Source organism: Pristiophorus japonicus, chromosome 6 (assembly GCF_044704955.1).
Source record: "Pristiophorus japonicus isolate sPriJap1 chromosome 6, sPriJap1.hap1, whole genome shotgun sequence".
Taxonomy (NCBI): domain Eukaryota; kingdom Metazoa; phylum Chordata; class Chondrichthyes; family Pristiophoridae; genus Pristiophorus; species Pristiophorus japonicus.
Window position 1 is genome coordinate 247,841,249 of NC_091982.1, and position 72,089 is coordinate 247,913,337.

General features: G+C 42.8%; 2 protein-coding genes and 1 pseudogene across 2 annotated transcripts in view; all 3 read right to left on the reverse strand.

Moving 5' to 3' along the window:
- Positions 1-24,983: 24,983 nt before the first annotated feature.
- Positions 24,984-36,913, reverse strand: LOC139265443 (extracellular calcium-sensing receptor-like). Its single transcript, XM_070882451.1, has 5 exons — positions 36,656-36,913; positions 35,433-36,266; positions 32,269-32,493; positions 25,997-26,120; positions 24,984-25,897 (listed from the first exon to the last, which is right to left on the reverse strand). The coding sequence occupies exons 1-5, from the start codon at positions 36,911-36,913 to the stop codon at positions 24,984-24,986; spliced, it is 2,355 nt and encodes a 784-aa protein (XP_070738552.1).
- Positions 36,914-48,884: 11,971 nt separating this feature from the next.
- Positions 48,885-49,003, reverse strand: LOC139266514 (5S ribosomal RNA; annotated as a pseudogene).
- Positions 49,004-62,393: 13,390 nt separating this feature from the next.
- The window catches only part of LOC139265444 (extracellular calcium-sensing receptor-like), an 11,667-nt gene continuing 1,971 nt past the window's right edge, over positions 62,394-72,089 (reverse strand). Inside the window, exons 2-5 of the mRNA XM_070882452.1 lie at positions 70,691-71,524; positions 70,267-70,494; positions 63,590-63,713; positions 62,394-63,504 (exon numbers count right to left, since the gene is read on the reverse strand). Of these exons, the coding sequence (XP_070738553.1) occupies positions 62,591-63,504; positions 63,590-63,713; positions 70,267-70,494; positions 70,691-71,524 (2,100 nt within the window). The 3' untranslated portion in view covers positions 62,394-62,590. The remainder of the gene's footprint in view (positions 63,505-63,589; positions 63,714-70,266; positions 70,495-70,690; positions 71,525-72,089) is intronic.

Consider the following 72,089-nt stretch of genomic DNA (forward strand, 5'->3'; position numbering starts at 1 on the left):
TGTTGGGGGGTCAAAGAAGGTAGGGCCCAATGTGGGTTGCTCTGGATCTGTAAATCTGAGTTTGATTTTGTCCAAGTGTTTCCGGTGAATGAGTCCATTTGAAAGTTTGACCCGAAACACCCTACTCCCCTCTTTGTGTCGGGAAGCCACTTCGGACCTTGTCCATAGTTCAACACAAATACAGGATGATCGATTTCAATTTTGAGTGACACATTTGCACTATCATGATATGTACTTTGTTGAAGCCGGCTGCTCTCTATCTGTTCATGTAGATCAGGGTGGACAAATGAGAGCCTTGTCTTAAGTGCCCTTTTCATGAGCAGTTCAGCGGGTGGAATCCCTGTGAGCAAGTGGGGTCTCGTGCAGTAGCTAAGCAGGACTCGGGATAGGCGAGTCTGCAGTGAGCCTTCAGTTACCTTCTTCAAGCTCTGCTTGATGGTTTGCACAGCTCTCTCTGCCTGACCATTGGATGCTGGTTTGAACCGGGCAGATGGAACATGTTTGATCCCATTATAGGTCATGAACTCTTTGAACTCTGCACTAGTGAAACATGGCCCGTTGTCACTCACAAGGACATCAGGCAGGCCGTGCATGGCAAACATGGCCCACAGGCTTTCAGTGGTGGCAGCGGACGTGCTTGCCGACATTATCTCACATTCAATCCATTTGGAGTACGTATCTACAACCACGAGGAACATTTTACCCAAAAACGGGCCTGCATAGTCGACATGGACCCTGGACCATGGTTTGGAGGGCCAAGACCATAAACTTAGTGCTGCCTCCCTGGGTGCATTGCTTAACTGCAAGCATGTGTTAAATTTGTGCACACAGGACTCTAAGTCCGCATCGATACCAGGCCACCACACGTGGGATCTGGCTATCACTTTAATTATTACAATGCCTGGGTGAGTACAGTGGAGATCACTGATGAAGGTATCCCTGCCCTTCTTGGGGACCACTACCCAATTACCCCACAGAAGGCAGTCTGCTTGTATAGACATTTCATCTTTGCGCTGCTGCTACGGCTTTATCTCTTCCTGCATTTCCACTGGGACACTGGACCAGCTCCTGTGAAGCACATAATTTTTTACTAGGGAAATAAGGGGTCCTGGCTCATCCAGGTTCTAATCTGTCGGGCTGTGATGGGTGATTGCTCACTCTCAAATGCTTCCATTAACATGATTAAATCTGCGGGCTGTGCCATTTCCAACCCCCGTGGTGGGCAATGGCAACCTACTGAGAGCATCGGCAGAGTTTTCTGTGCCTGGCCTGTGGCGGATGGCGTAGTTGTATGCGGACAATGTGAGCGCCCATCTCTGGATGTGGGCTGATGCATTGGTATTTATCAGAAAACAGGGATATAAGTGGCTTATGGTCAGTTTCCAATTCGAATTTTAGCCCAAACAGGTATTGATGCATTTTCTTTACGCCATAGACACACGCTAACGGTTTTTCAATCATGCTGTAGGCTCTCTCAGCCTTAGACAGACTTCTGGATGCATAAGCAACCGATTGCAATTTCCCAGATTCATTAGCTTGTTGCAATACACACCCGACCCTGTACTACGATGCATCACATGCTAGTACGAAATGCTTATATGGATCATACAACACAAGCAATATGTTTGAGCATAACAATTTTCTAGTTTTACAAAGGCATTTTCTTGGCTTTTACCTGATACCCATTCATCTCCTTTACGCAGTAAGGTGTGCAGTAGTTCTAAAAGTGTGCTGAGACCCGGTAAGAAGTTACCAAAGTAGTTCAGGAGTCCTAGAAATGACCGCAGCTCCGTCACGTTCTGTGGCCTCGGTGCATTCTCCATTGCCTCCGTTTTCGAATCGGTGGGCCTGATGCCGTCCACCGCGATTCTTCTCCCCAGGAACTCCACTTCAGGTGCCGGGAAAAAGCACTTTGAGCATTTTAACCTGAGCCCCACGCGGTTGAGTCGACTAAAAACCTCCTCCAGGTTCTGCAGATGCTCGACTGTGTCCTGACCTGTAACAAAGATGTCGTCCTGGAGGACCATCGTGCGTGGGACCGGCTTCAGTAAGCTTTCCATTTTTTCTGGAATATCGCCGCGGCTGATCCAATCCCAAATGGACATCTGTTGTAAATGAAGAGACCTTTGTTGCATGTTGATGCAGGTGAGGCCCTTCGATGATTCCTCCAGCTCCTGCGTCATGAAGTACAAGGTCAAGTCCAGCTTCGTGAATGTCTTTCCTCCCGCCAGCATCGCAAAAAGGTCATCTGCCTTTGATAGTAGGTATTGATCCTGCAGGGAGAAACGATTGATAGTTACTTTGTAATCACCACAGATTCTGAGAGTGCTGTCTCCTTTGAGGACTGGGACAATCGGACTGGCCCACTCGTTGAATTAGATCGGCAAAATGATGCCCTCTCATTGCCGCTGGTCCAGCTCGATCTCCACCCTCTCTCTCATCATTTACGGTACTGCTCTCGCCTCATGATGGATGGGTCATGCCCCCGGAATCAAATGGATCTGCACTTTTGCTCCTTGGAACTTCCCGATGCCTGGTTCAAGCAGCGAGGGGAACTTGTTTAAGACCTGGGCACATGAAGTGTCGTCAATGGATGAGAGCGATCGGTCATTGTCCCAGTTCCAGCGTATCTTTCCCAGCCAGTTCCTGCCGAGCAGCGTGGGACCATCGCCCGGTACCACCCTTGAGTGGTAGCTTGTGCAACGCTCTATCATTGGAGACCTTTACAGTAGCACTGCCAATTATGGGAATCAGTTCCTTTGTGTAAGTTCTCAGTTTAGTGCGAATGGGAGTCAGGACTGGCCTTGAGGCCTTGCTGCACCACAATTTATCGAAAGTCTTTTTGCTCATAATGGACTGGCTTGCATCCGTATCCAGCTCCATTGACACCAGGAGTCCATTTAATTCAACTTTCAGCATTATCAGAGGACACTTTGTGGTAAATGTGTGCACCCCATATACCTCTGCCTCCTCGGTCTGAGGCTCTGGTTCATCTTGATCCGCCATGGATCTGTCCTCTTCTGCAACGTGGTGGTTTGCAGGATTAGCAGGGTTTGCAGCTCGCCTGCTCATATGTTGGAGGTGTCTCATTGTTCCACAGCCCTCACAAATGTACCTTTTGAAGCGGAATGAATGGAAACGATGATCACCCCCGCAGCGCCAACAAGGTGTTAATGGCCTTGCATTCATCACCCTTGATGGTGGACTCTGAGACATCTGCAGATGTGCAGCTGCAGGCATGTGGGGCCTGCCCTGTACATTGTGATTTGAAAACAACATCACTTTGTTCACAGTACTTGTAGCAGCACTCCTGTGCTGAGAGATTTGCTTAGTATTGTCACTGGTAGCAATGAATGCCTGGGCTATTGCTATGGCTTTACTCAAGGTTGCGGTCTCTACAATCAAAAGTTTGCAAAGTATCACTTCATGGCCAATGCCAAATATGAAGAAGTCCCTGAGCATGTGCTCCAAATGTCCTTCAAATTCACAATGCCCTGCAAGGCATCTCAGCTCGCCACTTCCTGGGCTTCAGACCTTTTGTAGATGAAGAACCGGTACCTCACCATCAGAACGCTTTCCTTCAGGTTCAGATGCTCCCGGACCAGTGTGCACAAATCATTGTATGATTTCTCTGTGGGTTTCGCTGGAGCAAGCAGATTTTTCATGAGGCCATACATTGGTGCCCTGCAGATGTTGAGGAGAGTCACCCTTCATTTGGCAGTATTCGCTTCTCCTTCCAGCTTGTTGGTCATGAAGTATTGGTTGAGTCACTCCACGAAGATTTCCCAATTATCTCCCTCCAAAAATTTTTCCAGGATGCCCATTGTTCTTTGCATCGTTGGGTTCATCATCTGTATCTCATCGCCAGCTGTTATGTATGAATGAAGTGTCTGACTAGATACTGTAAGCTCAAAGTAAAGTGTGACCTTAGTCTTTTATTACAGGTCTCCAGAGTGCCTCTCCAGCCTGTGAGGCCTCCTTAAGTACCTGTGCTCCCAAGGGATTATGGGATCCCTTGGGACACGAGGGGATGAGCCCTCTGGTCGCCACTCAAGGCATCTACAGGTTTCCATATACAACACCTACCATGTTCTTGCCCAATCACTTAACCTTCCCAAATCCTTTTGCAGCCTTTTTGCCTCCTCCTCACAGCTTAATTTCCCACATCGCTTTGAATCATCAACAAACTTGGATAAATTGCACTCATTCCCATCATCTAAATCATTGATATAGATTGTCAATAGCTGAGGCCCAAGCACTGATCCTTGTGGCACCCCCACTAGTTAAAGCCTGCCAACCCGATAGGAGTTGAGATAGAAGACCTGTTTATTCTTACTCTCCATTTTCTGACCATTAACCAATCCTCAATGCATGTTGATATATTACCCCAAATCGCATGAGCCCTAATTTTGTGCAATACCCTCTTGCATGGCACTTTATTGACTGTTTTTTGAAAAGCCAAAAACACTATGTCTGCTAGTTCTCCCTTATCCACCCTACTAGTAATCTTAATGAACTCTAAACAAATTTTTCATCATGGTTTCCCTTTCATAAAACCATGTTGACACTGCCCAGTCATATCATGAATTTCTAATTGTCCTGTTATCACATCCCTAATAAAAGATACTAGCATTTCATAGAAACATAGAAACATAGAAAATAGGTGCAGGAGTAGGCCATTCGGCCCTTCTAGCCTGCACCGCCATTCAATGAGTTCATGGCTGAACATTCAACTTCAGTACTCCGGCTACTAATTTCAGGCTGAATGTTCTAAAGTTCCTATACCTTTCTCTATACCTTGTTTCTTGAACATCACGGTTACGTTTGCTACCTTCCAATCCATGTGGACCATTCTAGAATCTAGGGAATTCTGGAAGATCAAAACCAATGTATCCACTATCTCTGCAGCCACTTCTTTTAAAACATTAGGATGTAGTCTATCAGGTCCGGAGGATTTATCGACTTTTAGTCCTATTAAATTTCTCCAGTTCTGTTTCTTTACTACTACTAATTTATTTAAGTTCTTCATTCTCACTCGGTCCTTGGTTCCTCATTCATTCCTGAATGTTTTTCGTGTACTCTACCGTGATACACAATATTAGTTTACTGGCGTTGCCATTTCCTTATTTCCCATTATAATTTCACCTGCCTCTGCCTCTAAGGGACCCATATTTACTTTCACTAATTTCTTCCTGTTTATAAAACCTATAGAGGCATTTCCAATCTGTTTCATGTCTCTTGATAGCTTACTGTCATATTCTATTTTCTCTTTCTTTATCAATTGCTTGGTTCTTCACCACATTTTAAAATTCTCCCAATTCTCAGGGATGCTAATCTTTTTGGCAACATTATAAACCTCTTCCTTTAATCTAATACTATCTTTAACTTTTGTTAATCCACTTTTCCCGTGTTTTAAAAAATTATTTTAAGCGAATGTATATTCATCGTGAATTATGAATTCATTCTTTAAATCTTTGCCATTCCTTATCTACCATCATATCAGTTAATCTAGTTTCTCAATCTACCTTAGACAACTGGTCTCTCATACATACAGAGATTGCTTTGTTTGGGGGGTTGGAGTGCACGTGCATGAATACAAGAAGCATGATGAATAAGGTTGATGAGCTGCAGGCACAACTTGTCATAGAAAACATAGAAACATAGAAACATAGAAACATAGAAAATAGGTGCAGGAGCAGGCCATTCAGCCCTTCTATCCTAGCACCGCCATTCAATGAGTTCATGGCTGAACATGACACTTCAGTACCCCCTTCCTGCTTTCTCGCCATAACCCTTGATCCCCCGAGTAGTAAGGACTTCATCTAACTCCCTTTTGAATATATTTAGTGAATTGGCCTCAACTACTTTCTGTGGTAGAGAATTCCACAGGTTCACCACTCTCTGGGTGAAGAAGTTTCTCCTCATCTCGGTCCTAAATGGCTTACCCCTTATCCTTAGACTGTGACCCCTGGTTCTGGACTTCCCCAACATTGGGAACATTCTTCCTGCATCTAACCTGTCTAAACCCGTCAGAATTTTAAACGTTTTTATGAGGTCCCCTCTCATTCTTCTGAACTCCAGTGAATACAAGCCCAGTTGATCTAGTCTTTCTTGATAGGTCAGTCCCGCCATCCCGGGAATCAGTCTGGTGAATCTTCGCTGCACTCCGTCAATAGCAAGAATGTCCTTCCTCAAGTTAGGAGACCAAAACTGTACACAATACTCCAGGTGTGGCCTCACCAAGGCCCTGTACAACTGTAGCAACACCTCCCTGCCCCTGTATTCAAATCCCCTCGCTATGAAGGCCAACATGCCATTTGCTTTCTTAACCGCCTGCTGTATCTGCATGCTAACCTTCAATGACTGATGTACCATGACACCCAGGTCTCGTTGCACCTTCCCTTTTCCTAATCTGTCACCATTCAGATAATAGTCTGTCTCTCTGTTTTTACCACCAAAGTGGATAACCTCACATTTATCCACATTATACTTCATCTGCCATGCATTTGCCCACTCACCTAACCTATCCAAGTCACTCTGCAGCCTCATAGCATCCTCCTCGCAGCTCACACTGCCACCCAACTTAGTGTCATCCGCAAATTTGGAGATACTGCATTTAATCCCCTCGTCTAAATCATTAATGTACAATGTAAACAGCTGGGGCCCCAGCACAGAACCTTGCGGCACCCCACTAGTCACTGCCTGCCATTCTGAAAAGTACCCGTTTACTCCTACTCTTTGCTTCCTGTCTGACAACCAGTTCTCAATCCACGTCAGCACACTACCCCCAATCCCATGTGCTTTAACTTTGCACATTAATCTCTTGTGTGGGACCTTGTCGAAAGCCTTCTGAAAGTCCAAATATACCACATCAACTGGTTCTCCTTTGTCCACTTTACTGGAAACATCCTCAAAAAATTGCAGAAGATTTGTCAAGCATGATTTCCCTTTCACAAATCCATGCTGACTTGGACCTATCCTGTCACCATTTTCCAGATGCACTGCTATGACATCCTTAATAATTGATTCCATCATTTTACCCACTACTGAGGTCAGGCTGACCGGTCTATAATTCCCTGTTTTCTCTCTCCCTCCTTTTTTAAAAAGTGGGGTTACATTGGCTACCCTCCACTCCATAGGAACTGATCCAGAGTCAATGGAATGTTGGAAAATGACTGTCAATGCATCCACTATTTCCAAGGCCACCTCCTTAAGTACTCTGGGATGCAGTCCATCAGGCCCTGGGGATTTATCGGCCTTCAATCCCATCAATTTCCCCAACACAATTTCCCGACTAATAAAGATTTCCCTCAGTTCCCCCTCCTTACTAGACCCTCTGACCCCTTTTATATCTGGAAGGTTGTTTGTATCCTCCTTAGTGAATACCGAACCAAAGTACTTGTTCAATTGGTCTGCCATTTCTTTGTTCCCCGTTATGACTTCCCCTGATTCTGACTGCAGGGGACCTACGTTTGTCTTTACTAACCTTTTTCTCACAAGGTTATGATATATTAGTAGTGATGGAGACCTGGGTCAAACAAGAGCAGTAATGAAAAGTTAAAATTCCTGGCTACAATATATACAGGAGGAATATTGAAGATAAAAAGGAGGGTGTAGCATTAATGATCAAAGATACATTTACAGCCCTGGTAAGAGATGTTGTGCTTGAGGATTCAAAGACAGAATCTATTTGGCTAGAGTTAAGGAGTACAATAAGGATTGTTACACTGCTGGGTATATGCTCTAATGCTTTATACCAAAAATAATGTAAAAGAGGAGAAAATTAGCAAATTAATCATCTTTATTTTAAAAATAGAGTACTTATAATACAGGCATCAATTATCCTAATATAGACTGGGGTAAGTGTAAAGATAAGCAGGGGACATTCCTGAAATGTTTACTAGGGAACTTTCTTGATCAGTATGATTTCTGTCCAACGAGGAAGGAATCAGTGCTGGATCTAATTTCGGGGAGTGAAATGGGACAATTGGAGCACATTTCTGTGGCAGAAAATTTGGGAACCATTCATCACAATATTATTAGATTTCATCATAGGCTGTTCCTCGAAATCGAGGAAGACTTGCTTCCACTCTAAAAGTGGGTTCTCAGGTGACTGTACAGTCCAATATGGGAATTACATTCTCTGTCACAGGTGGGACAGACAGTGGTTGAAGGTTGTGGGTGGGGAGTTTGGTTTGCTCCACGCTCCGTCCGCTGCCTGCACATGTTTTCTGCATGCTCTCAGCGACGAGACTCGAGGTGGTCAGCACCCTCCCAGATGCTCTTCCTGCACTTAGAGTGGTCTGTGGCCAGGAATTCCCAGGTATTGATGGGGATGTTGCATTTTATCAAGGAGGCTTTGAGGGTGTCCTTGAAATGTTTCCTCTGCCCACCTGGGGCTCGCTTGCCGTGTAGAAGTTGTGAGTAGAGCATTTGCTTTGGGAGTCTTGTGTTGGGCATGTGGACAATGTGGCCTGCCCAATGGAGCTGGTCGAGTGTGGTCAATGCTTCGATGCTGGGGATATTGGCCTGATCAAGAACACTGACTTTGGTACACCTATCCTCCCAGGGGATTTGCAGGATCTTGCGGCGATATCATTGGCGGTATTTCTCCAGCAAGCTGAGGTGTCTACTGTATATGGTCCACTTCTCTGAGCCATACAGGAGGGTGAGTATCACTACAGCCCTGTAGACCATAAGCTTGGTGCCAGATTTGAGGGACTGGTCTTTGAACACTCTCTTCCTCAGGCGACCGAAGGTTGCATTGGTGCACTGGAGGCAGTGTTGGACCTCGTCGTTGATGTCTTCCCTTGCTGATCGTAGGCTCCCGAGGTATGGAAAGTTTCCATTAGGTTTAGAGCAGTTCTGAAAAGCGACAAGAAACAATCAAAGGTGATGATACGCAACTACCAGAGGGCTAATTTTACTGAACTGTAAAAGGATCGGCCCAGGTAGATTAGAATCAAAGACTGGTAGGTAAAACAATAAAAGAGTAATGGGCAGCCTTCAAATAGGAGGTGGTTCAGGTATAGACTAGAAATATTCCTATGAGATGGAAGGAAGGGCATCCAAAATTAGCACTCCCTCATGGTCTAAAGATTACAAGCAAACAGAATAAGGAGCCTTATGATAAATGCCACATTCATAATTCAGTAACGAATCAAGCAATAATGAATAAAGTACAGGGGAGAACTGAAATGCAAATAAGAAGGGCAAAGAGAAGATATGAGAAAAAGTTAGCAGTTAACGTAAAATGTAACACGCAAGTCTTTTACAAATATATCAATAGTAAAAGGATAGTCAAATGGAGGGTGGGGCCGATTAGGGGCCATCTTGTGGAGGCAGAGCACATGGCTGGAGTATTAAATTAGTACTTTGCACCTGCTTTCACAAACAAACAGGAGGCTGCCAATGTCACAGTAAAGGAGGAGGTTGTGAAGAAATTGAATAGGTTAAAAATAGATAAAGAGAAGCTGCTTAAAATATTGGTAGCACTCAAAGTAGAAAAGTCACCTATTCCGGATATGATGCATCCTAGGTTGCTGCGGGAAGTAAAGATGGTAATTGTGGAGGCACTGGCCACAGTATTTCAATCCTCCTTAGATATGGGTGTGTAGTCAGAGATCTGGAGTATAACAAATGTTAAATCCTGTTCGAATCAAGGGAGAGATAAACCCAAAAACCACAGGCCAATCATCCTAATGTCAGTGTTGGGGAAACTTTAAGAGACAATCATCCTGGACAAAATTAAATGACAGGCAGTTTGGATTGTTAAAGGCAACACATGGTTGGCAAACTTGATTGAGTTCTTTGAAGAAGTAATGGAGAGGATTTATGAGGGTAATGCTGTTGATGTTGTGTACATGGACTTTCCAAAGGCATTTGCTAAAGTGCCATGTATTAGACTTATTAGTAAAATTGAAGCCCATTGGAATAAAGGGACAGTGGCACCATGAATACCAAATTGGCTAAAGGACAGAAAATAGAGAGTCATTGTTGAAGGGTGGTTTTTCAGACTGTAGGGAAATGCACAGTGGTGTCCCCCAGGGCTTGGTATTAAGACCACTGCTTTTATTTTCTACCACTGGTCATCTTAATGACCTGAGCTTGGGTATACAAGAGATAATTTAAAAATTTGCAGAGAATACAAAGTTTAAATGTAATAAACAGAGAGGAAGATAGTAACAGACTTCAGGAGGACATAAAGAGACCGGTGAAAAGGGTAGACACATGGCAGATGGAATTAAATGCAGAAAAGTGTGAAGTGATGCATTTTCGAAGGAAAAATGACAAGAGGCAATGGAAACTAAATTGAGCATTTTTTAAAGGGATGCAGGAACAGAGAGACCTGCGGGATTACATACACAATTCCTTGAAACTGGCAGGATAACTCGATCAGACGATTAAAAAGCATACGTAGTCATTGGCTTTATAAATAGAGGCATAGAGTACAAAAGCAATTAACTTATGCTAAACCTTTTTAAATCATTGTTTTCAATAACGCTGACAGAGCGCCGACACTCCGGATAGCTGAGGGAACAATGCTGGCAGCAGTGGAGCATAAAGGAGCAGCGAGCAGCTGCAGCACAGAGCGTCGACACACCGGACCTGTGAGGGAACAATGCCGGCAGCAATGGAGCATAAAGGAGCAGCAAGCAGCGAGCCACCGCAGGGAGTAGCACAAGCAGATAAGAAAGGACGACAAAGGAGAACAGGGTGACTATATTTGATGTCACAGGAAAGCAGGGAAGTGATTGGTCGGTGAGTTCTTCTCTCTTTTCTTGCTTAAATTAAGGAGCTTAAATTAGGGGCTGGAATTAAAAACTAAATCTAATTAATTAAATATATTATAGATGTCAGGGCAGGCAATGTGTCACTGCTGCAACATAAGAACATAAGAACATAAGAATTAGGAACAGGAGTAGGCCATCTAGCCCCTCGAGCCTGCTCCGCCATTCAACAGGAGCGTGGCTGATCTGGCCGTGGACTCAGCTCTACTTACCCGCCCGCTCCCCATAATCCTTAATTCCCTTATTAGTTAAAAATCTATCTATCTGTGACTTGAATACATTCAATGAGCTAGCCTCAACTGCTTCCTTGGGCAGAGAATTCCACAGATTCACAACCCTCTGGGAGAAGAAATTCCTTCTCAACTCGGTTTTAAATAGGCTCCCCCGTATTTTGAGGCTGTGCCCCCTAGTTCTAGTCTCCCTGACCAGTGGAAACAACCTCTCTGCCTCAATCTTGTCTATCCCTTTCATTATTTTAAATGTTTCTATAAGATCACCCCTCATCCTTCTGAACTCCAACGAGTAAAGACCCAGTCTACTCAATCTATCATTATAAGGTAACCCCCTCATCTCCGGAATCAACCTAGTGAATCATCTCTGTACCCCCTCAAAAGCCAGTATATCCTTCCTTAAGTAAGGCGACCAAAACTGCACGCAGTACTCCAGGTGCGGCCTCACCAATACCCTATACAGTTGCAGAAGGACCTCCTTGCTTTTGTACTCCATCCCTCTCGCAATGAAGGCCAACATTCCATTCGCCTTCCTGATTATCTGCTGCACCTGCAAACTAACTTTTTGGGATTCATGCACAAGGACCCCCAGGTCCCTCTGCACCGCAGCATGTTGTAATTTCTCCCCATTCAAATAGTATTCCCTTTTTTTGTTTTATTTCCCAAGGTGTATGACCTCACACTTTCCGACATTGTATTCCATCTGCCAAACCTTAGCCCATTCGCTTAACGTATCTAAATCTCTTTGCAGCCTCTCTGTGTCCTCTACACAACCCGCTTTCCCACTAATCTTTGTGTCAACATGTGGAAGCTATTGGACACCATTGAGGTCCACAGCGACCACATCTGCAGCAAGTGTCTGCAGCTCAAGGAATGTCGGCTCTGCAATGATGAGATGTAATCCGAGCTGCAGACTATACGACACATCAGGGAGGGGGAGATTTACCTGGACGCCGCAATCCAGGAGCTAGTCACACAAATTCGATTAATTAATTCAAATTCGATCCGTGGTCAGAGACAGGAGGGTGTGACTACGAGTGAAGAAGGTATGGGGACTCAGGATGGAGTGATGGAGGAGCCTCAGCCCTTGCTCTTGTCCAACAGGTTCGAGGCTCTTACTCCTTGTGTGAACGAGAGCAGGGACTGCAGGCAGGATGAGCAAACTGGCCACAGCACCATGGTAAAGGGAGCCACTCAGGTGGGGGAGTAAAAATAAATATTGTAGTGGTATGGGGACAGTATCATTAGGGGAATAGATTCTGTTCTCTGCAGCCGAGAGCATAAATCTTGAAGGGTTAAGGACATCTCCTCTGGGCTGGAGAGGAACGTGGAGTGGGAGGGGGAGATCCAGTTGTCCTGGTCCATGTGGGTACCAATGACATAAGTAGAACAAACAAAGAGATTCTGCTGAGGGATTATGAGCAGCTAGGGGCCAAATTAAAAAACAGAACCACAAAGGTAATAATCTCTGGATTACTACCTGAGCGACGAGCAAATTTGCATAGGGTAAATAAGATCAGAGAGTTAAACACGTGGCTCAAAGACTGGTTTGGGAGAATGGGTTATGGTTTGTGGGACACTGGCACCAGTACTGGGGTAAGAGGGAGCTGTTCCATTGGGACGGGCTCCACTTAGACTGTGCTGGGACTAGGGTACTGGCAAATCAAATAACTAGGGCTGTAGAGAGGGCTTTAAACTAATTAGTGGTGGGGGGGGGGAGTGGGTGGAGGGTTCAGGTGAGCAAAAATGTTAAAAGTCAAAGAATAAGGAGAAGGCAAAACAGCAGAATAGCATTGGGGGAAACAAAAACCAGGGCATGACAGGAAGAGACAGAATGTGTAAACATCAAGGTGAATCAGAAACTGGGGTTAAACCAGGAAAAAAACGGTAAAAAAAAATTAAAAGCTCTTTATATGAATGCACACAGCATTCGTAACAAAATAGATGAGTTGATGGCACAAATAGATATAAATGGGTATGATCTGATTGCCATTACAGAGACGTGGTTGCAAGGTGACCAAGGCTGGGAACTAAATATTCAGTGGTAATTGACAATTCAGAAGGAAAGACAGAAAAGAAAAGTAGGTGGGGTAGCACTGTTAATAAAGGATGAGATAAGTGCATTAGTGAGAAACGATATTGGCTCAGAGGATCAAGATGTTGAATCAGTTTGGGTGAAGATAAGGAATAAAAAGGGGAAAAAGTCACTGGTGGGCATAGTCTATGGGCTCCCTAACAGTAGCTACACTCTTGGACGGTGTATAAATCAAGAAATAATGGAGGCTTGTAATGAAGGAATGGCAATAATCATGGGTGATTTTAAACTTCATTTTGATTGGAGAAAGGAAATTGGCCAGGGTAGTCTTGAGGAAGAGTTCATAGAGTGTATCCAGGATAGTTTCCTTGAACAGTACGTTGCGGAACCAACCAGGGAGCAGGCTATCTTAGATCTGGTACTGTGTAATGAGACAGGATTAATAAACGATCTCCTAGTAAAGGATCCTCTAGGAATGAGTGACCATAACATGGTTCAATTTCAATTTCAGTTGGAGGGTGAGAAAGTTGGATCTCAAACCAGTGTCCTAAGCTTAAATAACGGAGACTACAAAGGTATGATGGCAGAGTTGGCTAAAGTAGACTGGGAAAATAGATTAAAGTATGGGATGGTTGATGAGCAGCGGCAGATATTTAAGGAGATATTTCATAGCTCGCAATAAAAATATATCCCAATGAGAAGGAAAGACTGTAAGACATCTGTGGCTAACTAAGAAAATAAGGGATGATATCAAATTGAAAACAAGGACATACAATGTGGCCAAGACTTGTGGGAGACCAGAGGATTGGGAAACTTTTAAAAACCAGCAAAGAACGACAAAAAAATTCAGAAAGAGAGGAAAGATAGATTATGAAAGTAAACTAGCACGAAATATAAAAACAGATTTGAATCGTTTCTACAGGTACATAAAAAGGAAAAGAGTGGCTAAAGTAAATGTTGGTCCCCTAGAGGATGAGATTGTGGAATTAATAATGGGGAACAGGGAAAAGGCAGAGATGGTGAACAACTACTTTGTATCGGTCTTCACGTAGAAGAGATTAAAAACATCCCAATCGTCGATAATCAAGGAGCTATAGGGAGGGAGGAACTTAATACAATCACTATCACTAAAGAAGTAGTACTCGGTAAAATAATGGGACTAAAGGCAAACAAGTCCCCTGGACCTGATGGCTTGCATCCTAGGGTCTTAAAAGAAGTGGCTGTAGAGATAGTGGATGCATTGGTTATATTCTACAAAAATTCCAGAGAATTGGAAAACCGCAAATGTACATAAGAACATAAGAACATAAGAATTAGGAACAGGAGTAGGCCATCGAGCCCCTCGAGCCTGCTCCGCCATTCAACAAGATCATGGCTGATCAGGCCGTGGACTCAGCTCCACTTACCCGCCCGCTCCCCATAGCCCTTAATTCCCTTATTGGTTAAAAATCTATCTATCTGTGATTTGAATACATTCAACGAGCTAGCCTCAACTGCTTCCTTGGGCAGAGAATTCCACAGATTCACAACCCTCTGGGAGAAGAAATTCCTTCTCAACTCGGTTTTAAATTGGCTCCCCCATATTTTGAGGCTGTGCCCCCTAGTTCTAGTCTCCCTGACCAGTGGAAACAACCTCTCTGCCTCTATCTTGTCTATCCCTTTCATTATTTTAAATGTTTCTATAAGATCACCCCTCATCCTTCTGAACTCCAACGAGTAAAGATTCAGTCTACTCAATCTATCATCATAAGGTAACCCCCTCATCTCTGGAATCAGCCGAGTGAATCGTCTCTGTACCCCTTCCAAAGCTAGTATATCCTTCCTTAAGTAAGGTGACCAAAACTGCACGCAGTACTCCAGGTGCGGCCTCACCAATACCCTGTACAGTTGCAGCAGGAACCCCCTGCTTTTGTACTCCATCCCTCTCGCAATGAAGGCCAACATTCGCCTTCCTGATTACCTGCTGCACCTGCAAACTAACTTTTTGGGATTCATGCTCACGGACTCCCAGGCCGCCTGCAATTTCTACGGTCTGGAGGAGTCCGTGTTCCATGTTTTTATTGAGTGCACAAGGTTGCAGCACCTGTTCCATTATTTGAAGGGGCTGCTCCTGAAATTCTGGCTGCACTTCAGTCCCACTCTCCTGATCTTTGGGCACCCTGTGCGGAGGGGAGCGGGTAGGTCCGAGGGCCTCCTCGTAGGACTGCTCCTGGGCACGGCCAAGGGTGCCATCAGCCGGTCCAGGCAGCGGGCGGTCGAGGGGGTCGTTCAACCTGACTGCCTGCCTCTCTTCCACTCTTACATCCGGTCCAGGGTGTCCTTGGAGATGGAGCACGCGGTGTCCACCGGTACGCTCGCGGCCTTCCGCGAGAGGTGGGCACCGGAGGGACTGGAGTGCATCATCACGCCCGGCAACCAAATTTTAATTTGATTTTACGTTTTAAAGTTTAATTTGTTTTAATTGCCGGTGTTTTTAGTGTCCCCTTCCCTTTTATAGGGGGCACTGGGGAAAAATTGTGATTTTAGTGCCCAAAAAAAAACCCAAAAAAAAGAAAGAAAAAAAAAACAAAAAAAGGAAAAAAAGGGCCTTGTAAATGTCTGGTGTGTCACCCAGGTCGGGTGGCACGGTTTAATGTGTTTTGTTTTGCAGATAAACTCCAAAAAGAGTTTCATGCACAATGACCAAAAAGAGTTTCATGCACAATGACCCCCAGGTCCCTCTGCACCGTAGCATGTTGTAATTTCTCCCCATTCAAATAATATTCCCTTTTAATGTTTTTTTTTCCAAGGTGGATGGCCTCACATTTTCCGACATTGTATTCCATCTGCCAAACCTTAGCCCATTCGCTTAACTTATCTAAATCTCTTTGCAGCCTCTCTGTGTCCTCTACACAACCTGCTTTCCCACTAATCTTTGTGTCATCTGCAAATTTTGTTACACTACACTCTGTCCCCTCTTCCAGGTCATCTATGTATATTGTAAACAGTTGTGGTCCCAGCACCGATCCCTGTGGCACACCACTAACCACCAATTTCCAACCCGAAAAGGACCCATTTATCCCAACTCTCTGCTTTCTGTTAGCCAGCTAATTCTCGATCCATGCTAATACATTTCCTCTGACTCCGCGTACCTTTATCTTCTGCAGTAACCTTTTGTTTGGCACCTTATCGAATGCCTTTTGGAAATCTAAATACACCACATCCATCTGTACACCTCTATCCACCATGCTCGTTATATCCTCAAAGAATTCCAATAAATTAGTTTAACATGATTTCTCCTTCATGAATCCATGTTGCGTATGCTTGATTGCACTATTCCTATCTAGATGTCCCGCTATTTCTTCCTTAATGATAGCTTCAAGCATTCTCCGCACTACAGATGTTAAACTAACCGGCCTATAATTACCTGCCTTTTGTCTGCCCCCTTTTTTAAACAGAGGCGTTACATTAGCTGCTTTCCAATCCGCTGGTACCTCCCCAGAGTCCAGAGAATTTTGGTAGATTATAATGAATGCATCTGCTATAACTTCCGCCATCTCTTTTAATACCCTGGGATGCATTTCATCAGGACCAGGGGACTTGTCTATCTTGAGTTCCATTAGCCTGTCCAGCACTAAGCCCCTAGTGATAGTGATTGTCTCAAGGTCTTCCCTTCCCACATTCCCGTGACCAGCAATCTTTGGCATGGATTTTGTGTCTTCCACTGTGAAGACCGAAGCAAAATAATTGTTTAAGGTCTCAGCCATGTCCACATTTACCATTATTAAATCCCCCTTCTCATCTTCTAAGGGACCAACATTTATTTTAGTCACTCTTTTCGGTTTTATATATCGGTAAAAGCTTTTACTATCTGTTTTTATCTTTTGCGCACGTTTACTTTCGTGATCTATCTTTCCTTTCTTTATTGCTTTCTTAGTCATTCTTTGCTGTCGTTTAAAATTTTCCCAATCTTCTAGTTTCCCACTAACCTTGGCCACCTTATACGCATTGGTTTTTAATTTGATACTCTACTTTATTTCCTTGGTTATCCACGGCTGGACATCCCTTCTCTTACCGCCCTTCTTTTTCACTGGAATATATTTTTGTTGAGCACTATGAAAGAGCTCCTTAAAAATCCTCCACTGTTCCTCAATTGTGCCACCCTTTAGTCTGTATTCCCAGTCTACTTTAGCCAACTCTGCCCTCATCCCACTGTAGTCCCCTTTGTTTAAGTATAGTACGCTCGTTTCTGACACAACTTCCTCACCCTCAATCTGTATTACAAATTCAACCATACTGTGATCACTCATTCTGAGAGGATCTTTTACTAGGAGATCATTTATTATTCCTGTCTCATTACACAGGACCAGATCTAAGATAGCTTGCTCCCTTGTAGGTTCTGTAACATACTGTTCTAAGAAACAGTAAATGTAACACCCCTATTTAAAAAAGGAGGCAGACAGAAAGCAGGAAACTATAGACTAGTTAGCCTAACATCAGTCATTGGAAAAATAATGGAGTCCATTATTAAGAAAGCAGTAGCAGGACTTTGGAAAAGCATAAGTCAATCAAGCAGAGCCAGCATGGTTTTATGAAAGGAAAATCATGTTTGATAAATTTTCTAGAATTCTTCGAAAATGCAACATGCAGGGTGGATAAGGGGAACCAGTGGATATGGTGTTTTTCCATTTCCAGAAGGCATTCGATAAGATGACAGATAAAAAGTTACTGCACAAGATAAAACTTCACGCTTTGGGGTAATATATCAGCATGGATAGCGGATTGGCTAACTAACAGAAAACAGAGAATCAGTTGACCAGTTGACAAACAGTAATTAATGCCACAGGGATCGGTGCTGGGGCCTCAACTATTTACAATCCATATTAGTGACTTGGATGAAGGGACCGATTGTAATGTAGCCAAATTTGCTGATGATACAAAAATGGGTGGGAGAGCAAATTGTGAGAAGGACACAAAAAATCTGCAAAGGGATATAGACAGGCTATGTGAGTGGGCAAAAATTTGGCACATGGAATGTAATGTGGAAATATGAGGTTATCGACTTTGGCAGAAAAAATAGAAAAGCAAATTTAAATGTAAATTAAGAAAAATTGCAAAGTGCTGCAGTGCAGAGAGACTTGGGGGTCCTTGTGCATGAAACACAAATGCAGGTACAGCAAGTAATCATGAAGCCAAATGGATTGTTGCCCTTTATTGCAAGGGGGATGGAGTATAAAAGCAGAGAAGTCCTGCTACAACTGTATAGGGTATTGGTGAGGCCACACCTAGAGTACTGCATACAGTTTTGGTCTCCATATTTAAGAAAGGATATACTTGCATTGGGAGCTGTTCAGAGAAGGTTCATTCGGTTGATTCCGGAGATGAGGGGGTTGGCTTATGAAGATAGGTTGAGTACGTTGGGCCTATATTCATTGGAGTTCAGAAGAATGAGAGGTGATCTTATCGTAACATATAAGATAATGAGGGAGCTCGACAAGGTGGATGCAGAGGATATTTCCACTCATAGGGGAAACTAAAACGAGGGGACATAGTCTCAGAATAAGGGGCCACCCATTTAAAACTAAGATGAGGAGAAATTTCTTCTCTGAGGTTGTAAATCTGTGGAATTCGCTGCCTCAAAGAGCTGTGAAAGCTGGGACATTAAATAAATTTGACAGAAATAGATAGTTTCTTAAACGATAAGGGGATAAGGCGTTATGGGGAGTGGGTGGAGAAGTGGAGCTGAGTCCATGATCAGATCAGCCATGATCTTATTGAATAGTGGAGCAGGCTTGAGGGGCCGTATGGCCTACTTCTTATGTTCTTATATTCTTATCCTCATTGGAGTTCAGATGAATGAGAGGTGATCTTATCGAAACATATAAGATTATGAGGGGGCTCGACAAGGTGGATGCAGAGAGGATATTTCCACTCACAGGGGAAACTAAAACTAGGGGACATAGTCTCAGAAAAAGGGGCCACCCAATTAAAACTAAGATGAGGAGGAATTTCTTCTCTCAGAGGGTTGTAAATCTATGGAATTCTCTTCCCCAGAGAGCTATGGAGGCTGGGTCATTGAATATATTTAAGGCAGAGATAGACAAATTTTTGAGCGTAGGGGAATAAAGGGTTATGGGGAGTGGGCAGGGAAGTGAAGCAGATTCCGTGATCAGATCAGCCATGATATTGAATGGTGGAGCAGGCTCGAGGGTGCCAAATGGCGTACTCCTGCTCCTATTTCTTATGTTCTTATTATGGGCAGCACACTTCTGAAAGGAAGTTGAGGCCTTGGAGAGGAGCAGAGGAGATTTTCTAGAATGGTACCGGCAATGAGGGACTTCAGCTAGGTGCTCCTGCACCTATTTTCTATGTTTCTATGTTAATAGAGCTTTTCAAAATGATGGAGGATTATGATATATTAAATAATGTTAAATAGCGCAAATCCTTAATCGCTGGTAGAAAGTTTGGCAACCAGATATAAGGTAATTGGCAAATGAACCAGCGGTTAGATAATGAGACTTTTTTTTAAATGGGTTGCGTGTTAAGGTCTGGAATATACTGCCTGAACGGGTGGTGGAAGCAGATTCAACAGTAACCTTCAAAAGAGAATTGGTTTTATACTTGAAAAGCAAATAATTGTAGGGCTATGGAGAAAGAGCAGTAGAATGGGACTTAATTGGATAGCTCTTTTACAAAGCTGATACAATCACGATTGGCTGAAACGCCTCCTTCAATGCTGTATGATTTGGGGAACATCTGGGCAAGAGTGACCACAACATTATACGGTTCCAATTAGCTCGTTGAATGAAAGGTACTGAGAAGCTGCAACTCGTAACGGATTTTAGAAGAGCAAACTTTTCCGAAATGGCAGATGACTTGGAACAGGTAAATTGGCTAACCTTCCTCGGTGGTGATGAGACCGATGTTGAATATGAATGGAAAGTTTTTAAGAACAAGATTAAAAATGTGGAAAACATTTGTGCCCAAAATCAAAAGTAGGAAATGTGGTAATAAAAAGCCCAGGTGGCTATGTACAAAGACAAATAAGATGTATACAGAAATGTTTCTTAAATTAAAAACATTTAATATCCAAATAAACAAGGTTGAATACAAGGAACAACTAAAGAAAAGGAAAGCTGCTATTAGATCAGCAAAAAGGTTCATGGAAAAAGGATTGTAGACAACTGTGGCAGTAATGGGAAGAGCTTGCTTAGTTATGTGAACATAAGAACATAAGAAATAGGAGCAGCAGAAGGCCATTTGGCCCCCCGTGCCTGCTCCACCATTTAATAAGATCATGGCTGATCTGATCATGGACTCAGCTCCACTTCCCTGCCCGCTCCCCATAACCCTTTATTCCCTTATCACTCAAAAATCTGTCCATCTCCGCCTTAAATATATTCAATGACCCAGCCTCCATAGCTCACTAGGACAGAGAATTCCACAGATTTACAACCCTCTGAGAGAAGAAATTTCTCCTCATCTCAGTTTTAAATGGACGGCCCCTTATTCTGAGATTAAGGGAGTCAGAGAACTATCAAAGACTGTATTGGACCACTGAAAGGTGTTTACAAAGTACACTAGGTATGGTGGAAATATTAAATGAGTACTTTGCATGAGTCCTCACCCTTGAAGATGATGCTCAAATGTTAGAATTTAGTAATACTAGCTTTATTCGTAAAATTAACATAGATAAACATATTGTTTTAGAATGAATTAAAAACTTGAATACAGATAGAATAGCCAAGCCAATTGATATCCACCCGAGGGTCCTCCGGGAGATGGGGCATGTGCTGTGCGTGCCCCTGCCTGTATTTTTAATAGCTCACTGCACTCTGGAATGGTTCCAGATTGGAAGGAGGCTAAAGTCGTCCACATTTTTAAAAAGGTGTCAAGACAGACCCGGGTAACTATAGTCCCATCAGTTTAACATCAGTAATAGGAAAGATGCTTGAAGGAAACATAAGGGATGCAATATATGAATACTTGGATACGGAGGAATATATTAGAGACACCCAACTTGGCTTCACACAAAAGGGGTCATGTCTCATAAATCTAATTGTATTTTTTGAAAAGGTTACAAAGTTGGTGGATGAGAGAAGGCCAGTAGACATTGTCTACTTACAACCCAACTCTGGAGCAGCAAAGCAGCATTACAGATGGCTCAAGGATGAGGTCCAACAAAAAACACAGGGCCTAAAGAATAGGTGGTGGATGGAGAAAGCACAGGAGATACAGCAGTTGGCCAGCAGCCAAGATGTGCGAGGATTCTTCATCGCAGTCAAGGCCACCTACAGCCCAAACACCCAAGGCCCAACCGCACTGCTGGCCAAGAATGGGGAAACACTCATCAAGGTCACCGAGGCAGTCAGGGCCCGCTGGAAGGAGCACTTTGGTGATCTTCTCAATCAAGACTCTGCCTTTGACGTGAGTGTTCTCGACTCCATTCCGTAGCATGCTAACCGCCACCACCTCAGTGAGACCCCATCACTGCACGAGGTAGAAAAAGCCATAAGACAGCTAAAAAAACAAGGCCATGGGAGCGGATGGAATCCCTGCTGAGGCACTGAAGTATGACGGAGAGGCACTGCTGGCATGAATACATGACCTCATCTCTCTCATCTGGAGGGAGGAGAGCATGCTGGGAGATCTTAGAGATGCAGTGATCGTGACCATCTTCAAAAAAGGGGACAAGTCCGACTCAGCAACTACAGAGGAATCTCCCTGCTATCAGCCACTGGGAAAGTCTTCGCTAGAGTCCTCATCGACCGTCTTCTCCCCATGGCCAAGGAGCTCCTCCCAAAGTCGCAGTGCGGATTTCGTCCCCTATGGGGCACAACGGACATGATTTTTGCAGCGCGACAGCTCCAGGAAAAATGCAGGGAACAGCACCAGTGCTTATACATGGCCTTCTTCGACCTTACAAAGGCCTTCGACACTGTCAACTGCGAGGGTCCTCCTCCGTTTTGGATGCCCCCAAAAGTATGTCACCATCCTACGCCTGCTCCACGATGACATGCAGCATGATCCTTACCAACGGATCCATCACAGACCCCATCCACGTCCGGACCGGAGTCAAACAGGGCTGCGTCATCGCTCCAACTCTCTTCTCAATCTTCCTCGCTGCCATGCTCCACCTCACAGTCGACAAGCTTCCCGCTGGAGTGGAACTAAACTACAGAACCAGTGTCAACCTGTTCAACCTTCGCTGTCTCCTGGCCAGATCCAAGACCGCCCCAACCTCTGTCATCAAGCTCCATTACGCGGATGGTGCCTGCATTTGCGCACACATAGAGGCTGAACTCCAGGACATCATCGACGTATTTACTGAGGCGTACAAAAGCATGGGCCTTACGCTAAACATCAGTAAGACAAAGGTCCTTCACCAGCCTGTCCTCGCCGCACAGCACTGCCCCCCCACTCATCAAGTTCCATGGCCCAGCCCTGGATAACATGGACCACTTCCCTTATCTCAGGAGCCTCCTATCAACAAGAGCAGGCATTGACGATGAGATCCAACACCACCTTCAGTGCGCCAGTGCAGCCTTAAGCCACCTGAGGAAAAGAGTGTTTGAAGACCAAGCCCTCAAAACTGTCATCAAGCTCATGATTGACAGGGCTGTAGTAATACCAGCCCTCCTGTATGGCTCAGAAACATGGACCATGTACAGCAGACATCTCAAGTCGCTGGAGAAATACCACCAACGATGTCTCCGCAAGATCCTGCAAATCCCTGGAAGGACAGACATACCAACATTAACGTCCTCGACCAGGCCAACATCCCCAGCACTGAAGTACCGACCACACGTGATTAGCTCCACTGGGTAGGACACATCGTTCGTATGCCAGACACGAGATTCCCAAAGCAAGCGCTCTACTCGGAACTCCTTCACGGCAAACAAACCAAAGGTGGGCAGCAGGAACATTACAAGGACAGCCTCAAAGCCTCCCTGATAAAGTGCAACATCCACACTGACACCTGGGAGTCCCTGGTCAAAGACCGCCCTAAGTGGAGGAAGTGCATTCGGGAGGGCGCTGAGCTCCTCGAGTCTCGCCGCCGAGAGCATGCAGAAATCAAGCACAGGCAGCGGAAAGAGCGTGCGGCAAACCAGTCCCACCCACCTCTTCCCTCAATGACTGTTTGTCCCATCTGTGACAGAGACTGTGGTTCTCGTTTTGGACTGTACAGCCACCTAATAACTCATGTTAAGAGTGGAAGCAAGTCTTCCTCGATTCCGAGGGACTGCCTATGGTGATGAGATTTCAAAAGCGCTTTTGATAAGGTACCGCTTCCAGGCTTCTCTATAAGATCAGAGCCTCTGGTATTAGTGGAAATATATTGAGTTGGGTTTAAAACTGGCTGGCAGGAAGCAGGCAAAAATGAGTTATAGATGGATTTGGATCTGTTTGGAGACCGATCACCAGTGGTGTCCCGCAGAGATCAGTGTTGGGATTGTTGCTTTTTACTATTTTTATTAATGATCTGGACTTTGAGGTTGGGGACACAATTTGAAAATTTGTAGATGATACCAAGATCTGTGTGAGAGTTAAAACTATAGAAGATGCTCATCTGCTTCAGGCAGATCTTAATGTTTTGGGAGACTGGGCTCAAGACTGGAAAATGATGTGTAACTTAGATAAGTGCAGTGTTATGCATGTGGGCAGGGCAAATGCTCAACATTCATACATCCTCCAGAGAAAGGCAATAAGATGGTGGCGATAGAAAGAGATTTGGACATTCTAGTTCATACATCCCTTAAAGGTACATGAGCAATGCGATGCAGCGATAGCTAGAGCAAATATGGTGTTGGGGTGTATCCATAAGACAATTGAGTATAAGATGAGGTGTACTGTTTTGTCCTTGTACAAGATCTTAGTCAGGCCGTACTTGGAATACTGTGTCCAGTTTTGGTCTCCTCACATAGTGGGTGATACTGAGACTCTAGAAAGCGTGCAGAAGAGGGCCATAGAGTAATTCCAAATCTAAAGCATTTTAGTTATCAAGATAGTCTAAAAATATTGGGACTCTATACCTCAGAACAGCGTAAACTTAGGAAGGATCTGATGGAGCTTTATAAGATAATGAAGGAAATAGATGTTGTTCCAGCTGACAGATTATTTCAATTAAATAGATTAGGCAGGACCAATCATCACAAATTTAAGTTGCACAGGGCTAGATCTAGGTTAGACATCAGGAGGTAGTTCTTTTCCAATAGACCAATCGACCTCTGGAACAAGCTGTCGTTTCATGTGGTGGATGCAGACTCAAAGAATTCCTTCAAGTGAAAGTTGGATTTGTTTCTGGCTTCAGCGAAGATCACCTCTTACAGAAGGTAGGTACTGCAGGGAATTCAAGGCCAGAATGATCTCATGGAATCATTTTGATCGCCTCGATGGACGGGAGAGGAATTTACCAGATTTTATCGCTCCAAATTGGCCTTGGATTTTTACCTGATTTTTTTGCCTCTCCCAGGAGATCACATGGTTTGGGGTGGGGTGGAGTATATATGTTGTGATACACAGGGTATCACCATTGTGTGGGACAGACTCGATGGACCAGAGGGTCTTTACCTGTCTGTCATTGTTCGTATCTTCTTATGATTCTATGATTCTAACTTTTACAGTAATAGATAAAACACATAAATTGTTTAAGAACATTTATACATATTTCATTACTGCTCGACTTGGTACTAGATTTAGGACACTGTACAGTGGATTATTTCATTTATGACAATATATTTAATTACAGCTGAGAAGTAAACATTTATTCATCTGGAAATTAACATTTTACTATGTCAACAGCATTCAAATCAATAAACTAGTTTATTTTGCATACAAGTATTTCAATTTGATTGAGTTGACACTATTGTATTATCATGTAATTACAGAAACAGCAATGTTATTCATTGCTATTGACATGTTCATTGAATTATTCATATTATCAACCTCTCAAAGCTTTTTTGAAGGCATTTTGGACATTACATGTTTTCTCGTGTTGCTTTCTGGTTTAAGCAATATAATAATACATTTAGGAAAGAAAATACAGAGAAGCAACCCAAAACTGGATGACAAAATAGCAAACACTTCTATAGCTACAGTATATTTTCCAGGGGCGCTCACGTAGGCTGGAATGAATGCAATCCAAACAGCACAGAAGATAAGCATGCTAAAGGTTATACATTGGGCCTCATTGAAATTATCGGGCAGTTTCCGGGCTAGAAATGCAAAAATAAAACAAACACAGGACAAGAAAGCAATATAACCTGACACACAATAAAAGGCTGTTATAGACCCCATGTGGCATTCCAAAATAATAATTTCTTTGTAATAGTTTGTGTTTTTCATTGGAAAAGGTGGAGCCGTACTTAGCCATATTGTACATATCAACCCTTGAATAAATGTCAGAGCAAATACGCCAAAGCGTTGGTGTGTGGGTCCAAACCATTTCATGAGATTGTTGTTGGGGAGTGTTGCTTTAAAGGCCATCAGTACAAGGATAGTCTTTGCCAAAACACAAGAAATGCATAAGACGAAAGTAATGCCAAATGATACACGTTGTAACGCACAGGACCAGAATGAAGGCTCACCAATATAAGTCAGAGAGCAAAGGAAACAAAGAGTCAATGCAAAGAGAAGCAGGAAGCTCAGCTCGGAATTGTTAGCCTTCACAATGGGAGTGTCCTTATACTGAAGGAAGACACCAGCTATTGCTGCAGTTCCACAGACTCCGAGCAACGCCAGTGTCGCTAATATGATTCCCAAAGTCTCTCCAAAAGAGAGAAACTCAATTTCCTTTGCGGCACATTTGTCTTTGCTCGGATTGGACCAGTAATCGAAAGGGCACTGAGTGCATTCTAAAGCATCTAGGAGAAATAGAAAGTGGTAAACGTATGTCAATCCTTGTGAGGCATCCAAATAAAAAAATTTGGAAAGACAAATATGGAACTTGAGTTTCCGCATACCTGTGGTGTTACTGATCTCACCATCAGCGCATTGAGTGCAGTCAAAGCAACAGCTCGGTTGTCCCTTTCTGGAGACTTTCCGTGTCCCTGGGAGGCAGCTCTCTGTGCAAATTGCACGTGGAACCTTAGAAAATGTGACAACAACGTTCATATTATGATACATGTAATATTACATCTTGTGCAAAACACAAATAAAACACTGTAATTAAAACTATTGGTATTTAGAAAGTAGTTTTGCATGCATCATTATCCATTTTTTTGAATGTTTATCACAGGTGTTGTCTTTTAACAAAGGATTTAAAACAGGACATAGACAGGTTAAGTGAGTGGGCAAAAATTTGGCAGATGGAGTATAATGTTGGAAAGTGTGAGGTCATGCACTTTGGCAGAAAAAATCAAAGAGCAAGTTATTATTTAAATGGAGAAATATTGCAAAGTACTGCAGTACAGCGGGACCTGGGGGTACTTGTGCATGAAACACAAAAGGTTAGTGTTATATATGTGGACTTGTATTTACTCTGAACAGCCACAAGAGGGCTCATCCCCTGGAGTCCCAAGGGATCCCATAATCCCTTGGGAGCACAGGTCTTTAAGGAGGCTTCACAGGTTGACGAGGCACTCTGCAGACCTGCAATAAAAGACTAAGATCACACTTTACTTTGAGCTCACAGTGTTCAGTCTGACTCTTTCTCCATACACAACAACTGGTGACGAGATACAGATAGCGAACCCAAAGATGCAGAGAACAGTGGGTATCCTGGAAAAATTTTTGGTGGGAGATAATTGCGAAAGTTTTGTGGAGTGACTCGACCAATACTTCGTGGCCAATGAGCTAGATGGGGAATGGAGCGCTGCCAAACGAAAGGTGATCCTCCTCACCATCTGTGGGGCACCAATATATGGCCTCATGAAGAATATGCTCACTCCAATGAAGCTCACGGAGAAATCATACGACGATTTGTGCACATTGGTCCGAGACCATTTGAACTGAAGGAAAGCGTTCTGATGGTGAGGTACCGGTTCTACACCTACAAAAGGTCTGATGGCCAGGAAGCGCCGAGTTATGTCACCGAGCTAAGATGCCTTGCAGGACATTGCGAATTTGAAGGACATTTGGAGCACATGCTCAGAGACTTTTTCCTACTTGGTATTGGCCACAAAACCATACTTCGCAAACTTTTGACTGTAGCGACCCCAACCTTGAGTAAGGCCATACCAATAGCCCAGGCGTTCATTGCCACTAGTGACAATACGAAGCAAATCTCTCAGCACACAAGTGCTGCTACAAGTATTGTGAACAAAGTGATGTTGTTTTTGAATCATAACATACAGGGCAGGTCCGTAGATGATTCAGAGCCCACCAGCAAGGGGGATCAATACAAGGCCATTAACACCTTGTTGGTGCTGCGGGGGTGATCATCGTTTCCATTCATGCCGATTCAAAGAGTAGGTTTGCAAGGGCTGTGGAACAATGGGACACCTCCAACGAGTGTGCAGGCGAGCTGCAAAGCCTCTTAAACCTGCAAATCACCATGTTGCAGAGGAGGACAGAGCCACAGAAGATCACGATAAACCAGAGCCTCAGATAGAGGAGGCAGAGGTACACGGGGTGCACACATTCACCATGAATTGTCCCCCGATAATGCTAAACATTGAACTAAATGGACTCCCGGTGTCAATGGAGCTGGACACAGGCGCGAGCCAGTCCATCATGGGCAAAAAGACTTTCGAAAGGTTGTGGTGCAACAAGGCCTCAAGGCCAGTCTTAACTCCAGTTCGCATGAAACTAAGAACTTACACGAAAGAACAGATTCCTGTAATCAGCAGTGCTACTGTAAAGGTCTCCTACGATGGAGTGGTGCACAAGCTACCACTCTGGATGGTACCGGGTGATGGTCCCACGCTGCTCGGCAGGAACTGGCTGGGAAAGATACACTGGAACTGGGATGACATCCGAGCGCTATTGCCTGCTGATGAAACTTCGTGTGCCCAGGTCTTAAACAAATTTCCTTCATTGTTCGAACCGCGCATCGGGAAATTCCAAGGAGCAAAAGTGCAGATCCACCTAATTCCGGGGACGTGACCCATCCATCACAAGGTGAGAGCAGTACTGTACATGATGAGAGAAAGGGTAGAGATTGAGCTAGACTGGCTGCAAAGAGAGGGTATCATTTCACCAATCGAGTTCAGCGAGTGGGCCAGTCCTATTGTCCCAGTCATCAAGGGAGATGGCACCATCAGAATCTGTGGCGATTACAAAGTAACTATCAACCGTTTCTCCCTGCAGGACCAATGCCTACTACCAAAGGCCGACAACCTCTTTGCAATGCTGATGGGAGGAAAGACATTCACAAAGCTGGATCTGACTTCAGCCTACATGACGCAGGAACTGGAGGAATCAGCGAAGGCCCTCACCTGCATCAACACGAACAAAGGACTTTTTGTTTATAACAGATGCCCATTTGGAATCCGATCAGCGGCGGCGATATTCCAGAGAAACATGGAAAGTTTACTGAAGTTGGTCCTGCACTCCATGGTCTTCCAAGACGACATCTTGGTCACAGGTTGGAACACAGTCGAGCACCAACAGAACCTGGGGGAGGTTCTTAGTCGACTCCACCATGTGGGGCTCAGGTTAAAATGCTCTATGTGCCTTTTCATGGTGCTTGAAGTGGAGTTCCTGGGAAGGAGTATTGCGGCGGATGGCATCAGGCCACCAATGCGAAGATGGAGGCAATTGAGAACGCCCTGAGGCCACAGAACGTGATGGAGCTGCGGTCGTTTCTGGGACTATTGAACTATTTTGGTAACTTCTTACCGGGTCTCAGCACACTGCTAGAACCACTACATGTCTTACTATGAAAAGGGGGCGAATGGGTTTGGGGCACAAGCCAAGAAAATGACTTTGTAAAAGTGAGAAAATTGTTATGCTCAAAGAAATTGCTTGTGTTGTATGATCCATGTAAGCGTTTGGTACTACGATGTGATGCATCATCATATGGTGTCGGGTGTGTATTGCAACAAGCTAATGATTTCAGGAAACTGCAACCGGTTGCTTATGCATCCAGGAGTCTGTCTAAGGCTGAGAAAGCCTACAGCATGATTGAAAAAGAAGCGTTAGTGTGTGTCTATGGGGTAAAGAAAATGCATCAATACCTGTTTGGGCTAAAATTCGAATTGGAAACTGACCATAAGCCACTCATATCCCTGTTTTCAAAGAGCAATGGGATCATTTATGTCCACCTGAGAGAGTGACATCTCATGATGGTGAAGTCCAGAAACAGGGGACACAGTCTAAGGATAAGGGGCAGGCCATTTAGGACTGAGATGAGGAGAAACTTCTTCACTCAGAGAGTTGTTAACCTGTGGAAATCCCTGCCACAGTGATTTGTTGATGCCAGTTCATTGGATATATTCAAGAGGGAGTTAGATATGGCCCTTATGGCTAAAGGGATCAAGGGGTATGGAGAGAAAGCAGGAAATGGGTACTGAGATGAATGATCAGCCATGATCTCATTGAATGGGGGTGCAGGCTCGAAAGGCCGAATGGCCTACACTTGCACCTATTTTCTATGTTTCTGTGTTTCTTTTCTCAGAGGGTTGTAAATCTGTGGAATTCACTGCCTCAGAGAGCTGTGGAAGCTGGGACATTGAATAAATTTAAGACAGAGATAGACAGTTTCTTAACCAATAAGGGAATAAGGGGTTATGGGGAGCGGGCAGGGAAGTGGACCTGAATCCATGATCGGATCAGCCAAGATCATATAAAATGGCAGAGCAGGCTCAAGGGGCCGTATGGCCTACTCCTGCTCCTATTTCTTATGTTCTTATATAAAAGTCAAATGAATGAGAATATATAGCAAAGTAGAATCACTTGCATGTAAATCTGCAATATATCATTTGACTAAGCAGTCCATTCGAATATAGTATTAAATATACTCAACATGTTATTATCAATATTTTATGATGATTTTCACAACGGTAACAAATTAAACAAAGGAATTTCTATCATTAACAATCGTGTAGTAAAAATTCTGCTCAATAATATAGAACACAATTAACTCTACATTTCTGAATGACACTGAACATACATTGGAAATATTTTTAAATGTTAACAAGATAGAGAGCATGGAATTGGAGGCAAACTATTGGCATGGATAAAAAAAATTGCTTAACAGAGAAGAGATAAGTGACTGGGATGAAGGAATAGAGAGTTGTATAATCTATGTTTGCCGGCGACACTAAATTAGATGGCACCGTGAAGATTGTAGATGGGAGCAGAATTTGACAAAGTAAAACTGATAGATGCAATATGTGGGAAAGACTGTGATGGATGGAGTGCCAGGTGAGAAAGTGTGAAGTCATCCACTTTGGACCTAAGGAAGATAAATCAGTGTATTTAATAAATGGCAAGAAGCTAGGAACAGTGGATTAGCAGAGAGATTTAGGAGTCTAAGTATAGAAATCATTAAAGCTAGTGAACAGGTACGAAACATCATTCAAAAGGGTGCTTGAATGTTGGTCTTTATCTCAAGGGCTGGAATACAATGTGTGGAATTTATGTTACAGCTGAGATAAGCTCTGGTCAGACCCCATCTGGAGTATTGCATTCTGTACTGGGCACCCCTACTCAGGATGGATATATTGGTCTTGGAGGGAATGCAATGCATATTCACCAGAATGAAGCCTGGATTAAAAGTGTTAAATTACGAGGGCAGGTTCCATAGATTAGGCCTGTATTCCCTTGAATATAAAAAATTAAGGGCTGAGCTAATAATGATGGGGACCCCAGTTCAAAGTAATACATTAGCTGTTCTCAATATACCAGTATGCACGTGAAGGTTCTAGGATTAAATCTATTTGGCATGAGTTGAGGTACAGAGGGGGACCCGTTCCATCACTGGGTCGACCAGCCAAAGCTAATGCATCCTGGATGGGCAAGGGAAATAAATGTAAAATACAACAGAAAGAGGATACTTACTACAAATGTTAGGAGCAAAATTCAGTTAATGGAATGTACTCGAGACAGTTTCCTAAAAGAATACATCATGGAACCTACTAGGGATCAGGCTATTTTAGATCTTGTATTGTGTAATGAGACAAGGCTAATTAATAATCTCATAGTAAATGATCCTCTGGGGAAGGGTGATCAAAATCTGATAAAATTTCACATTGAGTTTGAGAATGTAATACTTCAGTCGGAAACTAAAATCTTAAACTTAAATATAGTCAATTATGTATGAGGGGCGAGTTAACTAAGATAGATTGGGAAATTAGATTAAAAAGTATGACAATAGACAAGCAGTGACAAACATTTAAATAAATATTTCAAAATTCTCAACAAATATACATTCCATTGAGAGATAACAACTCCACAGGAAAAGTGAACCATCTGTGGCTAACTAAAGGCTTTAAAGATAGCATTAGATTGAAAGAAGTGGCCTATAATGTTGCAATGAATAGTAGTAATCCTGAGGATTGGGAGAGCTTTAGAAACCCGCAAAGGTTGACCAAAAATTGATAACAAGGGAGAAAATGGAATTGGAGAGTAAACTATCAAGAAATATAAAAACAGGTTGTAAGAGTTTCTACAAGTACGTAAAAAGGAAGAGATTATCAAAAGTAAACATGGGTCCCTTAGAGGCTGAGACAGGTGAAATTATAATGGGGAATAAGGAAATGGCGGAAACTTTAAACAAATATTTTGTATCTGGCTTCACAGTAGAAGACACAAAGTATACGAAATATACTGGGGAACCAAGGGGTTATTAGGAGTGAGGAACTTCAAGTAATTAATATCAGCAAGTTTACTTGGGTTATAAATAGAGGACTGGACATAAGAGAGAGATCACGCTAGAACATTATAAATGAATGGTTAGGTCTCAGCTGGAGAACTGTGGGATATTTTGGACACCACACTTCAGGAAAGATGTTAGCACCCGAGAGGTTACACAGGAGTTTAGAAGATGAAGAAAGGTTTTGATGGAGTAGATAGAAAACAACTATTCACTCCGGTGAGTGGGTCAATACCCAGAGCCCATAGATTTAAAATCATTGACAAAAGATCTAGAGGGAAGATGAGATGTTTTATCTCTGAGAGTTGTCGGGATCTGAAACACTAACTAAAAAGGTGGTGGAAAGAGTCTTGGACAGGTACTTGAGAATAAGGAACTTACAGGGTTATAGACAAATAGCGAGGGTGTGGGGTTAAGAACCAATGCTCTTTAAAAAAAAAAGCAGCTTAAGTTTTGATGATTCTATGATAGATGCACCTTGTTTCCACTATTCCACACAATAGCTTCTTTATTTAGCACGATGGGCTGACCAGAAGACGCAGAAGCATCGTAATAGCCAACAGTTACAATCTCTGGGAAACCATCTTTATTGACTTGCCAGTTCATCAAGTCATATATCGCCACTGGATCCCCATTGGAATCAAAGTAGATCCTCTCACCAGACGTTGTTGTAAAATTAACTGACTGCATATAATGAAGTAACTGCAAAAAAGTAGAATGTGAAGGATTTAGTTAAGGTCCCATGTCCAGCCTGTCCAAATAAGATGTATTAAAATCACTGAAGCAATTTGCCCATGACCTACCCAGTGAATGTCTTTCAAATTCAATATGCTGGTAAAAGCAGCGTAAGAGTTTTTAAAAAAATAGAAAAATAAAATGTCATCACTCATTTATATATTAAACACCCTGCCCATTAAGGTAAGTTTATTTTTAGTCCGGTTTTAAAAAAAAATTCAAAAAAATAAATTTTGAATAAACTTTTGAATTACATTGCATTTTAATTAATTTTAAGTATGTAATGTGTTTTTTTTTTATTTTCGATGTTTGAGTGTTTTTGGCAGTATTCTCATTCATACTTATGGCAGCTCCATACACGCAGAATTACCATAAGTATGAATGGGGATACTCTACTTTCATTGGTTGGGCCGGCCCACGTGATCCCAGAGATCCATAAGAAACCCCTACGATCCTGGGATACGTGGCCTTCGTGTAGAGCCCCATGACTGCAAGTTGCCGAACTTCCGGGACCACCAGGTATTTTTGAAGAAATTATTAGGGTCGGAGGTATCCTTTCTATTATTACCTAGATGCTTTGTATTATTACCTAAAATTACATAGCATTTACAGCACATGAATAGGCCATTCAGCCCAATTGGTCAGTGTCGGTGCTTATGTCTCAAAAGGGGCACCTCCCACCGCTCTTCCTCTCACCCTATCAGCATAACTACAGCCCTGTAGACCATGAGCTTGCTGGTAAGTTTAAAGGCTTGGTCTTCGAACACTCTTTTCCTCAGGTGGTTGAAGGCTGCACTCGCGCACTGGAGACGATGTTGAATCTCCACATCAATGTCTGCCTTTGTTGACAAGAGGCTCCCGAGGTATGGGAATTGGTCCACGTTGTCAAGACCCATACCGTGAATCTTGATGACTAGGGGGCAGTGCTGTGCGGCGAGGACAGGTTGGTGTTGGACCTTTTGTCTTACGGATGTTAAGCGTAAGGCCCATGCTTTCATATACCTCGATGAATACATTGACTATATCCTGGAGTTCAGTTTCCGAATGTGCGCAGACGCAGGCATCGTCCGCGTACTGCAGTTCAACTACAGAGGTTTGGATGGTCTTGGGCCTGGTCTGGAGGTGGCTTCCCACTGGTTCTGTAGTTTAGTTCCACTCCGGCGGGGTCAGAGACATGGACGACTTACAGAAGACACAGCGGGTCGCTGGAGATATATCACCAGCGATGTCTCCGCAAGATCCTGCAGATCCCCTGGGAGGACAGACACACCAACGTCAGTGTCCTCGCCCAGGCTAACAGCCTCAGTATTGAAGCACTAACCATGCTAGATCAGCTTCGTTGGGCAGGCCACTTAGTTTGCATGCCAGACACGAGACTCCCTAAACAACTGCTATATGCGGAGCTCCTTCATGGCAAACGAGTCAAAGGTGGGCAGCGGAAACGGTACAAAGATATCCTCAAAGCCTCCCTGGTGAAGTGCAGCATCACCACTGATGCCTGGGACTCCCTGGCCGAAGACCGTCCTACGTGGAGAGAGTGGAAACAGGAAGGCTGGAGCTCTTTGAATCTCAATGCTGCGAGCGTGAAGAGATCAGGCACAGGCAGCAGAAGGAGCGTGTAGTAAATCAGTGCCACCCCCTCTTCGTTCCCACAACGAATATCTGTCCCACCTGTGATAGGGTCTGTGGCTCTCTTGTCGGTCTGTTCAGCCACCAAGGAACTCACTTTAGGAGTGGAAGCAAGTCTTCCTTGATTCCGAGGGACTGCTTATGATGATGATCAGCAAAACCTGATATTCCTTGCTCACTCGTGTCCTTATCTAGCCTTTCCTGCAATCCATCCATCTATACTATTCGCCTTAACTATTCCATGCGACAGTGCATTCCACATTCTCACCAATCTTTGAGCAAAGACTTTTCTAGTGATTTTCGTATTCAATTTGCATAGAGTCGCATTCAGTTATATCGAGTGTGCAGCACGGGAACAGGCCATTCGGCCCAACTGGATTATGTTGGTGTTTAAGTTCCACACAAGCCTCTCCCACCCTATTTCATCCAACTTTATCAGCATGTCCTTCAACTCTTTTGTTGTTTGTGTTTGTCTAACTTCCGTGAAATGCATCCATGCCATTTACCTCAACTATTCCTTGAGGTAATGCATTCCACATTCTTACCACACTTTGGATAAAGAAGTTTCTCCTGAATTCCCGATTGGATTTTTAGTGACTATCTTATATTTATGACTACTAGTTTTGGACTCACCCACAAGTGGAAACGTTTTCTCTACCGCAAACCTATCTAACCATTTCATAGACTTAATATGTTCACCACCCAAGCTTTACTTTACGAGAGAGAAGAGCCCCAACCTGTTAAGTCTATCATGAAAGGTTTCGAGGTTTCTAGCTTTACCCTAAGAGACTGAAAGGATGGTTGCACCGCACGTCCCTTCCCGTTTTCGCTTTAATTTTTAGTTTTGCTCCACCTGTACCATTCACGCCTCAAAATCCAAAATGAACTGGATTAAGCTCTAGAAACTGAAGAGCAGGCATAATCTCGGCTTAATACAATTGTGCAATGTGAAGGGAATGCCTGTATTATCGGAGATGTTTCGCGGGTTTACATTAAACATTAAGTCACGGCGATAATCACGAAAAGCAGAGACTCTTCTCAAACAATACACTGACAACATTGAGAGCAGGGTGGCAAGGTCTTGGAAGCTAGACAGGGGAAACTCAGGTTTTGTTTTTGTGGGCGCTGTAGAGAGCAAAATAACCAAACTTCAAAAAGTAATTAATTCACCAGTGAAATATATTAAGAGATCCCGAGGACCTGATAAGGAGGTCTCTCAACTCAGGCACGTTTTCTATAAAAGCATACGTTAATTTTTACATTTCTCGGCTTCTTACCTGCCATGGTTCATAAGTAGAAATGTGCGCACACGTGCCATTTGTAAACGGGCCTTCTCCATCTTCACAGGTAAGCATCCCGTGCATTGCATGGGCGAAGGCATAGACTGCTTTGTATACGTTGTAGGAACTTCCATCCATACTAAAGTCAGAATATGCATTGTTTACATCGTGCAGAGATTCGTGGCCTGTACATTGCTGAGATTCAGGCGCTGCATCTGATTTACGTTCGCTTTCTGACAATAGAGTGCACTTGAATGTTGTTTCCCAAAATTTCGTTACGAAGCTGTTGCCCGGGAGTGTAGATGGGTGAACCTTAAGAAGAAATTCACGTAATCCTACCACTTGTGCCATATGGATGGCAGGTCCCATTGTCCCAATAAGGAACCTGGTCCTTTGCTCTGGAGTAAGTAACCCAAGGCGTGTAACCCAAGCCTCACTGCCTATCCACTGTATCCCCGTCACATTCTGACGTGCAATTTCCCTTAACAAAACCTGCATTTCTCCTGCGGCAGAAAACGCGACTATGACCTTTGTTGTTGATTTTTTGATTACCTCAACAATTTCTAATACTTTCTCCTCGGGGTCGGTTCTGGAAAATGATGCGGAGAAAGCTACGCAAATTCCCAGCTTTTCAATGTCTTCTATAAAAGCTTGCATTCCAAAATTACCATAGTCATTGTTGCTTCTTATGGTTCCGATCCACGTCCATCCAAAGGTTTTAACGAGCTGAGCTAAAAGCTTGGACTGGTGGTAATCACTGGGTATTGTTCTATAAAAAGCGGGGTATTCCTGCCTATTACTGAGACACGCACAAGTGGAAAAGTAACTAATCTGTTGGAAACAACCGGCAGTAAGTCTCATACAATAGAAATCAATGTCAAATAAGGTAAAGGCCACAGAATGTAATCCTACTTATAACGACGATTAGAAAAGTTACATTTAATGAGCATCTTTCGTAACCTAATGGCTTTGAGCTTGTGGGCTCTAAAATAATAATTAGCTTCCTTTTGGTTACATTAGTTCATAAAATCATTGTATTGGATTACAATAAAATATAAACTCATTCTAATATTTAGATATATTCACAGCATGCATTGTATTAACCAAAGACCTGTTCTGCGGTTTGCTTCTACTAGCATATACATGAATATAATTGAATGAGATATTGTTACTATGATTTATGCTTGGACCAGAATGCTCCCATTAAACACCCAACTTACCAATGGGATTCTAAAAGGACCGATTGTCCTTGATATTGCGATGGATTGGGAGGATCCACCGCCCCCAACGATCGCCAAGACATTGGGAAGACCTTTGCAATCATTGGCAGAAATAATTTCTTCCCTTCCGTTAACAAGAGCCAGGGCTGCCTTCGTAGCGATTGTAGATGAAGCACAGTCATCGAGAATTTTGTAGCCCATTGTGATATTCGGAAGCAATGTAAGGCTTCTATTTATTTCTTCTATGGCAAAGATCATAGTCTGCACAAGGCGAAAAGATCTGAAATCAAAACTGTAGAGTACAAAGTATTGGTTGGTAGGCATGTACATGAGCCTCCTATCATCATATTAACTGTAACTTAGCCACTTTAAATACCATTTAGCCTAGGATATGCTGTACTTTAACAAGTATATGTTAATACTAAATCGGGTACGGTAGCATAGTGGTAATATTACTGAAACAGTAATCCAGAGGCCTAGACTAATAATTTAGAGATCAGAGCTCAAATCCCAACAGGACAACTGTGGAATTTAAATTCGGTTAATTAAATAAACCTGGAATCATTAAAAAAGCTAGCACCAGTAATAGTGACCATGAAACTACTGTCTTGTTATAAAACCCAATTTGTTTCACGAATGTTCTTTAGGGAAGGAAATTTGCCGTCCGTATCCAGTCTGGACTATATGTGACTCCAGACCCACAGCAATGTGGTTGACTCTTAACTACCCTCTGAATTAGCCTCGGCGGCTCACCTTCACCTTCTGGAGGGCAATTAGGGATGGACAATACATGCTGTATTATATTTCAAGAGCAGGGCCTGCCTTCCTAGCGGTTGTAGATGAAGCACAGTCATCGAGAATATGAAATAGATCTTTTTTTTCCCTTTTAAGCAGGTTGCAAATCATTGGACGAACTAACCCCCTTGCTGTGCGCGGAGCGTCCATTTTTAGCCTCATTGGTTATAATGCACGTTATATTTCAATTCCTTCTCAATTCTGAAGAGGTAAATAGATAGATAGACAGACAGACAGACAGAGATATTGGCCAACATAAACTTAAGTAGGAAACTTCCTAAATAAATTTAGAAAACTCTATTTATAATGAGCATAAAACATTACACACACAAGCAGATTCCACTGGGGCCAAGTACTGAAATGGAACAAGTGTTCGTTGCATGAACGCGAAGCAAAATAATTAGCCGTAACAGGTTAGTAACTTGTTATTTGCTTGATTTTTGTCGACATCGAATTTTGCTATACAGGTTTTGTAGGCATAGTGAGGCCCTGCGATTTTCACCATCCCCAAGGTCCTGAAAGAAATGTACTACCGATTGCGACAGTGGTCACTTCTACAGTTTCCTAATCACAACTTATTTGCTAATGTTTATATTTCACAATAAAATAGGCCAGGAAATGTTGCCAACGGGGCCTGGGGCTGACAACGTACCCGACGTATGTCCTTGTTACAAAATCAAGAGAAGTAAAACCAGGCAAATAAATACTTCCGAATACGCTCATTGATTCTGGAATTCATGGTAAGTTAAAGTTAATAGTACGCAGTGTACTAAAAGCAAATTGACTCAGCTCCAATCACTCTAAATGTACACGCTTTTGAGCAGCGACATTAACAACAATAACGGTTTAAATATATATCGGCAAGCAAATCGCATACAAGGGAGCTGAACTAACCCTTTGCATCGTGTTTGCTCTGGCGAATGTTCAAAGTGAGGATTTATCTCATATCTTCGCGGATGAACGTGAAACATTCCGCCAAGGATGATATCTCCACTTTTACTGACACCTGTTAAGTTAAACTGTCCTTGAAGTTGGCAGCTTGGTTTGTTAGTCGCTGTTACAGCAACTGCGAATATATACCAAAGCAAGAAGTAGTGCATCACGAATCCTTTTAAGGGGTAACTGTTCTTCAATTCTCGCCAGCGCGGAAGCATTCTGCAACTCGGGCAAGGTGTGCACATTTATATGCGCGACGGTTTACAGTGCTCCTGCTGGGTAATAACGCCTTCGATCAAAAGAAAGAATGTAATCAACATGTGTCAACAAAATCCCTTCAGAGAATAATGCGTCAAAATAGATTTTTCCATTATGACTGAGGAAATCTAAATACCACTGAACATGTTTATTGCTTAAACTTTAATTTTAAAAGTTAAAATTGAGCATGTAATTTCCTTAATGAGTTCTCTCCAGGTCTGCGAATAATTAGATCCAGCAAAATACAGCGATGTGCAATGATTTTACCCGCTAACCAATCATACACATCAAAGGTTAATAGGTGAAGACAATTCAGGCCTACATTTACACGCGGAGAACACTCAAAATGCGGAGACGATTATGTTGAACAAAGTTTAACTTATTTGATGGTGTTTCTCTGTAACAGGCAGGTTGACTTACGAGGGAATCCTCATTGGGGTTATATGTTATTTTCAAATCAGCACAGAATTTTAACGGTCTGTCGATTCTAATAAGATAATATATCGGGGAAGGACAGGGCGAGAATTATTTAGATGAGTAATGTCATTTCATTTAGATTCGATCAAAAATTGTAATTACTTACGTGAAACGAGTGTGGAGTGTTTTGTGCCAAACTATTTGCTGCTGGATTATTTGTGTATACTTCTCGCACATGTTGGTTCATTGTCTGTCTGTCGGATGAGAAGTTAAACAGAGGCCCCATCTGGCCTCTCAGGTGGACGTAATAGATCCCCCGACAATATTCGATGATACAGGGGAGATCTTCCCGTTGTCCTGGCCAACATTTAGCCCTCAATCAACAACCAAAAAAACAGGTCATTGGTCATTATCACATCACTGTTTGTGGGAGCTTGCTGTGTGCAATTTGCCGCGTTTCCTACATTACAACACTTCCAAAGTGTAAAGCGCTCTGGGACCTCCTGCGGTGATGAATGGCGCTCCAGAAATGCAAGTCCTTCTTTCTTCATCACTATCAGATGGGAAATTATTTATTCAGAAAAACATTTAATTTGTCTCAGAACTATACTGGTTTCCTGTTTACCCATACCGAATGTTCTTTGAACCCTTAATTCCCAATCTACCAAACTACTTCGGGAGCAAAATCTTTAATACAATAAACATCGCATTTTTAGTCAAAATATCTCAATTCTTGAAAGGCAAACAGATCCAACGATTGAGTCACTTTAGATCTCTTTTACTTTTCTTTCCCTGTGAGGAAGCGAACGTGTTAGCTGCCAAGGTGAATGGATTACATTTGGCAGAGTATGGGAGACCTAGTGAGCTGCACGGCTGTATTAAATTGATCCTTGAAGTCAAGTGAAATGTAACTCAAACAAATCGGTGCAACAGATAATCCAACCATGAAGTCGAGAGTGATCAGTAAAGTGACATGTAGGTATTGGTGAAACAGATTTTGAAATTTGTAGACCCCTCCTCGACCGCACGCCCCCCCCCCCCCCCCCCCACCTCTCCCACCACCCCAGTAATTGATTAAACCAAATATTACTGGGTGGAAGGTGCAGTAGTCAGTTAAAATAAATTATTAAAAATACATTGGACTTCTCTGCATCACCAAGGTGATGGTGACAGAACTCTGCCACCTCCTCCAAACAGCCCTCCACCCTCACACCAGGACGACTTAAACCCCAGATCTCGTTTGCTCACCACATCCTCATCACACCATCCCTGTGTCATGCCATATCATCTGCATAAACATATCACATATTATATTCATTCTAATAACTAATGACCCTTGTGCCTGCCATATTTGAGTAGCTGTCAATGTGTGCAAGGTGTGAGATGTGGGATTGAGTGTTGGTAGGTAGAGGTTGTTGGTGGGTCAGTGCTGGGCGTCTGATGCTTTGGGCAATGTGTGAAGCTTGAGATAGGATTTGTTGAAGCATTCAATTACCCTGACCACCCGACTGAGTTGGATCTGCCATGAGCACACCTGCATCAGTCCTCCAGCTCCTTCTTATTGTTGTGCTTCTCCTTGCTGAAGCAGCTGCACAGCCAGCAATGCTGAGAATGAGGGGCTGCAGCATCAATGAACCTCCCCTTTAAGTACTGGGAAAAGCCTGTGGCAATGATGACTTGCAATTGGACTGCACCCAATATTGGTCCACCTTTTGAGTGTAACACCACTGAGCTAGGCCTTTAATACTTGAATTAGTGCTCCAGTCATTTCATTTAGCACTGAAAATGAATTTTGCATGCAGTCTAAAGCATTAGCGCCTGGCACTAATTCTCAAAATGTTCTAATGATTCAACAAATTCCTGGGCTATAATGAATCTCTACCCCTTTGTCTCTAACCTCTCGAGGACATTCCCTCTTTCTAGCGCCATTACTTTATCCATAATCAAAACTGCTACCCCTCCTCCTTTTTTCGCTTCTCCAACTTTCCTGAATATCTTGTACCACCATTATTAAGCATCCAGTCCTCCCCTTTTTTGAGCTGGTCTCATATTCCCAAGTGCTGCTTTGCACCTGCAGCTCAACGTGCAATTGTAAATATGCACTCTGAACCTACCTTAGTCCTCTTTTCATTTTCTATCATACCAACTAGTTATGAGAACATAAGAACATTAGAAATAGGAGCAGTACTAGGCCATTTGGCCCCTAGAGCCTGCTCCACCATTCAATAAGAACATGGCTGATCTACCTCAATTCCACTTTCCTGCATAGTCCCCATATCCGTTGTTTCCCTTAATATCCAAAAATCTATCGATCCCTGTCTTGAATATACTCAAAGACTGAACCTCCACAGCCCTCTGGGGTAGAGAATTCCAAAGATTCACCACCTTCTGCGTGAAGAAGTTTCTCCTCATCTCAGTCCCCTTATTGTGAAACTGTGACCCCTGGTTCTAGACTCCCCAGCCAGGGGGAAACCTCCTGCCTGCATCTACCCTGTGAAGGACTGTAAGAATGTTGTATGTTTCAATGAGATCACCTCTCATTCTTCTAAACTATGTGGAATATAGGCCTAGCCTACTCAATCTCTCCTCATCGGACAATCCCCCGTCCCAGGAATCAGTCTGGTGAACTTTCGTTGTACTCCCTCTATGGCAAGTATATCCTTATATAAGGAGACCAAAATTGTACACAAAACTCCAGCTGTGCTCTCACCAGGGCCCTATATAATTGCAGTAGGACGTCTTCTGTCTTATACTCAAATCCTCCTTGTAATAAAGGCCAACATACCATTTGCTTTCTTAATTGCTTGCTGTACCTGCATGTTAGCGAGTTGCAGAAATCCAGGAAGATGTCATAAACTGTTACTTTCCTCTAAAATTATCTCCTTACCAACCCTGACCCGAATAGACATCTTCTCCTCTGTGCATTTATCAACTGCTCTTGTTCTTCTCATGTCTCTCGGGTCTATTCTGACCAGCAGCCATTATCTTTTTGTTGATCTTGTTGCCATACCCCCCACCCCTCTTCGCTCGGTCTATCCTATTTCCAAGTCCCACTCCACTGAGCTGCGCCCCACGCATTGCTACTTGCTGTGCTGCCCTCTTTTGCTGTTTGATCAGCTCCTTATGATGCACTGCTCAGTTCTCACAAATAATTGACCCCCAGTTTGTTCCCTCCATTTTGCTCTCATGTAAAAGTCAGAATAGCGGAGAAAAAAGTCCCATCCTAGCAAAAGGCAAAGTAAATGAGAAAATTAGCCGTTATATCACCATGCAGTGACTTTTAATGGCAATGTAAATAAATTACATTTTTGATGGGCTTCTCACTGTGTTTGGTCCATTGGAAAATACAGTGCTCCTGGAATTTTGACATGTTTGCTTTCCAGGTCATGGAATGCGGTTCCTTGGTACCAGACCAATTTAATTACTTTTGCCTCAGTTAGTGCAAAAAGCAAAACCCCAGCAGCTTAAAACTGCCATCACTTCCTGCACTAATTCTGCATAGACTAGATAATACCTGAGGACATGGGTAACAAATGAGTTGAATTGTTTAATGAGGTATCCAATAATTCTGTGGTGGACCACAAATAGTGAAGGTAAAGGTGGAGTGCTGCAGACAGTTCAGGGAGGCATGTAAGAGCAATAGCACAACAATAGCAGTGAAGGTAATGCTTCCGTTGCCTAGAGCCTTGGTCAGACCACAGATGGAGCACTGCGTTCGGTTTTGGGCACCCAACTCAGGAATGACATATTCACCTTAGACAGGCTACAGCGCAGTTTCACTGGAATGAGACCAGGGTTTAGCGGGTTAAATTATGAGTACCAGTTGTATAATCTTGTCTTGTATTCTCTTGAGAATAGAAGATTGAGGGGCAATCTGATACAGCTATTTAATAGGTTAAAAAGATTTGATAGGATTAGTTAAGTGTATCAAGGGTTATGGAGCAAAGACTAGAAAATTGAGTTGAACTGCCCATCAGCCATAGCCTAATTGAATGGTGGAGCAGTCCAAATGGCTGAATAGCCAATCCTGTTCCTAATAAGAACATAAGGAATAGGAGCAGGTGCAGGCCAAATGGCTGCTTGAGCCTGCTCCGCCATTTAATACAATCATGGCTGATCCGATCATGGACTCACTTCCCTGCCCGTTCTCCAAAATCCTGTATTCCCTTATCGTTTAAGAAATTGTCTATTTCTGTCTTAAATTTAGTCAATTATCCCATGTTGCTTAAATAGGCCAATACTAGAATTCCCAAGATAGAGCGGAATACATGAAATGCGTGTCGTCAAAGTGGAGCACACTTTTTAAGAATACATCCAGGATTGCTGCCTGGATCAGTATGTTTCTAGTCCAAGAAAGAAAACAACAATCCTTTATTATTTTCACAGAAATAAAGTGGGATAAGTAAATGCCGAGAGAAGAATAGTAAGTGCAAATTAGTGATCAAACATAGTGTGATTCAATGAAAGCACAGAAAAGGGCAATGAACAGTCAGATTTAAGAGTGATGGTCTGGTAAATGGCCATGTTGAGTGAGATAAAAGGGGATCTGGCCCGAATTAATTGGGAAGAAGGATTAGCAAACAGCTTGACAGATCAGCACTCCAAAATCATCAGATAAGAAATGTATAAAGAACAAAATAAATATATTCTATCAGTAGAATAGAAGTGCATCAAAGTATATAGCTCAAGGCATGAATAGGGAGATTAAAACTAAACTGAAACTTAAAAGGACATATGATGCCTGTATGGATGAGGAAAAGGACTGCAGGGAAAATATGCAAACTGACCACAGCAGCATGGTACAAGGGGCCATTCAAGTGGGGGGGAGTAAAAAGGAATGTAGTAGTGGTAGGCGACAGTATAGTTAATGGGATAGATACTGGCTCTGCAAATTAAAAAGTTGAACATCAATGATAATCTCTGGATTGTTACCTGAGCCATGCGCAAATAGGGCAAACAGTTTAGAGATTTAAATGTGTGGCTCAAAGAGTGGTGAGGGAGGAAGGGGTTTCAGTTCATGGGGCACTGGCACCTGTATTGGGAAAGAGGGAGCTGTTCCTTTGGGACAGACTCCACTTAAACCTGGCTGAGACGAGTGTCCTGGTGAACTGAATAACTCAGGCAGAGCTTTAAACTAATGAAGGAGGGTGGGGGTGGAAGGTTTCAGGAAAGAATAAATTTAAAAGCAGCAAGAGAAATGTCAAGGCTCTAGAGCAGAGTAGAGTTTTGGGTAAAAGTAAGCAGAGTGGGTCAGGAAGGGAAAGAGAATGTAACAAAGGTAATAGGGCATCAGTGACAAAGGTGACATCAGGGTAGAATAGAAATATGTCAAAGCTAAAGGCACTATATCTGAATGCACAAAGCATTCACAACAAAACAGATGAAGTTATAGCGTAGATAGAAATTAAAAGGTTTGATCAAATCGCGATTACGGGGACGTGGTTGCAAAATGTCCAAGGTTGGGAACTAAATATTCCAGGATACTTAAGGTTGAGAAGAGATAGGCCATATGGAAAAGGAGGAGGGGTAGCTGTGATAATAAAGGATGGGATAAAGACAGTAGAGAGAAAGGATCTTAGCTCTGAAAATCAAGAAGTAGAATCAGTTTGGGTGGAGCTAAGCAAGAGCAAGGGGCAGAAAACATTGGTGGGAGTTATTTGTAAGCCACCAAAGAGTCGTTGTTATGCAGGGCAGAGTATAAATCAGGAAATTAGAAATGCATATAATCATGCGGAGTTTAATCTACATATAGACTGGGCAAACCAAATTTGCAGTAATAGTGTAGAGGACAAGTTAATGAAATGTATACAAGTTAGTTTTCTAGATCAGAATGTGGAGGAACCAACTATGGATCAGGCTATTTTAGATCTAGTATTGTGCAATGAGAAAAGGTTAATTAATAAGCTTGTAGTAAAGGGGCCTTTAGGGCAGAGTGACCATTAAATGATAGAATTTTACATTGAGATTGAAAGTGATTTAGTTAAATTTGAAAATGGGGTCTTAAATCTAAAGCAAACTATGTAGCTATGAGGTGTGAGTTGGCTAAACTAGATTGGGAACTACATTAAAGGGTACGATGGTAGAATAGCAATGGATAGCATTTAAAAGAATTAATACATCATTTATAACAAATATACATTCCTTTAAGGCAAAAAGCCCACACACAATGTGGTCCAACCAAGGTTAACAAGAGAAGTTTAAAATAGTATTAGATCAAAGGAAGAGGCTTATAATGTTGTCAAAAAGAGTGGTAAGCCTAAGGATTGGGAGGATTTTAGAAATCAGCAAAGAAGAACAATGAAATTGATAAAGAAAGAAAAAATAGAATATGAAAATAAACTAGCGAGAGACATAAAAACAGACTGTAAAAGCATCTATAGGTAAGCATAAAGGAAAAGATTAATGAAAGTAAATGTGGGTCACCTACAGGCTGAGACAGGAGAAGTTATAACGGGAAAGAAGAAATTGCAGAGAAATTAAACAAATGCTTTGTGTCTGTCATAGAAACATAGAAAAGAGGTGCAGGAGTAGGCCATTCGGCCCTTCGAGACTGCACCACCATTCAATAAGATCATGGCTGATCATTCACCTCAGTACCCCTTTCCTGCTTTCTCTCCATACCCCTTGATCCCTTTAGCTGTAAGGGCCATATCTAATCCCTCTTGAATATATCCAATGAACTGGCATCAACAACTCTCTGTGGTAGGGAATTCCACAGGTTAACATCTCTCTGAGTGAAGAAGTTTCTCCTCATCTCAGTCCTAAATGGCTTACCCCTTATCCTTAGACTGTGTCCTCTGCTTCTGGACTTTTCCAACATCGGGAACATTCTTCCTGCAATTAACCTGTCCAGTCCCGTCAGAATTTTATATATTTCTATGAGATCCCCTCTCATCCTTCTAAACTCCAATGAATACAGGCCCAGTTGATCCAGTCTCTCCTCATATGTCAGTCCTGCCATCCCGGGAATCAGTCTGGTGAACCTTCGCTGCACTCCCTCAATAGCAAGAACGTGCTTCCTCAGATTAGGAGACCAAAACTAAACAAAATATTCCAGATGAGGCCTCACCAAGGCCCTATACAACTGCAGTAAGACGTCCCTGCTCCTATACTCAAATCTCCTAGCTATGAAGGCCAACATACCATTTGCCTTCTTCACCGCCTGCTGTACCTGCATGCCAACTTTCAATGACTGATGTACCATGACTGAGGTCTCGTTGTACCTCCCCTTTTCCTAATCTGCCACCATTCAGATAATATTCTGCCTTCGTGTTTTTTCCCCCAAAGTGGATAACCTCACATTTATCCACATTATACTGCATCTGCCATGCATTTGCCCACTCACCTAACATGTCCAAGTCACCCTGCAGCCTCTTAGCTTCCTCCTCACAGCTCACACCGCCACCCAGTTTAGTGTCATCTGCAAACGTGGAGATATTACACTCAATTCCTTCATCTAAATCATTAATGTATATTGTAAATAGCTGGGTCCCAGCACTGAGCCCTGCGGCACCACACTAGTCACTGCCTGCCATTCTGAAAAGGACCCGTTTATACCGACTCTCTGCTTCCTGTCTGCCAACCAGTTCTCTATCCACATCAGTACATGACCCCCAATACCATGTGCTTTAATTTTGCACACTAATCTCTTGTGTGGGATCTTGTCAAAAGCCTTTTGAAAGTCCAGATACACCACATCCACTGGTTCTCCCTTGTCCACTCTACTAGTTACGTCCTCAAAAAATTCCAGAAGATTTGTCAAGCATGATTTCTCTTTCATAAATCCATGCTGACTTGGATCGATCCTGAAACTGCTTTCCAAATGCGCTGCTATTTCATCTTTAATAATTGATTCCAACATTTTCCCCACTATTGTTGACAGGCTAATTACCCGTTTTCTCTCTCCCGACATTTTAAAAAAGTGGTGTTACATTAGCTATCCTCCAGTCCATAGGAACTGATCCAGAGTTGATAGACTGTTGGAGAATGATCACCAATGCATCCACTATTTCTAGGGCCACTTCCTTAAGTACTCTGGGATGCAGACTATCAGGCTCCGGCGATTTATCGGCCTTCAATCCCATCAATTTCCCTAACACAATTTCCTGATTAATAAGGATTTCCTTCAGTTCCTCCTCCTCACTAGACCCTCGGTCCCCTAGTATTTCTGGAATGTTATTTATGTCTTCCTTTGTGAAGACAGAACCAAAGTATTTGTTCAACTGGTCTGCCATTTCTTTGTTCTCCATTATAAATTGACCTGAATCTGACTGCAAGGGACCTATGTTTGTCTTCACTAATCTTTTTCTCTTCACATATGTTCACTCATGCTCTATTATTCCCCTCCTAATTAAACCCTTTGTCCTCCTCTGCTGAATTCTAAATTTCTCCAACTCCTGAGGTTTGCTGCTTTTTCTGGCCAATATATATGCCTCTTCCTTGGATTTAACACTATCCTTAATTTCCCTTGTTAGCCACGGTTGAGCCACCTTCCCCATTTTATTTTTACTCCATACAGGGATGTACAATTGTTGAAGTTCATCCATGTGATCTTTAAATGTTTGACATTGCCTATCCACCGTCAACCCTTTAAGTATCATTTGCTAATCTATTCTAGCCAATTCATGTCTCATACCATCAAAGTTACCTTTCCTTAAGTTCAGGACCCTAGTCTCTGATTTAACTGTGTCACTCTCCATCTTAATAAAGAATTCTACCATATTATGATTCACTCTTCCCCAAGGAGCCTCGCACAACAAGATTTCTAATTATCCTTTCTCATTACACATCACCCAGCCCTCTAGTTGGTTCCTCGACATATTGGTCTAGAAAACCATCCCTAATACACTCCAAGAAATCCTCCTCCAACCTATTGCTACCAGTTTGGTTAGCCCAATCTATATGTAGATTAAAGTCACCCATGATAATTGCTGTAACTTCACAGAAGAAGACGCAAAATAACTTGTCAAAAATAGCGGAGAATCAAGGGTCCAGTGAGAATGAGTAACGGGAAGAAATTAGTATTAGTAAAAAAAATGGTACTGTAGAAATTAATGGAACTGAAAGCCGATAAATCCCCCAAGGCCTGATGGCCCAAATCCTAAGGTTTTCAAAGAGATGGCTATAGATAGAGTGGATGCATTGGTTGTCGTCTTTCAAAATTCCATAGATTCTAGAACGGTTCCCGCAGATTAGAAGGTAACAAATGTAACCCCATTTTTTAAGATGTCATTAAACAAAAGTAGGCCTCATGGGATTGGGGGTAAAATACTAACATGGATTGATGATTATCGGACAGAAATATAGAGTGTAGGAATAAACGGCTAATTTTTGTATTGGCAGGCTGTAACTAATGGAGTACCGCAAGGATCAGTGCTTGGACCCCAGCTATGCACAATCTAAATCAATGATTTGGATGAGGGGACCAAATATATCAAAGCTTGCTGATGACACAAAGCTAGGTAATTTAAGTTGCAAAGAGGCTTCAAGGGGATACAGACAGGCTAAGTGACTGGGCAAAAACATGGCAAATGGAATATAATATGGAGAAATGTGAAGTTATCCACTTTGGTAGGATAAATAGAAATGCAGATTATTTTTTAAATGGTGTGAGATTGGGAAATATTGGTGTTCAGAGGGACCTGAGTGAGCTTCTACATGAAACTCTTTTAGGAATGAACTCTTGTCATGGCTGGGATGAGTTTCAGTGCAAGTGTTGGTTGCACCCACATTAAAGATTGCAGTTAGCAGAGGATGGTTTCGATCCATCGATCTCTAGGTTATGGGCCCAGCAGGCTTCCGCTGCGCCACTCTGCTGCTGGTAAGCCTACTGCACCTGGTATTCCCAGGCAGTCTCCCATCCAAGTACTAACCAGGCCTGACTCTGCTTGGCTTCCGAGATCAGACGAGATCGGGCATTTTCAGACTAGTGTGGCCGTAGGACCTCTAATTGACCTTCATCACCACAAGGATTCACTTGTGGTGAATAGTGCTTATGGTCACTGAGGAGCACAGAATGATTAGTTGTGCAACATGAAACACTGAAAGCTAACATGCAGGTACAGCAAGCAATTAAGAAAGGAAATGGTCTGTTGGCCTTTATTACAAGTGGATTTGAATATAACAGTAAAGACGTCTTACTGCAATTATATACGGCCCTGGTGAGACCGCACCTGGAGTATGTGTACAATTTTGGTCTCCTTACCTAAGGAAGGATATAATTTCTATAGAGGGAGTGCAACGAAAATTCAGCAGACCGATTCCTGGGATGGAGGACTTGTCCTAGAAGGAGAAATTGAGTAGACTAGGCCTATATTCTCTAGAGTTTAGAAGAATGAGAGGTGATCTCATTGAAACAAACAAAATTCTTACAGGGCTTGACAGGGTACATGCAGATCAGATGTTTTCCCTGGCTGGGGAGTCTAGAACCAGGGGTCACAGTCTCAGAATAAGGGGTCCGCCATGTAGGTCTGAGATGAAGAGACATTTCTTCACTCAGAGCTGGGTGCATCTTTGGAATTCTCTACACCAGAGGGCTGTAGAGGCTCAGTCTTTGAGTATAGATTTTTGGATTTTAAGGGAATCAAGGGATATGGGGATAGTGTAGGCAAGTGGAGTTGAGGTAGAAGATCAGCCATGATCTCATTGAATGGCGGAGCAGGCTCAAGGGGCCAAATGGCTTACTCCTGCTCCTATTTCTTATGATCTTATGTTCATTCGACCCAACAACTCCATTCCTGGATTTCTTCTCCACCATTCTTCATCTAACCCCATCACATATCCTTCAGCTCCTTCCTCACTCACGTCTTTTTCTAGTTTCCCCTTAAATGCATCTATGCTAATCTCCTGAACTACTCCTTTTTGTAGCGAGTTTAACATTCTATACAGTCTCTGGGTACAAAAGTTTCTCCTTGATTCCCATTGGATTTATTCATGACTATCGCATATTTATGGCCTCTATATTTGGTCTTCCTCGTAAGTAGAAACATATTCTCTATATCTATCCTATCCAACACTTTCATAATTTTAACGACCTTGCTTGGGTCGTGCCTCAGTCTTCAGTCTCTAGAGAAAGGAGTCCAGCCTGTACAATGTTTTCTGATAGGTATAACCTCTCAGTTTGAATGTTATTGAATCTGCTTTCAGTACAATTTCAAGTAGTGTACTACAAATCACAACAGTTCACTGTGGTATATTTTCCTCAGGCCACCTCTGGATCTTTTGCCAATCACCTTAAATCTGTGTCCTCTTCTGCCAGAAGAGTTTATCCCTATTTACTCTACCAAAACCATTCATGAATTTAAACACCTCTATGAAAACTCCCCTTAACCTGCACTGCTCTAAGGTGAACCCCAGTTTCTTTAGTCTCACCACGTAACTAAAGTCTTTCATCCCTGGTATTATTCCACTTTATCTTCTCTACATGCTCTTTAAGGCCTTGACATCCTTCTGAATGTGTGACGCCCAGATTTGGCCAAAATTAGCAATCTTGTTGTGCAAGGTCCCTTGGGGAAGAGTGACCATAATATGGTAAAATTCTTTATTAAGTTGGAGAGTGACACAGTTAATTCGGAAACTAGGGTCCTGAACTTAAGGAAAGGTAACTTCAACAGTATGAGGCATGAATTGGCTTGAATAGACTGGCAAAGGACACTCAAAGGGTTGACAGTGGATAAGCAATGGCAAACATTTAAAGATCACATGGATGAACTTCAGCAATTGTACATCCCTGTCTGGAGTAAAAATAAAACGGGGAAGGTGGCTCAACCGTGGCTAACAAGGGAAATTAAGGATAGTGTTAAAACTAAGGAAGAGGCATATAAATTGGCTAGAAAAAGCAATAAACCTGAGGACTGGGGGAAATTTAGAATTCAACAGAGGAGGACTAAGGGTTTAATTAAGAGGGGGAAAATAGAGTACGAGAGGAAGCTTGCAGGAAACATAAAAACTGACTGCAAAAGCTTCTATAAATATGTGAAGAGAAAAAGATTAGTGAAGACAAATGTAGGTCCCTTGCAGTCAGATTCAGGTGAATTTATAATGGGGAACAAAGAAATGGCAGACCAGTTGAACAAATACTTTGGTTCTGTCTTCACGAAATAAGACACAAATAACCTTCCGGATGTACATGGGGACAGTGGGTCTAGTGAGAAGGAGGAATTGAAGGATATCCTTATTAGGCAGGAAATTGTGTTAGGGAAATTAATGGGATTGAAGGCTGATAAATCCCCGGGGCCTGATAGTCTGCATCTCAGAGTATTTAAGGAAGTGGCCCTAGAAATAGTGGATGCATTGGTGATCATTTTTCAACAGTCTATCAACTCTGGATCAGTTCCCATGGACTTGAGAGTAGCTAATGTAACACCACTTTTTAAAAAAGGAGAGAGAAAACGGGTAATTATAGACTGGTTAGCCTGACATCTGTAGTGGGGAAAAGGTTGGAATCAAACATTAAGGATGAAAGAGCAGCGCATTTGGAAAGCAGTGACAGGATCGGTCCAAGTCAGCATGGATTTATGAAAGGGAAATTATGCTTGACAAATCTTCTGGAATTTTTTGAGGATGTAAATAGTAGAGTGGACAAGGGAGAACCAGTGTATGTGGTGTATTTGGACTTTCAAAAGGCTTTTGACAAGGTCCCACACAAGAAATTGGTGTGCAAAATTAAAGCACATGGTATTGGGGGTAATGTACTGACATGGATAGAGAACTGGTTGGCAGGCAGGAAGCAGAGAGTCGGGATAAAAGGTCCTTTTCAGAATGACAGGCAGTGACTAGTGGAGTGCCGCAGGGCTCAGTGTTGGGACCCCAGCTCTTTACAATATACATTAATGAATTAGATGAAGGAATTGAGTGTAATATCTCCAAGTTTGCAGATGACATGAAACTGGGTGGCAGTGTGAGCTGTGAGGAGGACGCTAAGAGACTGCAGGGTGACTTGGACAGGTTAGGTGAGTGGGCAAATGCATGGCAGATGCAGTATAATGTGGATAAATATCCATTTATGGGGAAAAAACACGAAGGCACAATATTATCTGAATGGCGGCAGATTAGGAAAAGGGGAGGTGCAACAAGACCTGGGGGTCATGGTTCATCAGTCATTGAAAGTTGGCATGCAGGTACAGCAGGCGGTGAAGAAGGCAAATGGTATGTTGGCTTTCATAGCTAGGGGATTTGATTATAGGAGCAAGGAGATCATACTGCAGTTGTACAGGGCCTTGATGAGGTCTCACCTGGAATATTGTGTTCAGTTTTGGTCTCCTAATCTGAGGAAGAACATTCTTGCTATTGAGGGAGTGCAGTGAAGGTTCATCAGACTGATGCCAGGGATGGCTGGACTGGCATATGAGGAGAGACTGGATCAACTGGGCCTTTATTCACTGGAGTTTAGAAGGATAAGAGGGGATCTCATAGAAACGTATAAGATTCTGACGGGACTGGACAGGTTAAATGCAGGAAGAATGTTCCGATGTTGGGGAAGTCCAGAACCAGGGGACATAGTGTTAGGATAAGGGATAGGCCAATTAGGACTGAGATGAGGAGAAACTTCTTCACTCAGAGAGTTGTTAACCTGTGGAATTCCCTGCCGCAGAGAGTTGTTGATGCCAGTTCATTGGATATTCAAGAGAGAGTTACATGTGGCCCTTACGGCTAAAGAGATCAAGGGGTATGGCGAGAAAGCAGCAAAGGGGTACTGAGGGAATGATCAGCCATGATCTTATTGAATGGCGGTGCAGGCTCGAAGGGCCGAATGGCCTAATCCTGCACCTATTTTCTATGTTTCTATGTTTCTATACTCCAGCTGGGGCCTAACCAGCCTTTCACAAATGTTTTGCATAACTTCCTTGCTTTTTTATGCTATGGCTCTATATATAAAGCCAAGGATCCGGTATGCCATTTTAACAGTCTACTCAACTTGCCATGCCACCTTCAAAGTACTTACACCCTCAGGTCCCTCGGTTTCTACACGTCCTTTAAAATTATACCATTTATTTATATCACTGATAGATGTTCATACTCTCCTTTTGTTACAATCCATATCACATTAAATGCCAACTTTGCACAACCATTTCCCACAAGTTCTCTATTATGTCAGCTGTGTGTACCCAAACTCTCACTTGCTGATTCAGCAATGCTCTATTCGAGGATGGTCATAACGTCATGAACAACATTCTCTGTGACTGTGACCGTAATTCGTTATATCGCCTCCTTCTCGATCCCTCTGGACGGTCCAACATTGTCGACAACACCATCCTTCTCCAGCACTTCTGTGTTGCCCAGCCTGGTTGGACTGCCATCGCTTGTTTCCATTTTATCTATTCAATAGTAGCCAAAATATCTTTATCAATGTCTTCTCTTCCCACTGCATACCATCACTGTGGAAGGTCTCCTAGGACATTTCACAGTAGTAATTGGAGACTCGATAGCCAGTGAGACATACAGGCAGTTCTGCTACTGCTGACATGAATCCTATATGGTATGTTGCCTCCCTGGTGCCAAGGTAAGAAACATCATGGAAAGGGTGCAGAGCATTCTGCCGGGAGGAGTGGAGAGCCAGAAGTCGGGGTCCATGTCAGAACTAACAAAATAGGAAGGAAGAAGGTTGAGGTCCAGTGAGAGCACTTTAGGAGCTAGGGAAGAAGTTAAAAAGCAAGACCTCAAAGATAGTAATCTTTGGATTACTCCCAGTGCCATGGGATAAAGAGTGCAGAAATAGGAGGGTAAGGCAGATTAATACATCGCTCGGGGCATGATTCAGGAGGAAGTGCTTCAGATTCCTGGACATTGGGACTAGTTCTCTAACAGGAGGGACCTGTTCAAGATGGATGGGCTGTACCTGAACAGGGCTGGGTCCAATATCCTCACCGGCAGCTTAACTAGTGCAGTGGGGAAGGGTTTAAACTAATCCGGCTGGCAGTTGTGCACCAAAATGTTGTATTAAAAAGTAAAATCAAGGCTCACAGAGGACTGGGAGGGACAGTTAGAGTTAAAGAAAATAATGCTTAACTAGGTGGTATCATAGAAAATACAAAGAGGATTAAATTAGATTTGGAGTGAAGGTTTGTAATTGCATGAAGTGTGGTTAATAAGGTTGGTGAGCTGCAGGCATAAATTGGCACTTGTGAATAATGATAACTGAGACATGCCTCAGAAAAGGGGAGGACTGGATGCTTAATATTCGAAGTACAAGCTATTCAAGAAAGACCAGGGAAGGGGGAAAAGGAGGAAGGTAGCAGTTTTTATTAGGGAAATTATAGTGCTAGAAGGAGAGCATGTCTTTGAGAGATCAAAGAGACAATCTATTAGGTTGGAGTTAATAAATATTAGATAAGTTATTATATATGCCACCAAATAGTGGGAAGCAGATTGAGGATCAGATTTTCAGGGAAATAAATGAAATGTGCATAAACACTAGAGTGTTGATATTGGAAGAATTTAACTACCCCAGTGTTGAATGGGACAGTGATTGTGTTAACGACATAGAAATGGAGGACTTGCTGAAGTGTTTTTAGGAGAACCTTCTTGATCAGTATGTTTTGTGGCCAATGAGGAAGGAGGCATTGCTGGCTCTGGGGAATGAAGTGGGTCAAGTGGAGCATGTCTTAGTGGGGGCACACCTCAGGAATAATGATAATAGTATCATAAAGTTTAGATTAGTTATGGAGAAGGACATGGAGCAATCTCGAATTTAAAAAAATCTTAACTGGCAGGGGGCTAATTTCAGCGAATTCAGCAGGGATCTGGCCCGGGTAAATTGGAGTAAAGGCTGGCAGGCAGAAATATAAGGGAACAATGGGCGGCCTTTAAGGAGGAGATAGTTCAGGTACAATATAGGTACATTTCCACAAAGGGAAAGCGGGGGAAACCAAAGGCAAAGCACCCTGGCTGATGAAAGCATCAGTGAGTAGTATGAAGCAGAAAAGTGGGGCGTATAGCAGATGTCAACTTGCTAAGATAAGGGAGAATCACGCTAAATATCAACAGTATGGAGTAGAAGTTAAAAAGGAAATATGAGAACAGATTGACAGAAGACATAAAAAGGAATCCAAAGGTCTTCAATATGCATATTAACAGTAAAACGATTATCAGAGGAGTGGTGGGATTGATTTGGGACCAAAACTGAGAACTATTGGAGGAGGAGGAGGTACTAACTGAGTACTTTACATCAGTGTTTACCAAGGAAGAGGACTTTTCCCAAAGCTACGGTAAATGAGAAAGTTGTCGGGATGTAGGATGAGATAAAAATAGATAATGAGGATGTACTAGTAGGTCTGGCTCTACTTAAAGTAAATAATTCACCGGAGCTGGATAGAATATATCCTAGGATGCTGAGGGAAGTAAAGGTACAAATTGTTGAGGTTCTGGCCAGAATATTACAGTCCTCCTTAGCTCCAGGAGTGGTGCCGAAGGACGAGGGAATTGCAAATGTTACAACTTTATTCAAAAAAGTTTAGCAAAATTAAACTGACAATTGCAGATGAGTCAGTTTAGTATTGGTGGCGAGGAAGCTTTTAGAAACAATAATCCGGGAGAAAATTAAAAGCCACTTGGACAAACATGGCTAATTATGGAGCAACATCAGGATTTGTTATGGGCAATAAAACAGAAACTGCTGGAAATACTCAGCAGGATATGCAGCATCTGAGTTACCATGGATAGACTGGAGAAGCTAGGATTGTTCTCCTTAGAGCAGAGAAGATTAAGAGTAGGTTTGATAGATGTGTTTAAAAGCATGAAGTATTTAGATAGAGTAAATAAGGAGAAACTGTTTCCAATGGCTGAAGGGTTGATAACCAGAGGGCACAGATTTGGGGTAAATGGGAGTCAAAAGAACCAGAGGCGACATGAGAAAAAACGTGAGGAAAAACGGAGGAAGCAGCGGACCTGGGTGAGACCAGTGCGGGAGCAACTCAACAGAGGCAGAATTCAAAAGAGTGACACCAGAGTAGAAAAAGTGATGTTGGCACAAGGGGAATGAGCTGATTGGTGAGTAGCTGGTGAGTGTTTTTTGTTAAGGTTATTTCTGCTGGGTTAGTTCTTAGTCTATTAAATAGATGCATTGGAAGGGCAGCTCAGTCCCATGGCGTGCACATCCTATGCCATGTGGGAAGCCATGGATGCTTCACTTAGCCTGGATGACCACATGTGCACAAGTCTGGGGAGAGCAGCCAGAGCCAAGTCCACAGCACCACGGGTGGCTCAGCTGCACAAGGGGGCAGGAAGAAGAATGGAACAGCAATAGTGGTAGGGGATTCGATAGTCAAGGGAGCAGACAGGCGTTTCTGTGGCTGCAGACATGATTCCAGGATGGTATGTTGCCTCCCTGGTGCCACGGTCAAGGATCTCACTGTGCGGCTGCAAGACATTCTGGGGGGAGAGGGTGAACAGCCAGAAGTCGTGGTCCATATCGATACCAATAATATAGGAGGAAAGAGGGATGAGGTCCTGCAGGCAAAGTTTAGGGAGCTAGGAGAGAGATTAAAAAGCAGGACCTCAAAGGTAGTAATCTCTGGGTTACTGCTGGTGCCGCGAGCATGTGAGTACAGAAATAGGAGGATCGAGCAGATGAATGCATGGTTGGAGAGATGGTGTAGGCGAGAAGGCTTTAGATTCCTGAGGCATTGCGACTGTTTCTGAGGGAGGTGGGACCTGTACAAGTCGGACGGGTTGCGCCGCAACGGAACCCGGAACACTATCTTTGCGGGAGGGTTTGCTAGTGCTGTTGGGGAGGTTTTAAACTAGCTTGGCAGGGGGATGGGAACCAGAAAATAGATTCAGTGGGGAGAGAACCAAAGCTGGAATTGGGCAGCAGAAAAATAGAAAGTGAATTTGGAAGACAGTGGAAACCAAGGCAGGAAAATAGGCAACAAGGGAGTTTGGCATCACTAAATTGTATATAATTCAATGAAAGTAGTTTAGGGAATGAGGCAGATGAGCTGAGAGCACAGATGGACACTTGGGAGTACAATATTATAGCTATTACTGAGACATGGCTAAAAGAAGGGCCGGTATGGCAGCTCAACATTCCTGGTTACAGGGTTTCCAGACGGGATAGAGAGGGGAAAGTAAATGAGTGGGGTTCGCAGTATTAATTAAAGGAACAATTACAGCTGTGAGAAGGGATGATATGTTAGAGAGGTCATCAAACGAGGCCATATGGGTTGAATTGAAGAACAAAAAAGGGGCGATCCCACTACTCGGAGTGTACTGTAGACCCCCAAGCAGTCAGAGGGAGATGGAAAAACAAAAATGTGGGCAAACTGCTGCGAAGTGCTAAAACTATAGAGCTGTAATAGTGGGGGATTTCGACTACCCTAATATTAACTGGTGAAAAAGTAGGGTGAATGGTACAGAGGGTGCGGTATTCCTAAAATGCATTCAGGAGAATTTATTTTGCCATTATGTAACAAGCCCAACAAGCAAAGGGGCAGTTCTGGACTTGGTTTGGGGGAATGCAAAGGGGCAGCTGGAAGGGGTATCATTGGGAGAGCATTTTGGTGATAGTGATCATAATTCAGTAAGATTTCGGGTCGTTATGGAAAAGGACGAAGGTCGACCAGGAAAAAAAGTTCTCAATTGGGGTAAAGCCAATTTTGTTGAGCTGGGATGGGATTTGGCCAAAGTGGACTGGAAATGGCTACTTGATGGTAAATCAGTGTCAGAGTAGTGGGAGGCATTCAAGGAAGAGATGCTGAGGATACAGAGCAAGTATGTTCCTTCAAAGAAAAAGGGTCGGGCTAAAAAATCTAGAGCTCTCCAGATGTCAAGGGAGATACAGGGTAATATAAAGAAAAAAAGGAAAGCTTATGACAGATTCCGATAACTCAATACTACAGAGACTCTAGAGGAGTATAAGAAGTGTAGGGGTGCAATTAAAAAAGAAATCAGGAAAGCAAAGAGAGAGCATGAAAGAATGTTGGCAAGTAAAATCAGGGAAACCCCAAAGATCTTTTATAAAAACATTAAGAACAAGAGGATAACGAGGGAAATATTGGGGTCTGTTAGAGACCTTAAAGGAAGTCTGTTTGTGGAGGCAGGAGATGTGGGTATGATTCTTAATGAATACTTTGCATCTGTTTTCTAAAAAGAGAGGGGTGATGCAGAATTTGCAATGAGAGAGGAGGAGTGCGAAATATTGTGAGTGAGGAAGTGTTAAGGGGCTTAGCAGCTTTGAAAGTGGATAAATCCCCACGCCCAATGAAATGTATCCCAGGCTGTTAAGAGAAGCAAAAGAGGAATTGGCAGAGGTTCTGTCCATAATTTTCCAGTCCTCCATGGCTACAGGTGTGGTGCCAGAGGACTGGAGGACTGCTAATGTTGTACCTTTGTTTAAAAAGGGAGAGAGGGATTGACTGAGTAATTACAGGCCAGACAGCCTAAACTCTGTGGTGGGAAAATTTTTGGACAAAATCCTGAGGGACAGAATAAATCTTCATTTGGAAAGACATGGCTTAATCAAGGACAGTCAGTATGGATTTGTTAAGGGAAACTCGTGTCTGACTAACTTGATTGCATTTTTCGAGGAGGAAACCAGGAGGATCAATGAGGGCAGTGCATATGATGTAGAGTATATGGATTTTAGCAAAGCTTTTGATAAGGTCCCACATGGCAGACAAGTTGTGAAAGTAAGAGCCCATGGGCTCCACGGCAAAGTGACAAGTTGGATCCAAACTTGGCTCAGAGGCAGGAAATAAAGTGTAATGGTTGATGGGTATTTTTGTGACTGGAAGGCTGTATCCAGTGGGGTTCCGCAGTGCTGTGTCCCTTGATTTTGTGGTATATATCAATGACTTGGATTTGAATGTTGGGGATATGATTAAGAAGTTTGCAGATGATACTAAAATCGGCTGTGTGGTTGATAATGAAGAAGAAAGTTGCAGACTGCAGGAAGTACTGGTCACGTGGGCAGAATAGTGGCAAATGGAATTCAATCCGGAGAAGTGTGAAGTAATGCATTTGGGGAGGTCTAACAAGGCAAGGGAATACATATTAAATGGTACGACACTGAAATATGTAGAGGAACAAAGGGACCTTGAAGTGCAGATCCACAGATCCTTGAAGGTAACAGGAAAGGTAGATAAGGTGGTTAAGATGGCATATGGAATACATGCCTTTATTAGAAAAGGCATGAAATGCAAGAGCAAGGATGCTATGCTTGAACTGCAAAAAACAATGGTTAAGCTACAGCTGGAGTATTGTGTGCAGTACTTGTCAGCACATTACAGGAAAGATGTAATTGCACTGGAAAGGGTGCAGAGGAGATTTACAATAATGTTGCCTGGACTGAAGAATTTTGGCTATGAGGAAAGATTGGAGCTGCTGGGTCTGTTTTCTTTAGAATAGAGGAGGCTGAGGGGAGACCTGATTGAAGTGTATAAAATTATGAGGGGTCTGGATAGAGTGGATAAGAAGTACCTGTTTCCCTTGGCAAGACTGGTCAACAACCAGGGGACATACATTTAAAGTAATTGGGGAGAGGTTTAGATGAGGTATGAGGGGAAATTTATTCACCCACAGAGTAATGGGGGTCTGGAACTCACTGCCTGAAAGGATGGTAGAGGCAGTAATCCTCACGACATTTAAAAAATACTTGGATGTGCACTTAAAGTACCTTAACCTACAGGGCTATGGACTAAGAGCTGGAAAGTGGGATTAGACGGGATAGCTCTTGGTCGGCCGACGCAGACACGATGGGCCGAAATGGCTTCCTTCCATTCTGTAAATTTCTATAGTTCTATGATTTTATGAAATAAGTTTCTTCTGAGTTTTATCAATCTCTATTAGGTCACCCTAAGTCATCTCTTTTCAAGAGAAAGGAGACCCGGAATGTTCATCCATTTTTATAGGTATAACCGCATTTCCAGTATCAGTATTGTAAACCTTTTTGCATCCTCTGCAGTGCCTCTTAATTTTATATAATATGGCAACCATAACTCTATACGGTGCTCCAACTGTGGTCTAAACAAGGTCTAAGCAAGCGCTCTACTCTGAATTTCTACATGGCAAGCGAGCCCCAGGTGGGCAGAGGAAACAGTTCAAGGACACCCTCAAAGCCTCCTTGATAAAATGCAACATCCCCACCAACACCTGGGAGTCCCTGGCCAAAGACTGCCCTTAGTGGAGGAAGAGCATCCGGGAGGGCGCTGAGCATCTCGGGTCTCGTCGCCGAGAGCATGCAGAAGACAAGCGCAGGCAGCGGAAGGAGCGTGCAACAAATCAGACTCCCCACCCTTTCATTCAACAACTGTCTGTCCCACCTGTGTTGGTGAACTGCAAAGTAATTGAGAGATCATGGCAGAGCAACGGTGAGAGATTGTGGCGGAATGCGGCAAATGAGGGGGCGGGGCCCAGGGGCAGCACGGACCAGCCCACACTGCGATATATGTGCGCACTAGGTCTATGCAGCAGAGCAGGTCTCCAATCGTCTTGATTTATCCTTGCCACTGGATAAAGGCCTAGCCCTGTCAAGCCGGTGTGGTGGTGTTAAAAAAATCCATGCACAGGCATCTTCCACCCCTGGAGTTCAGGACTGGAATATCAGGACCTTCATTGAAACATCTATGAACTCATCCCTTTTGGTGTGGAAGCAAGTCATCCTCTTTCCAGGGACTGCCTTTGATGATAAACAATTAGTAGAGCTGTCTGCTAGCAAATGTTCTTGGAAGGATCCCAGTCATTGAACTCAAATACAAATATTTAATGTGATTGATTGAAATATTTTTGACTGGCAGCTCTTTTTGAATTGAATATTTCTACCTGGTAACAGTCAGAACATTTCTAACGTCTTTGTCATCCTGACTTATTTTTCTCCAAATAGGTCTGTTTAGAATGTTCAGGAGTTTTATTCCATCCAGATAGTCTGGATCGTGCAACAACAAAAGAGAACACTTATTTGCGAAAGGATATACTTGCTTTGGAGGCAGTTCAGAGAAGGTTCAGTAGGTTGATTCTGGGGATGAGGGGGTTGACTTATGAGGAAAGGTTCAATAGGTTAGGCCTCTATTCATTGAAATTCAGAAGAATGAGAGGTGATCATATCGAATCGTATAAGATTATGAGGGGGCTTGACAAGGTGGATGCAGTGAGGATGTTTCCACTGATGGGGGAGACTAGAACTAGAGGGCACGATCTTAGAATATGGGGCCACCCATTTAAAACAGAGATGAAGAAAAATGTCTTCTCCCAGAGGGTTGTAAATCTGTGGAATTCGCTGCCTCAGAGAGCTGTGGATGCTGTGACATTGAATAAATTTAAGACAGAAATAGACAGTTTCTTAAACGATAAGGGGATAAGGGGTTATGGGCAGTGGGCAGGGAAGTGGAGCTGAGTCCATGATTAGATCAGCCATAATCTTATTGAATGGTGGAGCAGGCTCGAGGGGCTGTTTGGCCTACTCCTGTTCCTATTTCTTATGTTCTTATGTTCTTATTATAACATTAACTATATCGCAGTTTAACACATGGGTTGCGAACTAATTATGTCCTAAAATAGAAAAGGCAGAAACACTTGCTGCTATTTGTCTGTTATATTTCTGTTCAATAAATTTATTTGGCAGTTAAAGCCCAAGATAATTTCCAGTGTAGTGTTATTTTGTCAACTTACAAAGACAAGGAAGTGCCCATGAAGACAATGTGTGGAACCCATAGCTGAAATGATTCCACAGCCGCGACCGGGCCTGCAGTGAAGCCTTGGCTAGATGTCAAGGGAAGTCAAAAAACTATCCGAGACACAGTGACTCTTGGATCACCTATGAGACAGATTGCCCATAAAACTCAACATTATCTGTAGTCGCAAAATGTTCAGTAAGTCACTGAAGCTGTTCTGCTGAGATTCTTTGAGGGCAGAAGAGATAGTGCATTGAAGAATGCGATTAAATGAAAATGCCAAAGCTTGGACCCATCAAAGGTAGGAGGTGATAGTTATTGTTCAGACATGTGTTAGCATAGCAGAATGCCTGATGGCGGTAGTAGATTTGAAGAATGCTGGCTTGCACTAGGGTGCCTACTGACAGTGCTGCGAGATCTAGCATCTGGATTGTTTAAGTGAGTTCATCTAAATTACAAAGGAATCAGAAAATTTATTATGTCTGCACATTATTTAATAATTAACGGTTTGATTTTGCAGCTGAAACATACATGTAACATATCCCCGACTGTTAGCCATTGTTCTTTGTGTTGTATTTACCATTTTTAGTATTTAATTGCATCCTAATGGAAGATGAGTAAATACTGTTAACCTTGATTGTATAATAACCAAATATGTCATGTTTGAACGGCTGTTAAGATCACACAGTTCATGCAAAGTGCGTGATATTTAATAAACGAGCATTTATTTAGTAGCTTAATAGTAAAAATAATGTCAGTGATTAACGAGTCTGTCCTCATCTATTTTTCTTCTCTAATAGCAATACCTATATTAGCTTAACGAGTACTATACTCTAAAGTTCAACCGTTATACTTTAACCAGAATGATTATTTGCAACTTTCACAAACACAATGGAAATCACACATCACTGCTCACTGAATTTGGCTACAGTCTCTTTGAAGCTTCTTTCCCCATCAAACATTTCTTAGTGTTGTTTTCTGGTTTCAGTAATATCACGTAACATTTTGGAACAAAGATACAAAGGAGCAGCCCAAAGTTAGAAGTCAAAATGGCAAAAACCTCTGAGGCGACCGTGTATTTTCCAGGTGAGCTGACATAAGCTGGGATAAAAGCTATCCAAACCGCACAAAATGTAAGCATGCTGAATGTTATAAATTTTGCCTCATTGAAATTGTCAGGCAGTTTTCTTGCTAAAAACGCAAGCATAAAGCAGACACAAGAAAGAGTGCCGATATAAGCAGCAACTATATAAAAGGCTGTTACAGACCCCACATCACATTCTAAAATGATCCTCTCTTTATAGTATTTGGTGTTTTTCATGGGAAATGGAGGTGAAATAATCAGCCACAGAGCGCTTACCAACCCTTGAATAAATGTGAGGCCAAAAACGCTTAAACGCTGCTGTTTGGCACCAAACCATTTCATCATGTTGTTGTTTGGAACACTTGTCTTAAACACCATCAGCACGATGATTGTTTTGACCAAAATGCAGGAAATACATAGAACAAAGGAAATACCAAATGCGGTGCGGCGCAACATGCAGGACCATGCTGACGGCTGCCCAATAAATGTAAGGGAACATAAAAAGCAAAGCGCGATCGCATAAAGCAGCAGGAAGCTTAGTCCAGAATTGTTCGCCTTCACGATAGGAGTGTCTTTATGTTGGAAGAAAACGATTGCTATTGCTATAGCTAAGCCGACTCCAACCAATGCAAGTGTCGCTAACACAATTCCCAAGATTTCGGTGTAAGATAGAAACTCAATTCCTTTTGGTATGCATTTATCTCTAGCCGGATTGGACCAGTATTCCGTGGAGCATTTGATACAGTCAATCGAATCTAGGAGAAACCAATTCAAATGCTAAGTTGAAAATTGAATGATTTGAAATATATGTAACGAAGTATCCTTTATGAACAAACGCACCTGTAGCATTACTAACTTCCCCATCAGAACACGGCGAGCAATCAAAGCAGCAAATGGGTTGGCCTTTCCTGACAAACTTTCTTGTACCAAGTGGACAACTTTCAGCGCAAATTGCACGAGGAACCTGGTGATTAGGAAAATAAAAACAACATATTACGGCGTTGATTTATATAAAGAAAATTGTATTCGGCTAGTGCATTTAATCATCTATAGGAAAATGTTGGTAAGAACTAAACACATGTTATGTTTGAGCCTGGATCCTGGTTAACACATATAGCCGGACGAAAAACAGAAGATAGCGGATTATACACCAATTGTACATTGATTGGAATAGAAAAAAAAATCAGGTGTGGTGGCCGATCGTATCCGTTTTACACCATCGCTGACAGTTAAAATTACCCAGGGCCAGTTGTGAAGGCTGCTTGATTTCCTACAGATTTGTTTTTGTTTTTATTTGTTCATAGGATGTGCGCATCGCTTGCAAGACCGACATTTATTGCCCACCCCTAATTGCCCTTGAGAAGATGGTGGTGAGCTACCTTCCTGAACCGCTGCAGAGGTGAAGGTCTTATAGATCCTGAGATCCCGGTTTCTTCTTCCCTGGCCTTCGACTAAAAATAGGAGAAAAGATGCGCCGAACTGGAGGCCTCCTCTTCTTGTGCAATGGAGTGTGTTCACGTTGGGACGTCCGTAGGCCTGGACACCCAATCACGGTAAAGTATTTTCTCATTCATGGTAATTGGAGTTTCCTCAGTCCAAAACTCTTATTACTATGAATGAGAAACAACCACAAACATCCAAACACTACATAAAACATTTTTAAAAACACCTCACATAAATACATTATAGAAACTAAAGTTGATAGAAATGTTTTTGAAAAAAAACTATTTGCCGATTTTTTAAAAAAGTTTTAATTATGATGTAAAATAAAATTACCTGAGTGGACAGGGTTTTTTAACATAAATATGTATTTTTAAATTTTATTTTAACATATTTTGATATGTTTTTAAACTCTTAGGCTGGTAAAAGTAGGCTATGTGCCTGCTTTTACCAGGCGCACGAGTTTTACGGGACATTCGCAGAGCAAGAGATGGGCAAATCTCTGCCGTAGGAATGTCCTCACTCCTGAGATGCGGCCATCTGTCAAGCCAGAAACTTGACAGATCGGAAAAGCTGGTTTTCAGCGCATGTGCATTGCATGCCAAAAAACGGCTTTTCTGATGCCTTCCCGGGTCCGTACATACTCCCTACGGACTTGGGGAGGCCGGAATCTCAGGGTCATTGTTTTTCATATTGGCTGTGTACAACTGAGGGGCTTGCTAGACCATTTCAGAGGGCAGTTAAGAATCAACCACATTGCCGTGGGTCTGGAGTCACATATAGGCCAGACCAGGTAAGCACAGCAGATTTTCTTCCCTAAAGGACATTACTAAATCAGATGGGTTTTTATGACAATCCGCTAGTTTCATGGTCACCATGACTGATACAATCTTTTTATTCTAGATTTACTTAATTAACTGAATTTAAATTCCCCAGCTGCCATGGTGGGATTTGAAGTCATGTCTCTGGATCATTCGTCCAGGCCTCTGGATTAATAGTCCGGTGACGTTAGCACTATGCATAGGGGAGGGAACCAAACAACATCGACAACAACTTGTATTTATGTAGCACCTTTAATATCATTAAATGTCCCACGGAGCTCCACAGGAGCAATTATCAAACAAAATTTGACACCGAGCCACGAAAAGCCTGGCCAAAGAGTAGGTTTTAAGGAGCCTCGTTAAGAAGGAAAGAGGTAGAGAGGCGAAGAGTTTGTGGGCGGGAATTCCAAAGCTTAGGTCCAAGACTGCTGAAGGCACGGCCACTAATGGTGGAGCAATTATAAACAGGGATGCTCAAGAGACCAGAATTGGAGGAGTGCAGATATCTTGGAGGGCTGTAGGGCTGGAAGAGGTTACAGAGATAGAGAGGGGTAAGGCCATGGAGAGATTTGGAAATAATGGTGAACATTTTAAAACTGAGGCATTACTGGACCAGGAGACAATGTAGGTTAGCGAACACAGAGGTGATGTGGGAATGGGACATGGTGTGAGTTAAGATATGGGCAGCAGACCTTTAGGTGAGCTCAGGTTTATGGAGGGTGCAAGATGTAAAGCTGGCCAGGAGCACATTGGAATAGTCAAGTCTGGAGGCAATAAAAGCATGGATTGGGGTTTCAGCAGCAGATGAGCTGAGACAGGGGCCAAGAAGGGAAATATTATGGAAGTGGAAATAAGCGGTCTTGGTGATGGAGCAGACACGTGGTCAGCAGCTCACCTCGGGATCAAAAATGAGACCAAGGTTGGTAACAGTCTGGTTCAAATTGTGACCTTTCTGAACTCTGGCTCGAATCTACATTTTATGTACAGCTGAGCTGTTGGGCTTTCTGGACAGAAGTAATTCATTCAAAATGGGGAAGGTTGACAAAGACCATTATCTATATTATTGATCCACCATCACGAAGTTATCATGAAAATGCAGCAACTTTTTATCCTCTTCAAAACATGTTTCTACGTTTCAACAGAATTATGGAAGCAAAACAAATGCATCACTTATATATAAATCATTATAACAGAGCTGATGCTGAAGGGCGATAACTGCTTCTAAAATCGACTAAGAAGGACAAATGTTCTCAATTTAGGATCTGCATAAGCACCAACTATCTATGTTTTTGGAATACTGGCTAGTAAATAGTCTTAATTCTAGTTGCCTTTATTCTGTAATGTGTAAATGATACACTACAATGCGTGATTGGTGACGATAAAGGGGTACATCATTAGAGAGCATTAATCATTAGTGAAGATCTGGATTATATTCAGTTTTATAATCATTTAAGTTATTTCATACATTTATACAAGTAGTGCTAAGTAGCCATGTTGCGCTTCCTGTTCCAGGCTTTCCAATGTTTGTATTCTATTGGCTGCTGGAGGTTTTCCAAGAAGGGCGCATCCTGGCTTTCAAACATAAATATGTTCCAAGGGAGTTTATATTTTCGGTAGAAATAATGACCAGGCAAAATCGTCTGGTCTGAGGGAAATCCTTATTAGTCGGGAAATTGTGTAGGGGAAATTGATGGGATTGAAGGCCGATAAATCCCCAGGGCCTGATGGACTGCATCCCAGAGTACTTAAGGAGGTGGCCCTGGAAATAGCGGATGCATTCACAGTCATTTTCCAACATTCCATTGATTCTGGATCAGTTCCTATCGAGTGGAGGATAGCCAATGTAACCCCACTTTTTAAAAAAGGAGGGAGAGAGAAAACAGGGAATTATAGACCGGTCAGCCTGACCTCAGTAGTGGGTAAAATGATGGAATCAATTATTAAGGATGTCATAGCAGCGCATTTGGAAAGAGGTGACATGATAGGTCCAAGTCAGCATGGATTTGTGAAAGGGAAATCATGCTTAACAAATCTTCTGGAATTTTTTGAGGATGTTTCCAGTAGATTGGACGAGGGAGAACCAGTTGATGTGGTATATTTGGACTTTCAGAAGGCTTTCGACAAGCTCCCACACAAGAGATTAATGTGCAAAGTTAAAGCACATGGGATTGGGGGTAGTGTGCTGACATGGATTGAGAACTGGTTGTCAGACAGGAAGCAAAGAGTAGGAGTAAATGGGTACTTTTCAGAATGGCAGGCAGTGACCAGTGGGGTACTGCAAGGTTCTGTGCTGGGGCCTCAGCTGTTTACACTGTACATTAATGATTTAGACGAGGGGATTAAATGTAGTATCTCCAAATTTGTGGATGATACTAAGTTAGGTGGCAGTGTGAGCTGCGAGGAGGATGCTATGAGGCTGCAGAGTGACTTGGATAGGTTAGGTGAGTGGGCAAATGCATGGCAGATGAAGTATAATGTGGATAAATGTGAGGTTATCCACTTTGGTGGTAAAAACAGAGAGACAGACTATTATCTGAATGGTGACAGATTAGGAAAAGGAGAGGTGCAACGAGACCTGGGTGTCATGGTACATTAGTCATTGAAGGTTGGCATGCAGGTATAGCAGGTGGTTAAGAAAGCAAATGGCATGTTGGCCTTCATAGCGAGGGGATTTGAGTACAGGGGCAGGGAGGTGCTGCTACAGTTGTACAGGGTCTTGGTGAGGCCACACCTGGGGTATTGTGTACAGTTTTGGTCTCCTAACTTGAGGAAGGGCATTCTTGCTATTGAGGGAGTGCAGCGAAGGTTCACCAGACTGATTCCCGGGATATTGGGACTGACCTATCAAGAAAGACTGGATCAACTGGGCTTGTATTCACTGGAGTTCAGAAGAATGAGAGGGGATCTCATAGAAACGTTTAAAATTCTGACGGGTTTAGACAGGTTAGATGCAGGAAGAATGTTCCCAATGTTGGGGAAGTCCAGAATCAGGGGTCACAGTCTAAGGATAAGGGGTAAGCCATTTAGGACCGAGATGAGGAGAAACTTCTTCACCCAGAGAGTGGTGAACCTGTGGAATTCTCTACCACAGAAAGTTGTTGAGGCCAATTCACTAAATATATTCAAAAGGGAGTTAGATGAAGTCCTTACTACTAGGAGGATCAAGGGGTATGGCGAGAAAGCAGGAAGGGGGTACTGAAGTTGCATGTTCAGCCATGAACTAATTGAATGGCGGTGTAGGCTAGAAGGGCCGAATGGCCTACTCCTGCACCTATTGTTGTATGTTTCTATGTTTCTATGTCATGAGCCCAATTATGATCCTCTGACACGGAGCAACTTCTCCCTCACCCACCCCCCACCCCGGGCCAGTGATGAAAATGTAACAAAGGATAAAGACAGATAGTCGGCACTAAATCCAGCTGCCGATTAAATTGCAATTAGCAACTGTCAGGCCAGTGTCATTTAAGGGCAACGTACTGACAGAAAATGTTTTACAAATATTTGATCATTCTTTTCTTCTATTATTTTATTATTCCCACCAATGGTGAGCTTGATTACTGACGAGAGTATTCAGCAAAGTGTTACCAGGTTACTTACTGATGTCTGTTGAGTTGCTGAATAAGTGACAGAGAGTGTCAGAAAAATTCTTGATTGACCCCTCCACCCAGCTTGAATGCAACATAGCACTGGAAAAAGTCAGAGATGTGAAGTCATGTTGTGCCACCATGGCACAAAAACCCAGCTAGCTTCACCTCAAGACAACTTCAAAAATGTGAAAGGTTTAAGATTTTAGACTTATTTTGTTCTTTTATTCTCTGCTTTTCCCCCCTTGTGCCGGGGAGTGCGCCACAGCTGCAGGGGCATCAGCTATTCTTTCCTGCACCTGAACTCACTCGCCATGCACACTAGATTGTCATCAAAATCCCTGGTGGATTTATCCCCCCAGACGCCCCCCCCCCCCCACCCCCTCCCTTGTTCACACTCTCAGAATAAGGGATCGGCCATTTAGGACTGAGAGGAGGAGAAACTTCTTCACTCAAAGGGCTGTAAATCTTTGGAATTCTGTACCCCAGAGAGCTTTGAATGCTCAGCTGTTGAGTATATTCAAGTCAGAAATCGATAGAAGTTTGGATACTAAGGAAATTAAGGGTTATGGATATAGGGTGGGAAGATGGAGCTGAGGCAGAAGAGCAACCATGATCTTATTGAAAGGTGAAGCAGGCTCGAAGGGCTGAATGTCCTACTTCTGCTCCTATTTCTTATGTTCTTATGTTCTTATGAAACAGAGGGCTATAATGGAGATTTTGTTTTAAATTACGTAAGGTTTTGAGAGGAAAAGTAGTTAATGTTTCCATAACAAAGAGGACAAATGGTCAAGGTCATCAAGGAGAGGAGGGAGGTAGAAGTTAGAAAAGATTTATTTTCAGGCAAATAGTTCTTAGAGTATGGATACTCTCCTGCAAATGACTATTCAGACTCAAGTATAGCAATATTTAAAAAGCTACTGTGCAAGGATTTGAAAAGGGTTATTATAACAGGATCACAGGGTTAAGGAAATAGACTTAAACAGATGTAGGGGCTCCTCTATGGCAATTGCTATAAAATTCCACAAGTAGCTCTGGAAATTTTCTGAAACAAACCGCATAACAAATGCAGTTAAATATCTCTACCGCCTAGAAGGACAAAGGCAGCAGGGGCAAGGGAACACCACCACGTCCAAGTTACACACCATCCTGACTTAGAAATATATCGGCCATTCCTTCATGGTCGCTGGGTCAAAATCTTGGAACTCCCTCCCTAACAGCACAGTGGGATTACCTTAACCACACGGACTGCAGCGGTTCAAGAAGACGGCTCACCACCACCTTCTCAAGGGCAATTAGGATTGGGCAATAAATGCTGGCCTTGCCAGCGACGCCCACATCCCTGGAATGAATTTTTTAAAACACAATTAATTCTGGCATTAAGGCTCAATGTGAAGACGATTGGTGTAACTATAGGTCAGCACACCTCTCGGTCTTCTTTTTAACCAATCACTGTATGCGGAAAATAAGCTTGAATTGCAAAACTGTACTTAATTAGGGTCCAGAAGTTATTTATTGTCGCAAGTATGCGTTAAAAGCAGAGTTTGGAGGGAGACGATAATGCAGTAAAGCAGTAATGCAGTAAAGGTTAATCGGGTTTTTATTGCGGGCATTACATAAAAACACGTATAGCTTGTAGAATACACGTGTCTTATTGTCCTTACAAACATACCTGACTTTGGCCTCCGCGCCATACTATAGCTCTTCGATTCAACACAACCTCTTGTCCGGGAGGCGCAGATCCGTCGTAATAGCCAATCGTCTGAATTTGTGCAATCCCTTTCGAATTAATTTGCCAGTTTACTAAATCATATGTGCCGACTGGGTCCCCATTCTCATCAAAATAAACATTGTCGCCGCTCTTGGTTCGGAAATGTACTGATTGCATGTAATGTAATACCTGTTCCAGAGGAGAAAGGAATGTTGGAAAATAGGCTGCGCACAGAGGCAAAAACAGCGATTATATAAACCTTAAAACATTTGTTGAGTAAAATCGTAAATTATGCAATCAAAATAATTGCATATGAATTCAGAATTATTTATTTATGTAAATGCATCTCTTCCAAATGGAATTGATGAGCTATACTATTTCTTACCTGCCACGGTTCGAAATTGGAAACGTGAGCGCATGTGTTATTTACAAATGGCCCTTTACCATTTTCACATGCAAACATATTGTGAAACGCATGGGCTAAAGTGTACACTGCTTTATACACATTATAGGTAGAGCCGTCTATCTGAAGATCAGAATATGCATTTTTTAGTTCTGCTAAATGTTCTTTTCCTGAGCATTGCCGCATTTTCGACGAACTGTTTGCGTGACTTGTTGCGTTCCCTGGCTTTAAACTGCACCGGAATGCCGTTTCCCAAAACTCTCTCACCAAAAGGTTATGGGGATGCAGGAAAGGATTAACTTTGAGCAGAAAGTCCCGCAATCCTGGTATTTCTGACCGACGGATTGCCGACCCGATCGTTCCAATTAGAACTTTAACATTTTCTTCCGGAGCGAGAAGTTCTGAGGTCACCCAAGCTTCGCTTCCTATCCACTGAATGCCAGTGACGTTTTGTCGTAATAGTTCCTTCAACAAAATGCGCATTTCTCGCGAGGCAGAAAAGGCAACTATAACTTTTGTGGTTGATTTCTTAATGACCTCTACAATTTTGATCATTTTCTCTCTGGGGTCAGTCCTGTAAAAGGATTCGGAGAAAGCAACGCACACTCCCATCTTCTCGACACTTTCCCTGAATGCTTGCATTCCAAAATTTCCGTAATCGTTGTTGATTCTAATGGTTCCAATCCAAGTCCATCCGAACTTCTTAACAATTTGGGCTAAGAACTTGGACTGGTGATAGTCACTTGGTATCGTTCTATAGAAGGTTGGGTATTCTTGCTTATTACTGAGACACGCACACGTGGAAAAGTAGCTGACCTGCAGCACAGTTAAACAGACATTACTTTACTAGAACTACAGCGATACTGTCAACACAATTTACAGTCAGAAAAAAACAGACTGTTTAAATCATCACCTGGGAACATGCCACACAAAATGCGCAATGTTATATATTTAGGTCTTCTGCGAGTATGTACATGGTCATTCGTCACCAAGGCCACGGGACCCGTTTCTAGACGCTGACATTTAGAACGTAATTAGAGGGAGTTGGAATTGGATTCCATTCAGATCTTTCCTCGTTCCCTTTGGAAACGCGCCTCACCGGGAATAGAACAGCAACAACTTGTATTTATATAGCACCTTTAACGTAGTAAAACATCCCAAGGCGCTTCACAGGAGAATTATTTTTAAAAATTGACATCGAGTCACATAAGAAGACATTAGGACAGGTGACCAAAAACTTGGTCAAAGAGGTAGTTTTTTTTTACCAGCGTCTTAAAGGAGGAGGGCGTGGTGGAGCGACATGGAGGTTTAGGGAGGGGATTCCAGAGCTAGGGGCCTTTGCAGCATAAGGCACAGCCAACAGTGGTGGAGCGATTCAAAT

Coding starts and splice junctions, on each gene's coding strand:
- LOC139265443 (XM_070882451.1), bottom strand. CDS start 36,913: ATGATCTTTGCCATAGAAGAAATAAATAGAAGCCTTACATTGCTTCCG. Junction 26,121..32,268: donor TGTGGAATAGTGGAAACAAG/GTGCATCTATCA, acceptor ACATTTTCTAAG/GTTCCACGTGCAATTTGCAC. Junction 25,898..25,996: donor TGAGATCAGTAACACCACAG/GTATGCGGAAAC, acceptor TATTTCTCCTAG/ATGCTTTAGAATGCACTCAG.